The following is a 72,089-nucleotide window of genomic DNA, read 5'->3' on the forward strand; positions in this document are numbered from 1 at the left end:
TATTTTGAAAGCAGTGAAGTGAGAGGGCCCCTGGGTCAGAAATACTAGGCTGAAACCTCAGTGCTGTCTTTTGCTATTTGTGTGACTTGGGGCAATCACTCCCCCTCCCACCTGGTTCTCTCTAGCCCCTCCTCAGTGGGTATGGGACTTGACACCAGAATGCCTGAGAGAGCAGCCTCCACCCTGCAGGGGTTGCTGCAAGCCAGCTTTCAAGTACTGGCCTCCTTACCTGTACAGAGGGTGTGAGGCACCTAGCTGGGTCACGATACCTCAAGGAGGAGCTAATATCATGTGCTGCGTGCTTCCTGAATAGAGACCTTTGGTCTGTTGTTGCTGCTTTGTTTGTAATTAATTACCTTGTCATGCATCACATGAAGGGAGGATTAGCAACTTTCTGAAAGCTTCAAACATTCTAAAATATGAAAGGAGGGTTTCTTTCCAGTTGTTAGTCTATTACCTTCTCAAACTTAATTTAGTTCAAGGATTTCTAAACAAGATGTACAACTCCCTTGGATCTTCCTAAGAGAAAGGCACTCAACCTTTTCTCTCCTCCATCAGCTTGGAACAGCTTGCCATCAAACTCCAGCCCCAGCAGCACAGTAGTTGCTCTAACAAGTAAGTGGTATTCTGAGCTGTAAGGGCCAGAAGTCACTCTCCAGTCCTTCTGGGACTTCTCTGCAGCATCTGGCCTTTCAATGCTTCCTCTCAGACCTTCTCCCCTCACCTTCCTTGAGAGCATCCTCTCTTGTTTATCTCCCTTCCTACGTCTCTTTGAGGCTACCGGGCCAATTCTGACTCTTCAGATTCAATGATTCTGTTTTCAGTAATTTTACTAGCCAGCTGACATCACACTGGTACTTGAAACCAGTTCTAGTGGGGGTATTTTTACCATGCAAATTGGTGAAAACTCCAATTCAGGGCCTTTCCTTTTCCTTTCCAGTAAAGTTGGTATTGAACCATTGGCAGTTAAGAGCTTATCTTGCTCTATCCACACTGTCTTAAACACTGTGTTTCCTTAGTGTTTCTATCTTCAGGTCTCTTCCTTTTCTGTGCTCTCTTATGACTGACGTATTCTGTACTTCATTCTGTATCATTCTGCATGTGGATGACTCCCCTGCCTACCCAACTTTCCTTTCATCTCTAGCCTGTTTTTTTTTTTCTTTTAACATATCTATTTGCTATTGAAGGATAATTGCTTTACAGAATTTTGTTGTTTTCGTCAAACCTCAACATGAATCAGCCATAGGTATACATATATCCCCGCCCTTTTGAATCTCCCTCCCATCTCCCTCCCCATCCCACCCCTCTAGGTTGATACAGAACCCCTGTTTGAGTTTCCTGAGCCATACAGCAAATTCCTGTTGGCTATCTATTTTACACGTGGTAATGTAAGTTTCCATGTTACTCTTTCCATACATCTTATCCTCTCCTCCCCTCTTCCCATGTCCATAAGTCTATTCTCTATGTCTGTTTCTCCATTGCTGCCCTGCAAATAAATTTTTCAGAACCATTTTTCTAAATTCCGTATATATGCATATTAGAATACGGTATTTATCTTTCTATTTCTAACTCACTTCACTCTGTATAACAGGTTATAGGTCCATCTACTTCATTAGAACTGACTCAAAGGTGTTCCTTTTCATGGCTGAGTAATATTGCATTGTGTATATGTACGACAACTTCTTTATCCATTCATCTGTTGATGGACATCTAGGTTGCTTCCATGTTCTAGCTATTGTAAATAGTGCTACAGTGAACAATGGTATACAGGTGTCTTTTCGAGTTTTGGTTTCCTCAGGGTATATGCCCAGGCATGTGATTTCTGGGTCATATGGTGGTTTTATTCCTAGTTTTTTAAGAAATTTCCATACTGTCTTCCATAGTGGCTGTATCAATTTACATTCCCACCAACAGTGCAAGAACATTCCCTTTTCTCCACACCCTCTCCAGAATTTATTTGTAGACTTTTTCATGATGGCCATTCTGACCATTGTGAGATGATATCTCACTGTCGTTTTGATTTGCGTTTCTCTAATAATGAGTGATGTTGGGCATCTTTTCATGTGTTTATTAGCCATCTGTATGTCTTCTTTGGAGAAATGTCTGTTTAGGTCTTTTTTCCACTTTTTTATTGGGTTGTTTGTTTCCCTGATATTGAGTTGTATGAGTTGCTTGTATATTTTGGAAATTAATCCTTTGTTAGTTGTTTCATTTGATATTATTTTCTCTCGTTCTGAGGGTTGTCTTTTCACTTTGCTTATCGTTTCCATTGATGTGCAAAAGTTTTTAAGTTTAATCAGGTCTGACTTGTTTACTTTTGTTTTTATTGCCATTACTCTAGGGGATGGGTTATAGAAAATCTTACTTTGATTTATGTCATCAACTGTTCTGCTTATGTTTTCCTCCAAGAATTTTATAGTTTCTTGTCTTACATTTAGATCTTTAATCCATTTTGAGTTTATCTTTATGTATGGTGTTAGAAGATGTTCTAACTTCATTCTTTTACATGTAGCCATCCAGTTTTTCCAGCTCCATTTATTGAAGAGGCTGTCTTTTCCTCACTGTATATTCTTGCCTCCTTTGTCAAAAATAAGGTGCCTGTAGGTGCACGGGTTTATTTCTGGGCTTTCTATCTTGTTCCATTGGTCTGTGTTTCTGTTTTTGTGCCAGAACCATACTGTCTTGATGACTGTATCTTTGTAGTATAATCTGAATTCAGAAAGGGTGATTCCTTCACTCAACTCTTCTTTCTCAAGACTGCTTTGGCTTTTTGGAGTCTTTTTTATCTCCATATGAATTGCAAAATTTTTTATTCTATTTTTGTGAAAAATGCCATTGGTAATTTGATAGGGATTGCATTGAGTCTGTAGATTGCATTTGGTGGTATAGTCATTTTAACACTATTGATTCTTCCTATCCAGGAACATGTGATATCTCTCCATTTATGTCATCTTTGATTTATTTTATTAGTGTCATAATTTCCTGTGTACAACTCGTTTCTCTGCTTAAATTTATTCCTAGACATTTAATTATTTTTGTTGCAATGGTGAATGGGATTGATTCCTTAATTTCTCTTTCTGATTTTTCATTCTTATTATATAGAAATTCAAGTGATTTCTGTTTATTGATTTTGTATCCTGAAACTTTGCTAAATTCACTGATTAGCTCTAGTAATTTTCTGATGCTATCTTTATGGTATTCTGTGTACAATATCATGTCATCTGATATGGTACTGTGAGAGCTTTACTTCTTTTCTGATCTGGATGCCCATTATTTCTTTTTCTACTCTGATTACTGTAGACTTACAAAATTATGTTGAATAATAGCGGTGAAAGTGGACATCCTTGTCTTGTTCATGATCTTAGGGGGAAAGCTTTCAAGTTTTCAGCCTTGAGAATAATGTTTACTGTAGGTTTATCATATATGACCTTTACTGAGTTGAGGTAGGTTCCTTCTATGCCAATTTTTTGAATCATAAATTGTACTGAATTTTGTCAAAGGCTTTTTCTGCATCTATTGGGATTATCATATGGTTTTTATCTTTCAATTTGTTAATATGGTATATCACATTGAATGATTTGTGTATCTTAAAGAATCCTTGCATAACTGGAATAAACCCAACTTGATCATGGTATATGAGCTTTTTGATGTGTTGCTGAATTCTGTTTGCTAATTATTTGTTGAGGATTTTTGCATCTATGTTCATCAGTGATATTGGCTGGTAGTTTTCTTTTTTTGTGTTGTCTTTGTCTGGTTTTGGTATCAGGGTGATGGTGGCCTCATAGAATGAGATGGAAGTGTTCCTTCCTCTGCAATCTTTTGAAAGAGTTTTAGAAAGATAGGCATTAGCTCTTCTCTAAACGCTTGATAGAATTCTCCTGTGAAGCCATCTGGTCCTGAACTTTTGTTTTTGGGGGAGATCATTGATCACAGCTTCAATCTCGGTGCTTGTAATTGCATTGTTTATAATTTCTATTTCTTCCTGGTTCAGTCTTAGAAGATAGAACTTTTCTAAGAATCTGTCCAATTCTTCCAGGTTATCTATTCCATTGCCATATAGTTGTTCATAATAGTCTCTTATAATCTTTTGTATTTTTGAATTTTTCTAATTTTGTTGATTTGATTCTTCTTTATTTTTTCTTAATGAGTCTGGCTAAAGGCTTGTCAATTTTGTTTATCTTCTGAAAGAGCCAGCTTTTAGTTTTATTAATCTTTACTATTGTTTCTCTCATGTCTTTTTCATTTATTTCTGCTTTAGATCTTTATGGTTTTTTTCCTTCTACTAATTTTTGTTGTTGTTGTTGTTGTTTTTCTTTTTCCAGTTGCTTTAGGTGTAAAGTTAGGTTGTCTATTAGCTGTTTTCCTTGTTTCTTGAGGTAAGATTGTATTGCTATGAACTTCCCTCTTAGAACTGCTTTTGCTGCATCTCATAGGTTTTGAGTTGTGTTTTCATTATCATTTGTTTCTAGAAATTTTTTGATTTCTCTTTTGATTTCTTCAGTAGACTGTTGGTCATTTAGAAATGTGTTGTTTAATCTCCATGTGTTTGTGTTTCTTACAATTTTTTTCTTGCAATCGATATCTAGTCTCATAGCATTGTGGTTGGAGAAGATGCTTGATATGATTTCAATTTTCTTAAATTTACTGAGGTTTGATTTGTGACCCAAGATGTGGTCTATCCTGGAGAATGTTCCATGTGCACTTGAAAAGAAGGCGTATTCTTCTGCATTGAATGGAATGTCTGAAGATATCAATGAGATCCAACTCATCTAATGTATCATTTAAGACTTGTGTTTCCTTATTAATTTTCTGTGTTGATGATTTATCCATTGGTGTGAGTGGGGTGTTAAAGTCTCCTATTATCATTGTGTTACTGTTGATTTCTCCTTTTATGTCTGTTAGTGTTTGTCTTATGTATTGAGATGCTCCTATGTTGGATACAAAGATATTTACAATTGTTATGTCTTCCTGTTGGATTGATCTCTTGATCATTGTGCAGTGTCCTTCTTTAACTCTTGTAATCTTCTTTATTTTGAAGTCTATTTTGTAATAGGAGGATTGCTACTCCAACTTTCTTTTGCTTCCCATTTGCATGGAATATATCTTTCCATCCTCTCACTTTCAGTTTGTATGTGTCTTGAGGTCTAAAGTGGGTGTTTTGTAGAAAGAGTATATATGGGTCTTATTTTTGGATCCATTCAGCCAGTCTGTATATTTTGGCTGGAACATTTAGTCCATTTACATTTAAAGTAATTATTGATATGTATGTTCCTATTGGCATTTTCTTAATTATTTGGGGTTGATTTTGTAGATCGTTTTTCTTCTCCTGTATTTCTTGACTATGTAATTCCCTTTAAAATTTGTTGTAAGCTGGGTTGGTGGTACTGAATTCTCTTAAATTTTGCTTGTCTGAAAAGCTTTTGATTTCTCCATCAATTGTGAATGAGATTCTTGCCAGGTACAGTAATCTTTGTTGCAGATTTTTTCTTTTCAGTACTTTAAATATACCCTGCCATTCCCTTCTGGCCTGCAGAGTTTCTGCTGAAATATCAACTGTTAAGCATATGGGGTTTCCCTTGTATGTTACTTGTTGCTTCTCTCTTGCTGCTTTTATATTCTTTCTTTGTGTTTAGTTTTTGTTAGTTTGATTAGTATGTGCCTTGATGTGTTTTTCCTTGGGTTTATCCTGTATGGGATTCTTTGTGCTTCTTGGACTTGATTATTTCCTTTTCCATGTTGGGGGAATTTTCAAGTATAATCTCTTCAAAAATTTTCCCAGAGCCTTTCTTTTTCTCTTCTTCTAAGACTCCTAAAATACAAATGTTGGTGCATTTGATATTATCCCAGAGGTCTCTGAGACTATCCTCAGGTCTTTTCATTCTTTTTACTTTATTTTGCTCTTCAGAAGCTATTTCCACCATTTTATCTTCCAGCTCACTGATTTGTTCTATTTCAGATATTTTGCTATCAAGTCTAGAGTATTTTTAATTTCAGTAATTGTGTTATCTCTGTATGTTTATTCTTTAATTTTTCTAGGTTTTTGTTAATTGATTCTTTCATTTTCTCCATTCTGTTTTCAAGGTTTTTTGTCATCTTTACTATCATTATTCTGAATTCTTTTTCCTCTTCATTTATTTGGACTTCTGTGTTTCTACTTTGTTCCTTCATTTATGTAGTAGTTCTCTGCCTTTTCATTATCTTTTTTGTTTAAACTCAGTGTTTGAGTTCTCCTTTTCCCAGGCTTCAAAGAAAGTTGAATTCTTTCCTTGAAGAAGGTTGAATTTTTTTCTTCATTTTGGTTTCTGCACTCCTAAGGTTGGTCCAGTGCTTTGTGTAAGCTTTGTATAGGGTGAGATTTGTGCTGAGTTTTTGTTTGTTTGTTTTTCCTCTGATGGGCAAGGCTGAGTGAGGTGGTAATCCTGTCTGCTGATGATTAGGTTTGTATTTTTGTTTTGTTTGTTGTTTATATGAGCCTTCCTGCACAGGGTGCTACTGGTGGTTGGGTGATGTTGGGCCTTGTATTCAAGTGGTTTCCTTTATGTGAGTTCTCACTATTTGATACTCTCTAGGGTTAATTCAGAGAAGGCAGTGGCAACCCACTCCAGTACTCTTTCGTGGAAAAATCCCATGGACACAGGAGCCTGGTAGGCTGCAGTCCATGAGGTCACTAAGAGTCAGACACAACTGAGCGACTTCACTTTCACTTTTCACTTTCATGCATTGGAGAAGGAAATGGCAACCCACTCCAGTGTTCTTGCCTGGAGAATCCCGGGGACAGGGGAGCCTGTTGGGTTTCCATCTATGGGGTCGCATGGGTCACACAAAGTCGGACACTACTGAAGCGACTTAGCAGCAGCATCAGGGTTAATTTTCTGGTAGTCTAAGGTCTTGGAGTCAGTGCTCCCACTCTAAAGACTCAGGGCTTGATCCTGGTCAGGAATGAAGATTTCACAAATGGTTTGCTATGGCATTAAGGGAGAGTAAAACAAATATCCAAAAATGAGAAATCAAAGATGAACCCCAGACAAATGGCAGTTACAAAATCAGGCAAGCAATTATTAAAATAATGGTATATATGCCCATGAGAAAAGTCAAAACAGTCCAACAAAAATAAAGCACAGTAGATTGACCCAGCAAACAAAGGAAATCAAAAATTATATTTACCAGTTAAGAACAAAACTAACTAAAGCACAAACTGGAAAACAAAACTAAAGCAAGGTGCCAACTGGGGAATAAAGCAATGAAAACAAAACTAACAAATATGTTGAGGAGAAAAGAAAGAAAGAATCAACATGTAAAGTTAAATAGAGGTAGATGATGAAGATTTATGTACATTAAAGATTAACCACAAGGGGAAAAGAACAGTAGGAAAGGCAAACAAAGGAATAAATGTAGAAAAAATAATTATAGGTTTTAAAAATTAAAAAGAGTGAGAGAAAGGAATATTCCACAGACCTGCAAAAGCGCTCCATAGAGGCAGAGGTTTATAACAATAATAAAACATGTGAGAAAGAAAGAAAAAAAAAGCTTAACTTGATTTCATAGTGTCAATAAAACCAACAACTACACAGAGAGGAAAAAAGGTTGGGGGAGAGGGAAAACAATCCAAAAGAATCTGCAGAACAAGTCAAAACATAAGAAAAATAAATGTTTTTCTTGTGTCACTGCTGTCAGAGTCCTTTCCCTTGCTGGGAGCCACAGTCCATCTCATTTCCCTCGGATACTCTCCAACATCATGCAGATCTCTGGACCTGCTGCTGTGGAGGCAGCTCAGATTCTAATCTGGTCCTACTCCTGTGTATTCTTGCCTCCAATGTCCACAGCTATCAGAATTAGTGTGTTTTCTTTTGTGGGAGCTCTCAATGACCTTTTATATATTCCATAGACACAGAGTCTGCCTAGTTGATGGTATGGATTTAATCTGCAGCTTGTACAGCAGGTGGGAAGGTTTTGGGTCTTATTTCTTAGTCACGCTGTCCCTGAGTTTCAATTGTGGTTTTATTCCCACCTCTGCATGTGGGTTGTCCACTAGGATTTGCTCCTGTGGCTGCCTTGGAGGACTTGGGTTTGCCCCGTGAGGGCCAGGTGTGGAGGAGGTGCCTCTGCTTGGGTTGTAGGGGTTCTGGCAGCACCAGGCACTCAGGGGGGTTGGCGGCTAGGGCAGCAGGATATATAGTGATCTAGAAGAGTATGGCACCCTGTATTGGCCAATACGCTCCAGTATTCTTGCCTGGAGAACCCCTCTTCCCTGACAGAGAAGCCTGGCAGGCCACAGTCTACAGAGTTGCATAGAGTTGGACTGAAGCGACCATGTATGCATAGACCCAAGATTTTTTTTTTTTTTTTTTGCCTGTGTCAGTTCTGCCCCAGTGAGAGTTGAGCATGATGGTTGTGCAGCTGCTCAGGTTGCAGGAACCCTGGTGGCATGAAGTGTGCAGGGACACGGACAGCTTCTGGGGCAGGAGTTAAGGCCCTATCAGAGTTTTTTCCAAGCCTCTTGTAGCTGGTGATCAGAAAGCCTCTTTGGCCAGTCTTTCTCCATAGCTCCGCCCCTTCAGGCACATAGAGGGGCCCCCTGGCTGGGGTCCTACTCTGTAGATTGTCGTGTCAGGCACTTAAAGGAATACCCGGGGTGGGGTCCTATTCTGTAATTCAGTGCGTCAGGTGTTTGATGGGCCAGTCTGTCTATTGTTCAGCTGCTGATACTGGTGTGTAGGGAGACAGGCTATGGGGATGGCTCCACCCCCTACATGAGACCTGTCCAATTATCCTCTAAGTGCAGAATGTCCAAACCCAATGCAAGATCCTCGTAGGCAAGCCTGCCCAGGCCTAGCTTCTCTGCCTCTGGAACGATGCCCTGTGCACAAGAAGCCTGTCTCCTCAAGCCCTCCATGGCTCCCATCCCACTTCCAGAAGAGCTTCTGAAACCTCCCCTCCCCCACACACCCCTTCTCTCCATCTCCACTGTAGACCACCTAGTGCAAGCCATCATCATTTCTCACCCACACCCAACAAACCCTTTGTATCTTGTCTATCTCTCATTATTTCTCCATATGATAGAAAGAGGACATGTTTGACCCTGAAAACCAGTTCTCCTGTTTATATTTTTCTAATGGTTTCCCATGGCCCTTAGAAGGAGAAATCCCTCCAGCTTTGTCTGCATCAGTCCTCTTCTCTCTCCCCAGCAGAGTTCTAGCCTCTGTCTCTCCCAGCCTTGGGGACAGGCTGCAGCCTCTGCTGGAGCCTTGTCCTCTGCATCCACTTGGGCACCCCTTCACTGTGGACGCTGCTCCCACTTTATTCTTACCCTAACTGTTCTGTCCTTGGGGCACCTTCCTCTCCACCCCTGGCCCCAGAAGTTCTGGATCTACTGCCAGCAGCATCCAGATGATCTCTGTTGTGAAACTTGTCACTTCCCCTTGCCCATCACCCATCCGATTTCCAGAAGGTAAAGGCTGTCCGGCACTTACACTAGTGCCAACCCTCGGATCTGGGTCCATGTCTTGCCTCATCATTAAAACCACCACTTCTCAAACCCATTGCTTTTTTTCTTTTTTCAGGAGCAGCTCCATTGAGTCAGGTCCTTCTGGATTTTGCATCAGGTTTCTTTCTACCATCAGTCCTTCTTCATCCAGACTACTTTCCACATGGTTTCCATAGTTCTAAAGTGTAAGACTGAATACCTCATTCTCCTGCTGAAGTTTTCCATGATGAAAACTGCTGTTCCTTGGCACAGCAGAGGGTGGCTGGCAACCTGGCTCTTTCCCTCCAGCATGTGTCTATGCAACGTGTTCTATCACAGCATCCAACACTCTCACCTCAACATCTCCCCTTCACCACACTTTGGTCCTCGGTCATCTTCTCCTCCAGGATTATGTCACCAGTCCACAAAGTCAGAGACCCCTTCCAGGTGCTCCCAGTATCCAACATACTTCCAGGGGACACCTAACCTTCACCTTGGAAAAATTAGTTTGCTGCTTGCTACCCTAATTGCCTGAAGGCAAGACCTTCCTTTTGTGTGTCTTATATCCCCAGCCATGGGTGACAGGAGCTCAAGGGGAGGATACTCAAGGCGAGTTGTTGGTCAATTGCAGTAAATTAACAAAGGACTTGTGTGGGCAGGACTGGCTACTACTCCTTAAACACAGCAAGAAGCTCTTACATTATCCTTTAACAGTATCCCGATTTTGAGCTGCTTTGTGTGATATCAGTGATCTAGGGACCACATCAACAGAAACTTCACAAAATCTGGCTCCCTGACAGTCGTGAGACGATCCAGCCCTCCTGGTTTCAGAGTCATCCATAAAAAGTGTACTTTAAATTAGGCTGGTGTATAATTACAGCATTTCTCCTCTGCTCATGTCTATGCATTGTTTTCTTGCTGAAATGTGATTATTGGGTACAATAATAATAATGTCTTCCTAGTTGCTTGTTGCTGTGAGACCAAGGTGCTGATTTAATTGCTCTATTGACAGCATTTATTCCATCTCATTTTGTCTCCAAAAAGAGTATTAGGATATAGAGGTCTGAATTTTCAAACATGCCAGTTCACTGTAGGTACCCCCGCTCAGGCCACCCTCCCCCTGTACATTTATTTTTATATTTTTTCTCATTTCAAAAGTAATTTGAAGAATATTTATTCTAGAAGTTTGGGCTTATCTGGGCATTAAAAGCATTTTTAGTCTATACTTCACTCAGATTTTATTAGTTTTACCTTTAATTCTTTTCTGTTCCACAGTCACATCCAGGATCCCACATTTCATATAGTAATCACGTCTGGCTCCTCTTCGCTATAACAGGTTCTCAGACCATCCTTGTTTTTGATGACCTTGGTCATTTTGAGGAGTACTGGTCAGGTAGTTTGTAAAATGTCCTTCTGTTTGGATTAGTCTCATATTTTTCTCATGTTTATGCTGCATTTGTGGGTTCTTGGGAAAAAGACCAAAGAGGTAAATTGCCTTTCCCATCATATCACATCAAGGGCACACAGGATCCATGTGACTCATCCCTTCTGAAGCTGACCTCCACCACCTAGATGAGATCCTGTTAGTCGGGTTTCTCCACTGTAGAATTCTTCTACTTACTCTTCTCATGTTGTGCTCTTTGAAATGAAGTCACTTAGCAAGGAGGTACATACTTAAGGGCTGGGGAGATAGTTTCCCCCTCTTTGAGGGCAGAATGGCCACATAAATTGTGTGGAATTCTTTTGCATGAACATTTGTCTACTCCCACTATATATATATATATATATATATATATATATATATATATATATATATATATATATATATATATAAAACCCGGGCATAAAATAAATGTCCATGATTCCATACCTTTTCCAGTCCTGTGGCCACTGCTGAATTTTCCAAATATGTTGACATATTGAGTGCAGCACTTTCACAGCATCATCTTTTAGGCTTCTTTAAAATAGCTCAGCTAGAATTCCATCACATCCCTTAGCTTTGTTCGTAGTAATTCATCCTAAGGTCCACTTGATTTCACACTCTGAGATGTCTGGTTCTAGATGAGTGACCACATCGACATGGTTATCTAGGTCATTAAGACTGTTTCTGTATAGTTCTCTGTATTCTTGCCACTTCTTAATTTCTTTCGCTTCCATTAGGTCCTTACCGTTTCTGTACTTTATCATGCCCATTTTTGCCTAAAATGTTCCTTTGACATCTCCAATTTTATTGAAGAGTTTTCAGTTCCATTGTTTTCCTCTATTTCTTTGCCCTGTTCACTTAGGAAAGCTTTCTTATTTCTCCTTACTATTCTCTGGAACTCTGCATTCAGTTGGGTGTATCTTTCCCTTTCTCCCTTTCTTTCTTTTCCATTCTTTTCTCAGCTATTTGTAAAGCCTCCTCAGGTAACCACTTTGACTTCTTGGATTTCTTTCTATTAAGGATGGGTTTGGTCATCGCTTCCTGTATAGTGTAATGAACTGCTTGTCCTTAGTTCTTCTGGCATTCTGTCTACCAGATCTAATCCCTATCTATTAATCACCTTCACTGTATAATAATAAGGGATTTGATTTAAACAAACTTTGTTTTTAAAATAACAAATATTTACATGCCAAAAAATACAAGTAAATCTATTTGTAAAATAGAAAAAGAGTTATATGTAGAAAACAAACTTATGATTATCAAAGAGGAAAGGAGGGAGAGGAATAAATTAATTTGTATTAACAGATACATATCACTATATATAAAATAGGTAACCAACAAGGACCAATTTTTAGCACAGGAAACCATATTCAATAATTTGTAATCACCTAAAATGGAAAAGAATCTAAAATATATATATAATATGCATATAAAATATTAAATGTTCATATTAAAATATATATCTGAATCAGTTTGCTGTATACCTGAAACTAACACAACACTGTGGATTTACTATGCTTCAATTAAAAATGGTTAAATAATTAAGAATTAATATTTTAAATGTATGTATACATATGCAAGCATGTTGCTCCATTCAAATTGTATTAAAAATATTCTCCCCAATAGTATTGTTTTCAATAAACTCAAAGTATAAAAGAGGTATTTATCATGTTTTTTAGACTTTATTAAATTTTCCAACATTACTGCTTCTTTAACAAGATATTTTTTTTTTCTTGTTTGACAAACTGCTACTACTATTCCTCTCTCCTAAGCACATGCATGAAATTCCAAAGGCATAGCTGAAATCTAACTTTTGTTTTACCAGTTTCAGTTTTACCTCCTCTTTTTATTTATCGTCCAATGTAAAAGAGGTTCAGTACCTCCCTTCTAAAATCACCTTAATGATTATTTCATTTTCCATTATTTGAGCTGATTCTAGTGCTACCCAGACGTTCTTGTCCATCAGCTACAACTTCAGGGTGTAAGTGGCATCATGACTTTGCATGTGGGTAAGGTAATGCGTTCTGGATTGCTTCCAGTCTAATCAGGACATAGGCTGACCTTTCTGGTAGTAGCAGTACATTTAAGTAATGTCTTCAGTAAATGGTCTATAGTGAATCTCAAGTCCATTTTCTGGATCATCATTGAAAGTTCAGAGCTCAGAATCTTATGAAAATAGCTTAAGCTTCTTTTTTTCCCTAGGCGTGTTACTTTGCTCTTTTTTTTAATTTATTTATTTTAATTGGAGGTTAATTACTTTACAATATTGTATTGGTTTTGCCATGCATCAACATGAACCCATCTCAGGTATACACGTGTTCCCAATCCTGAACCCCTTACCTGCTCCCTCCCCATAGAATCCCTCTGGGTCGTCTCAGTGCACCAGCCCCAAGCATCCAGTATCATGCATCGAACCTGGACTGGCAATTCGTTTCATATATGATATTATACATGTTTCAATGCCATTCTCCCAAATCATCCCACCCTTGTGCTCTCCCACAGAATCCAAAAGACTGTTCTATACACCTGTGTCTCTTTTGCTGTCTCGCATACAGGGTTATCATTACCATCTTTCTAAACTCCATATATATGTGTTGAAAGTGAAGTCACTCAGTCGTGTCCAACTCTTTGCGACCCCGTGGATTGTAGCCCACCAGGCTCCTCTGTCCATGGAGTTCTCCAGGCTAGAATACTGGAGTGGGTTGCCATTTCCTTCTCCAGGGGATCTTCTCGACCCAGGAATTGAACCCATGTCTCCCTCATTGCAGGCACACACTTTAACCTCTGAGCCACCAGGGAAGCCCTTTATATATGTGTTAGTATACTGTATTGGTGTTTTTCTTTCTGGCTTATTTCATTCTGTATAATCAGCTCCAGTTTCATCCACCTCATTAGAACTGATTCAGATGTATTCTTTTTAATGGCTGAGTAATATTCCATTGTGTATACGTACCACAGCTTTCTTATCCATTCATCTGCTGATAAACATCTAGGTTGCTTCCATGTCCTGGCTATTATAAACAGTGATGCAATGAACATTGGGGTACACGTGTCTCTTTCAATTCTGGTTTCCTTGGTGTGTATGCCCAGCAGTGGCATTGCTGGGTCATAAGGCAGTTCTATTTCCAGTTTTTTAAGGAATCTCCACACTGTTCTCCATAGTGGCTGTACTAGTTTGCATTCTCACCAACAGCGTAAGAGGGTTCCCTTTTCTCCACACCCTCTCCAGCATTTATTGCTTGTAGACTTTTGGATTGCTGCCATTCTGACTGGTGTGAAATGGTACCTTATTGTGGGTTTGATTTGCATTTCTCTGATAATGAGTGATGTTGAGCATCTTTTCATGTGTTTGTTAGCCACATGTATGTCTTCTTTGGAGAAATGTCTATTTAGATCTTTGGCCCATTTTTTGATTGGGTCATTTATTTTTCTGGAATTGAGCTGCACGAGTTGCTTGTATATTTTTGAGATTAGTTGTTTGTCAGTTGCTTCATTTGCTATTATTTTCTCCCATTCCGAAGGCTGTTTTTTCAGCTTGCTTATAGTTTCCTTTGTTGTGCAAAAGCCTTTAAGTTTAACTAGGTTCCATTTGTTTATCTTTGCTTTTATTTCCAATATTCTGGGAGGTGGTTCATAGAGGATCCTGCCATGATGTATGTCAGAGAGTGTTTTGCCTATATTCTCCTCTAGGAGTTTTATAGTTTCTGGTCTTACATTTAGATCTTTAATCCATTTTGAGTTTATTTTTGTGTATGGTGTTAGAAAGTGTTCTAGTTTCATTCCTTTTCAAGTGGTTGACCAGTTTTCCCAGCAACACTTGTTAAAGAGATTGTCTTTAATCTATTGTATATTCTTGCCTCCTTCGTCAAAGATCAGGTGTCCATAGGTGCATAGGTTTATCTCTGGGCTTTCTATTTTGTTCCATTGATCTATATTTCTATCTTTGTGCCAGTACCATACTGTCTTGATGATTGTGGCTTTGTACTAGAGCCTGAAGTCAGGCAGGTTGATTCCTCCAGTTCCATTCTTATTTCTCAAGATTGTTTTGGCTATTCGAGGTTTCTTGTATTTCCATACAAATTGTGAAATTATTTGTCCTAGCTCTGTGAAAAATACTGTTGGTAGCTTGATAGGGATTGCATTGAATCTATAAATTGCTTTGGGTAGTATACTCATTTTCACTATATTGATTCTGCCCATCCATGAACATGGTATATTTCTCCATCTATTAGTGTCCTCTTTGATATCTTTCACCAGTGTTTTATAGTTTTCTATATATAGGTCTTTAGTTTCTTTAGGTAGATATATTCCTAAGTATTTTATTCTTTTCGTTGCAATGGCGAATGGAATTGTTTCCTTAATTTCTCTTTCTATTTTCTCATTATTAGTGCATAGGAATGTGAGGGACTTCTGTGTGTTGATTTTATATCCTGCAACTTTACTATATTCATTGATTAGCTTTAGCAATTTTCTGGTGGAGTCTTTAGGGTTTTCTATGTAGAGGATCATGTCATCTGCAAACAGTGAGAGTTTTACTTCTTCTTTTCCAATTTGGATTCCTTTTATTTCTTTTTCTGCTCTGATTGCTGTGGCAAAAACTTCCAAAACTATGTTAAATAGTAATGGTGAAAGTGGGCACCCTTGTCTTGTTCCTGACTTTAGGGGAAACGCTTTCAGTTTTTCACCATTGAGGATAATGTTTGCTGCGGGTTTGTCATATATAGCTTTTATTATGTTGAGGTATATTCCTTCTATTCCTGCTTTCTGGAGTTTTTTTTTTTTTTTTATCATAAACGGATGTTGAATGTTGTCAAAGGCTTTCTCTGCATCTATTGAGAGAATCATACGGCTTTTTTTTTTTTTCCAATTTGTTAATGTGGTGAATCACATTGATTGATTTGTGGATACTGAAGAATCCTTGCATCCCTGGGATAAAGCCCATTTGGTCATCATGAATGATCTTTTTAATGTGTTGTTGGATTTTGATTGCTAGAATTTTGTTAAGGATTTTTGCATCTATGTTCATCATTGATATTGGCCTATAGTTTTCTTTTTTTTGGCATCTTTGTCAGGTTTTGTTATTAGGGTGATGGTGGCCTCATAGAATGAGTTGGGAAGTTTACCTTCCTCTGCAATTTTCTGGAAGAGTTTGAGTAGGATAGGTGTTAGCTCTTCTCGAAATTTTTGGTCGAATTTAACTGTGAAGGCATCTGGACCTGGGCTTTTGTTTTCTGGAAGATTTCTGATTACAGTTTCAATTTCCGGGCTTGTGATGGGTCTGTTAAGATATTCTATTTCTTCCTGGTTCAGTTTTGGAAAGTTGTTCTTTTCTAAGAATTTGTCCATTTCTTCCACATTGTTCATTTTATTGGCGTTTAATTGCTGATAGTAGTGTCTTATGATCCTTTGCATTTCTGTGTTGTCTGTTGTGATCTCTCCATTTTCATTTCTAATGTTATTGATTTGATTTTTCTCCCTTTGTTTCTTGATGAGTCTGGCTAATGGTTTGTCAATTTTATTTATCCTTTCAAAGAACCAGCTTTTGGCTTTGTTGATTTTTGCTATGGTTTCTTTTGTTTCTTTTGCATTTATTTCTGCCCTAATTTTAAAGATTTCTTTCCTTCTTCATTTCTTCCTTTTCTAGTTCCTTAGGTGTAGAGTTAGGTTTTATTTATTTGACTTTTTTCTTGTTTCTTGAGGTATGCCTGTATTGCTATGAATTTTCCCCTTAGCACTGCTTTTACAGTGTGCCACAGGTTTTGGGTTGTTGTGTTTTCATTTTCATTCATTTCTATGCATATTTTGATTTCTTTTTTAATTTCTTCTGTGATATGTTGGTTATTCAGCAGTGTGTTGTTCAGCCTCCGTATATTGGAATTTTTAATAGATTTTCTCCTATAATTGAGATCTACTCTTAGTGCCTTGTGGTCAGAAAAGATGCTTGGAATGATTTCAATTATTTTGAATTTACCAAGGCTAGATTTATGGTCGAGGATGTGGTCTACCCTGGAGAAGTTTCCGTATGTGCTTGAGAAAAAGGTGAAAATCATTGTTTTGGGGTGAAATGTCCTATAGATATCAGTTAGGTCTAACTGGTCTATTGTATCACTTGAAGTTTGTGTTTCCTTGTTAATTTTCTGTTTAGTTGATCTATCCATACGTGAGAGTAGGGTATTAAATTCTCCCACTATTACTGTGTTATTGTTAATTTCCCTTTTCATACTTGTTAGCATTTGTCTTACATATTGCAGTGCTCCTATATTGGGTGCATATATATTTATAATTGTTATATCTTCTTCTTGGATTGATCCTTGATCGTAATGTAGTGGCCTTCTTTGTCTCTTTTCACAGTCTTTGTTTTAAAGTCTATTTTATCGGATATGAGTATTGCTACTTCTGCTTTCTTTTGGTCTCTATTTGCGTGGAAAATCTTTTTCCAGCCCTTCACTTTGAGTCTTTATGTGTCCCCTGTTTTGAGCTGGGTCTCTTGTAAACAACATATATAGGGGTGTTGTTTTTGTATCCATTCAGCCATTCTTTGTCTTTTGGTTGGGGCATTCAACCATTTATGTTTAAGGTAATTATCGATAAGTATGATCCCAATGCCATTTATATTGTTGTTTTGGGTTCGAGTTTATACACCCTTTTTGTGTTTCCTATCTAGAGAAGATCCTTTAGCATTTGTTGGAGATTTGGTTTGGTGATGCTGAATTCTCTCGGCTTTTGCTTGTCTGTAAAGCTTTTGATTTCTCCTTCATATTTGAATGAGATCCTTGCTGGGTACAGTAATCTGGGCTGTAGGTTATTTTCTTTCATCACTTTAAGTATGTCCTGCCATTCCCTCCTGACTTGAAGAGTTTCTATTGAAAGATCAGCTGTTATCCTCATGGGACTCCCCTTCTGTGTTATTTGTTGTTTTTCCCTTGCTGCTTTTAGTATTTGTTCTTTGTGTTTGATCTTTGTTAATTTGATTAATATGTGTCTTGGGGTGTTTCACCATGGGTTTATCCTGTTTGGGATTCTCTGGGTTTCTTGTACTTGGGTGATTATTTCCTGCCTCATTTTAGGGAAGTTTTCAACTGTCTCCTCAAGTATTTTCTCATGGTCTTTCTTTTTGTCTTCTTCTTCTGGGACTCCTATGATTCGACTTTGGTGCATTTAACACTATCCTGGAGGTCTCTGAGATTGTCCTCATTTCTTTTAATTCGTTTTTCTTTTTTCCTCTCTGATTCACTTATTTCTACCATTCTATCTTCTAATTCACTAATCTTATTTTCTGCCTCTGTTGTTCTACTATTTGTTGCCTCCAGAGTGTTTTTGATCTCATTTATTGCACTATTCTTTATATGTTGACTGTTTTTTATTTCTTCTAGGTCCTTGTTAAACCTTTCTTGCAACTTCTCAACCCTTCTCTCCAGGCTATTTATCTGTGATTCCATTTTGATTTCAAGATTTTGGATCATTTTCACTATCATTATTTGGAATTCTTTATGAGGTAGATTCCCTATCTCTTCCTCTTTTGTTTGGTTTGGTGGGCATTTATTCTATTCCTTTACCTGCTGGGTATTCCTCTGTCTCTTCATCTTGTTTATATTGCTTAGTTTGTGGTGGCCTTTCTGTATTCTGGCTGTTTGTGGGATTCTCTTTATTGTGGAGTTTCCTCACTGTGGGTGGGGTTGTACAGGTGGCTTGTCAAGGTTTCTTGGTTAGGGAAGCTTGTGTCAGTGTTCTGGTGGGTAGAGCTGGATTTCTTTTCTCTGGAGTGCAATGAAATGTCCAGTAATGAGTTATGAGATGTCAATGGTTTTGGAGTAACTTTGGGCAGCCTGTATATTGGAGCTCAGGGCTGTATCTTGTGTTGCTGGAGAATTTGCATGGTATGTCTTGCTCTGGAACTTGTTGGCCCTTGGGTGGTGCTTGGTTTCAGTGTAGGTATGGAGGTGTTTGATGAACTCCTGTCAATTAATGTTCCCTGGAGTCAGGAGTTCTCTGGTGTTCTCAGGGATTGGACTTAAGCCTCCTGCTTCTGGTTTTAAGTCTTATTTTTACAGTAGTCTCAAGACTTCTCCTTCTATACAGCACCATTGATAAAACATGTAGGTTAAAGATGAAAAGTTTCTCCACAATGAGGGACACCCAGAGAGGTTCACAGAGTTACATGGAGAAGAGAAGAGGGAGGAGGGAGTTAGAGGTGACCCTAATGAGATGAAGTGGAATCAACAGAGGAGAGAACAAGCTAGCCAGTAATCACTTCCTTATGTGCACTCCACAACTGGACCACTCAGAGATGTTCACGGAGTTATACAGAGAAGAGAAAACGGAGGAGGTGACAGAGGTGGCCAGGAGGATAAAAAGGGGGAATCAAAAGGAGAGAGACAGATCCAGCCAATAATCAGGTCCCTAAGTGTTCTCCACCTTCTGGAACACACAGAAATTCACAGAGTTGGGTAAAAAAGAGAGGAGGTAGGGAGGAGACACAGGCGACCTGGTGGAGAAAAAGGAGAGTCCAAAGGCGGAGACAGCAGTCAAGCCAGTAATCTCGCTCCCAAGTAAAAATGGGTACTGAAGATTGGGTTCTTAAAGGTACAAAATTGATAGCAAATACCAAAAAGCAAAGATTAAAAATCTAGAGTAGGGTTTGGAATTTCAAAAATACAATATTATAGAAAAGAAGAAAAAAATGAAAGAGAAAAAAAACAAAGTCACAAAAATTATACAATATATATATGAAATTGCTTTTTAAAAAATAGGGTCTTTTTTTTTACAAAGTAATAGTAGGTTATTGAAGTGAAAATTAAAGGAGTAATAGAGGACTTAAAAAATTTGTTTTAAGTTAAAAAAAGAAAAGAAAAGAATGATTGTAAAAATAGTAAAAATGTATCTAGGACTTTCTCTGGTGTTATTGTAGGTACTGCTGGGTCAGTTCATTTTTGGATAGTTCCTTGGTCCGGCTTATATTTCTCAAGATCTATAGGCCCCTTCCTATGTAGTCGGTACTAATGACAGGGTTTTAATCTATTGCACCTGTCACTGCCAAGGTGGTTCCCTCTGTTTTAGCTTCTTCTGTTTGCTGGTCTCTTCAGTGTTTGATTTCCACCCTGATACAAAGAGGGCAGTGGTGGACACTTTTTTTAGGCTAACTTGTTCAGTCGCACTGTGGGGAGGGAGGGACACTGCAAACAAATAACACTGGAGTGTGCTCGCAGTGACTCAGCCACACTGGGCCCGCCCCCACTCACAGCGCAAGTACCCTCCCTGCCCACACTGCTCAGGCTCTAGGTTGCTTCACCAGGAACCGTCCGAGGCCGGCCCTGGGCTGCATGCACCTCCCAGGTCTAAGCCACTCAGGTTCAGGCACTCGGGTAGTCCTCAGACGTGCAGACTCGGTTGGGCCTGCATTTTGTGCCCTTCCCAGGTCCAAGCAGCTCAGGTGATGAGGTGTTGGGCAAGTGCAGTCACTGTAACTTGTTGCCTCCCCCATCCCTGCTGCTCGGTTTTCTGGGTGTACAACCAGCACACCTTCTCAGGTGGATGTTGACCGTCCAGAACCCCAAGAAGTCTTAGTTAGCAAAGAAGCCTGCTTACAGTTTTGTAGATAATGTCTCTCTGGGGCTGCGATTGCCCCCTTCCGGCTCTGGCTGCCTGTCATTGGAGGGGGATGGTCTGCAGCTGGCTATCATTTTTCAGTCCTTTGTTCTGTGCATAGGCCTGGCAGTGTCTTAGGTTAGGGCTGGCTTTTCGCGTGGTAGTTATCCCACAGTCTGGTGTGTTCACCCAACTTAGTTCGCTCAGATTGCAATCAGGGCATTCAGGCCAGATCCTTACTTTAAGCAACGCAGCCTGCACCTCCCTGCCCAGCCCCTGCTTGCTAGTGGCGGGTACAGGCGTCTGCACGGCTTCTCTGCTGGAGGAGTTACCATTGGGCTTGTAATCTGTGGGTTTTAATTATTGTCATTTTTTTCCTCCATGTTATGTTGCCCTCTGTGCTTCCAAGGCTCATCACAGACTTGGCAGGGAGAGTGTTTCCTGGTGTTTGGAAACTTCTCTCTTTTTAAGATTCCCTTCCTGGGACAGAGCTCCATCCTTACCTCTTTTGTCTCTCTCTTTTTTTTTTTTTTTTTTTTGCCTTTTATATTTTTTCCTACCTCCTTTTGAAGACAATAGGCTGCTTTTCTTTCTTTTTTTTTTAATCTTTAATACTTACATGTGTTCCCAAACATGAACCCCCCTCCCACTTCCCTCCCCATAACATCTCTTTGGGTCATCCCCATGCACCAGCCCCAAGCATGCTGTATCCTGCATCAGACATAGACTGGCGATTCAATTCTTACATGATAGTATACATGTTAGAATGCCATTCTCCCAAATCATCCCACCCTCTCCTTCTCCCTCTGAGTCCAAAAGTCCGTTATACACAGCTGTGTCTTTTTTCCTGTCTTGCATACAGGGTCGTCATTGCCATCTATCTAAATTTCATATATATGTGTTAGTATACTGTATTGGTGTTTTTCTTTCTGGCTTACTTCACTCTGTATAATCGGCTCCAGTTTCATCCATCTCATCAGAACTGATTCAAATGAATTCTTTTTAACGGCTGAGTAATACTCCATTGTGTATATGTACCACAGCTTTCTTATCCATTCATCTGCTGATGGACATCTAGGTTGTTTCCATGTCCTGGCTATTATAAACAGTGCTGCGATGAACATTGGGGTACATGTGTCTCTTTCCATTCTGGTTTCCTCGGTGTGTATGCCCAGCGGTGGGATTGCTGGGTCATAAGGTAGTTCTATATGCAATTTTTTAAGGAATCTCCACACTGTTCTCCATAGTGGCTGTACTAGTTTGCATTCCCACCAACAGTGTAGGAGGGTTCCCTTTTCTCCACACGCTCTCCAGCATTTATTGCTTGCAGATTTTTGGATCGCAGCCATTCTGACTGGTGTGAAGTGATACCACATTGTGGTTTTGATTTGCATTTCTCTGATAATGAGTGATGTTGAGCATCTTTTCATGTGTTTGTTAGCCATCCGTATGTCTTCTTTGGAGAAATGTCTATTTAGTTCTTTGGCCCATTTTTTGATTGGGTCGTTTATTTTTCTGGAATTGAGCTGCATAAGTTGCTTATATATTTTCGAGATTAGTTCTTTGTCAGTTGCTTCATTTGCTATTATTTTCTCCCATTCAGAAGGCTGTCTTTTCACCTTGCTTATATTTTCCTTTGTTGTGCAGAAGCTTTTAATTTTAATTAGATCCCATTTGCTTATTTTTGCTTTTATTTCCAGAATTCTGGGAGGTGGATCATAGAGGATCCTGCTGTGATTTATGACGGAGAGTGTTTTGCCTATGTTCTCCTCTAGGAGTTTTATAGTTTCTGGTCTTACATGTAGATCTTTAATCCATTTTGAGTTTATTTTTGTGTACGGTGTTAGGAAGTGATCTAGTTTCATTCTTTTACAAGTGGTTGACCAGTTTTCCCAGCACCACTTGTTAAAGAGATTGTCTTTACTCCATTATATATTCTTGCATCCTTTGTCAAAGATGAGGTGTCCATAGGTGTGTGGATTTATCTCTGGGCTTTCTATTTTGTTCCATTGATCTATATGTCTGTCTTTGTGCCAGTACCATACTGTTTAATGACTGTGGCTTTGTAGTAGAGCCTGAAGTCAGGCAAGTTGATTCCTCCAGTTCCATTCTTATTTCTCAAGATTGCTTTGGCAATTCGAGGTTTTTTTGTATTTCCATACAAATCTTGAAATTATTTGTTCTAGTTCTGTGAAAAATACTGTTGGTAGCTTGATAGGGATTGCATTGAATTTGTAAATTGCTTTGGATAGTATACTCATTTTCACTATATTGATTCTTCCAATCCATGAACATGGTATATTTCTCCATCTATTAGTGTCCTCTTTGATTTCTTTCATCAGTGTTTTATAGTTTTCTATATATAGGTCTTTAGTTTCTTTAGGTAGATATATTCCTAAGTATTTTATTCTTTTTGTTGCAATGGTGAATGGAATTGTTTCCTTAATTTCTTTTTCTACTTTCTCATTATTCGTGTATAGGAATGCAAGGGATTTCTTTGCATTAATTTTATATCCTGCAACTTTACTATATTCATTGATGAGCTCTAGTAATTTTCTGGTGGAGTCTTTAGGGTTTTCCATGTAGAGGATCATGTCATCTGCAAATAGTGAGTTTTACTTCTTCTTTTCCAATTTGGATTCCTTTTATTTCTTTTTCTGCTCTGATTGCTATGGCCAAAACTTCCAGAACTATGTTGAATAGTAGCTGTGAAAGTGGACACCCTTGTCTTGTTCCTGACTTTAGGGGAAATGCTTTCAATTTTTCACCATTGAGGATAATGTTTGCTGTGGGTTTGTCATATATAGCTTTTATTATGTTGAGGTATGTTCCTTCTATTCCTGCTTTCTGGAGAGTTTTTATCATAAATGGATGTTGAATTTTGTCAAAGGCCTTCTCTGCATCTATTGAGATAATCATATGGTCTTTATTTTTCAATTTGTTAATGTTGTGAATTACATTGATTGATTTGCGGATATTGAAGAATCCTTGCATCACTGGGATAAAGCCCACTTGGTCATGGTGTATGATCTTTTTAATGTGTTGTTGGATTCTGATTGCTAGAATTTTGTTGAGGATTTTTGCATCTATGTTCATCAGTGATATTGGCCTGTAGTTTTCTTTTTTTGTGGCATCTTTGTCAGGTTTTGGTATTAGGGTGATGGTGGCCTCATAGAATGAGTTTGGAAGTTTACCTTCCTCTGCAATTTTCTGGAAGAGTTTGAGTAGGATAGGTGTTAGCTCTTCTCGAAATTTTTGGTAGAATTCAGCTGTGAAGCCGTCTGGACCTTGGCTTTTGTTTTCTGGAAGATTTCTGATTACAGTTTCAATTTCCGGGCTTGTGATGGGTCTGTTAAGATTTTCTGTTTCTTCCTGGTTCAGTTTTGGAAAATTGTACTTTTCTAAGAATTTGTCCATTTCTTCCATATTGTCCATTTTATTGGCATATAACTGCTGATAGTAGTCTCTTTTTTTTTTCCCAATTTTTTTTTTAATTTTTAGTTTTTTATTTTTTAAATTTTAAAATCTTTAATTCTTACTATGATCCTTTGTATTTCTGTGTTGTCTGTTGTGATCTCTCCATTTTCATTTCTAATTTTATTGATTTGATTTTTCTCTCTTTGCTTCTTGATGAGTCTGGCTAATGGTTTGTCAGTTTTATTTATCCTTTCAAAGAACCAGCTTTTGGCTTTGTTGATTTTTGCTATGGTCTCTTTTGTTTCTTTTGCATTTATTTCTGCCCTAATTTTTAAGATTTCTTTCCTTCTACTAACTCTGGGGTTCTCCACTTCTTCCTTTTCTAGTTGCTTTAGGTGTAGAGTTAGGTTATTTATTTGGATTTTTTCTTGTTTCTTGAGGTATGCCTGTATTGCTATGAACTTTCCTCTTAGCACTGCTTTTATAGTGTCCCACAGGTTTTGGGTTGTTGTGTTTTCATTTTCATTCGTTTCTATGCATATTTTGATTTCTTTTTTGATTTCTTCTGTGATTTGTTGGTTATTCAGAAGTGTGTTGTTCAACCTCCATATGTTGGAATTTTTAATAGTTTTTCTCCTGTAATTGAGATCTAATCTTAATGCATTATGGTCAGAAAAGATGCTTGGAATGATTTCGATTTTTTTGAATTTATCAAGTTTAGATTTATGGCCCAGGATGTGATCTATCCTGGAGAAGGTTCCATGAGCACTTGAAAAAAAGGTGAAATTCATTGTTTTGGGGTGAAATGTCCTATAGATATCAATTAGGTCTAACTGATCTAATGTATCGTTTAAAGTTTGCGTTTCTTTGTTAATTTTCTGTTTAGTTGATCTGTCCATAGGTGTGAGTGGGGTATTAAAGTCTCCCACTATTATTGTGTTATTGTTGATTTCCCCTTTCATACTTGTTAGCATTTGTCTTACATATTGCGGTGCTCCTATATTGGGTGCATATATATTTATAATTGTTATATCTTCTTTTTGGATTGATCCTTTGATCATTATGTAGTGGCCTTCTTTGTCTCTTTTCAAAGCCTTTGTTTTATAGTCTATTTTATCGGATATGAGTATTGCCACTCCTGCTTTCTTTTGGTCTCTATTTGCATGGTATATCTTTTTCCAGCCCTTCACTTTCAGTCTGTATGTGTCCCTTGTTTTGAGGTGGGTCTCTTGTAAGCAGCATATAGAGAGGTCTTGTTTTTGTATCGATTCGGCCACTCTTTGCCTTTTGGTTGGGGCATTCAACCCATTTACGTTTAAGGTAATTATTGATAAGTATGATCCCGTTACCATTTACTTTATTGTTTTGGGTTCAGGTTTATACACCCTTTTCGTGTTTCCTGTCTAGAGAATATCCTTTAGAATTTGTTGGAGAGCTGGTTTGGTGGTGCTGAATTCTCTCAGCTTTTGCTTGTCTGTAAAGCTTTTGATTTCTCCTTCGTATTTGAATGAGATCCTTGCTGGATACAGTAATCTGGGCTGTAGGTTATTGTCTTTCATCACTTTAAGTATGTCTTGCCATTCCCTCCTGGCCTGAAGAGTTTCTATTGAAAGATCAGCTGTTATCCTTATGGGAATCCCCTTGTGTGTTATTTGTTGTTTTTCCCTTGCTGCTTTTAATATTTGTTCTTTGTGTTTGATCTTTGTTAATTTGATTAATATGTGTCTTGGGGTGTTTCGCCTTGCGTTTATCCTATTTGGAACTTTCTGTGTTTCTTGGATTTGGGTGATTATTTCCTTCCCCAATTTAGGGAAGTTTTCAACTATTATCTCCTCAAGGATTTTCTCATGATCTTTCTTTCTGTCTTCTTCTTCTGGGACTCCTATAATTCGAACGTTTGAGCGTTTCAACATTGTCCTGGAGGTCTCTGAGATTGTCCTCATTTCTTTTAATTCACTTTTCTTGTTTCCTCTCTGATTCATTTATTTCTACCATTCTATCTTCTATTTCACTAATCCTATCTTCTGCTTCCATTATTCTATTTGTTGCCTCCAGAGTGTTTCTGATCTCATGTATTGTGTTATTCATTATATTTTGACTCTTTTTTATTTCTTCTAGGTCCTTGTTAAACCTTTCTTGCATCTTCTCAATCCTTGTCTCTAGGCTATTTATCTGTGATTCCATTTTGATTTCAAGATTTTGGATCATTTTCACTATCAATATTTGGAATTCCTTCTCAGGTAGATTCCCTACTTCTTCCTCTTTTGTTTGGTTTGGTGGGCAACTCTCCTGTTCCTTTACCTGCTGAGTATTCCTCTGTCTCTTCATCTTGGTTATATTGCTGCGTTTGGGGTGGCCTTTTTATATTCTGATAATTTGTGGAGTTCTCTTTATTATGGAGCTTCCTCACTGTGGGTGGGGTTCTATCAGTGGCTTGTCAAGGTTTCCTGGTTAGGGAGGCTTGTGTTGGAGTTCTGGTGGGTGGAGCTGGGTTTCTTCTCTCTGGAGTGCAGTGGAGTGACCAGTAATGGGTTATTAGACATCAACGGTTTTGGGATAATTTGAGCTGCCTGTATATTGAAGCTCAGGGGAGTGTTCCTGTGTTGCTGGAGAATTTGAGTGGTATGTCTTGTTTTGGAACTTGTTGGCCCTTGGATGGAGCTTGGTTTCAGTGTAGGTATGAAGGCATTTGATGAGCTCCTATTGCTTAATGTTTCCTGAATTCAAGAGTTCTCTAAGGTTTTCAGGCTTTGGATTTAAGCCTCCTGCTTCTGGTTTTCAGTTTTATTTTTACAGTAGCCTCTAGACTTCTCCATCTATACAGCACCAATGATAAAACATCTAGGTTAAAGATGAAAAGTTTCTCCACGCTGAGGGACACTCAGAGAGGTTCACTGAGTTACAAGGAGAAGAGAAGATGGAGGGGGTAGTTAGAGGTAACTGGAATGAGATGCGGTGAGATCAAAAGAGGATAGAGCAAGCTAGCCAGTAGTCACTTCCTTATGTGCGCTCTATAGTCTGGACAGCTCAGAGGTATTTACAGAGTTATACGGGGAAGAGAAGAGGGAGGAAGTAGACAGAGGTGACCAGGAGGATAAGAGAGAGGAATGAGAAGGAGAGAGACAAATCCTGCCAGTAACCAGTTCCTTAGGTGTTCTCCACCGTCTGGAACACACAGCGATTCACAGAGTTGGATAGAGGAGAGATGGGGGAGAAAAGAGACAGAGGCCACCTGGTGGAGAAAAAGGAGAGTCCAAAGGAGGAGAGAGTGGTCAAGCCAGTAATCTCGCTCTCAGGTAAACTTGGGTAGTGAAGTTTGGGTTTTTAAATGTACAAAATTGACAACAAAAACCTAAGAGCAAAGATTAAAAATCTAGAGTAGAGGTTGGATTTTCAAAAATACAATATTAAAGAAAAGAAGCAGAAGGAAAAAGGAAGAAAGAAAAAAATTAACAAGAATTATTTAAAAAACAACAACAACAACAAAAAAAAAAAGAAACAAAAACAGAAAAACAAGAAACCACCAACAACCGTCCAAAGACTATATATGGTATTTGCCTTAAAAAAAAAAGTCTTTTTTTTTAATAGTAATAGTAGGTTATAGAAATAAAAATTAGAGGAGAAATAGAAGACTTAACAATTAAAAAAAAGTTAGAAAAAAAAAGAAAAGAAAACAAAAAACAAAAAACAAGGAATGATTTTAAAAATAGTAAAAATGTATCTGGCCCTTCTCTGATGTTGTGGGCCGTGTGTGATCACTTCCAAGGTGGTTCCCTCTGTTTAACTTTTTCTGTTTGCTGGTTTTTTAGGCTCACTAAGTCAGTCGCGCTGTGGGGAGGGGGGATGCTGCAAACAAATAGCACTGTCGTGTGCACACCGTGTCTCAGCCCCGCTTGACCTGTCCCTTCTCGCGGCGCACAAACTGCTCCGGCTCTACGATGCTCAGCCAGGAACCATCTGGGGCCGGCCCTAGGCTGCGTGCACTTCCCCGTCCAAGCCGCTCAGGTTCAGCGCTCAGGCAGCCCTCAGAGGCACAGATTCGGCTGGGACTGTGCTTTGTGCCCTTCCCAGGTCCGAGTAGCTCAGGAGTTTGGCGAGCGCGATCGCCGCGGCTTGTCACCTTTTCTGCCGCTGCTGCCCAGCTTTCTGGGTGGACCGCTGGCACCCCCTGTGAGGCAGATGGTGATTGTCCAGCACCCCCAGAAGTCTTAGCAAAGAAGCCTGCTTGCAGTTAGGTAAATAAAGTCTCTCCGGGTCTGCAATTGCCCCTTTCCAGTCCTTACGGCTCTGGCTGCCTGTCCCCGGCAGGGGATGGTCTGCAGCCGGCTTTTCCGCTCCATCCTTTGTTCTGTGCTCGGTCCTGGCGGTGTCTTATGTTCGAGCTTTTCGCGTGGTAGCTATCCCACAGTCTGGTTTGCTAGCCCAAGTTAGATCATTCTGGTTGCGCATGGGGCGTTCCTGCCCGATTCTTGCAAAGCTCTGCAGCCCGCGCCTCCCGCGCGTCCCTGCCCTGCCCCCACTTCCCAATGGCGGATGCAGGCGTCTGTGCTGCTTTTCCGCTGGGGGAGTTACTGTTGGGCTTGTAATCTCTTGGTTTTAATTATTTATCTATTTTTCCTTCCTGTTATGTTGCCCTCTGTATTTCCAAGGCTCACCACAGACTCGGCAGGGAGAGTGTTTCCTGGTGTCTGGAAACCTCTCTTCTTAAAATTCCCTTCCCGGGACGGAGCTCCCTCCCCACCTCCTTTGTCTCCTTTTTCGTCTTTTATATTTTTTCCTATCTGTTTTTGAAGACAATGGTCTGCTTTTCTGGTTGCCTGATGTCCTCGGCCAGCCTACAGAAGTTGTTTTGTGGAGTTTGCTCGGCGTTGAAATGTTCTTTTGAGGAATTTGTGAGGGAGAAAGTGGTCTTCCCATCCTATTCCTCCGCCATCTTTTTCTCAATAGGCTGCTTTTCTGGGTGCCTCATGTCTTCTGCCAGCATTCAGAAGTTGTTCTGTGGAATTTACTCAGCGTTTAAAAGTTCTTTTGATGAATTTGTGGGGGAGAAAGTGGTATCCCCATCCTATTCCTCTGCCATCTTTGTTACTTTGCTCTTGATTGCATTATTTTTTGATATTTCATCTGCCACTTTCCTGTAGCCTTGTTAGACTGAATTACTTCCAAGACTGAATTTAATTGTTGACTTTACCTGGAATAATGCTATATGAGCTATATCAGAAACATCCCTGCTAAATATGAGACTTTGCTCTTTCTAAATTAGAGAATAACTTTGTATCTGTACATTTAGCAACAGATGATGGTTGAAATGCCATGAGAACACAGGTGCACCCTGATTCTTGAGCTCATGATGTGTGCAAAATGTTGACAGTGCCAGCATTTTCTCAGGAAGGATTTCTGGTCTATTCTGACATCTTTTATTCAGGATGCGTGAGGACAATGGAGATGAGAAAACTGTAGAAAAGGAAGATATCAACTCCACCCATTTATTAGAGTTTGTGTATAATATGGGGGCAGATTTACCCAGATATATAGCATCCTTCCCCTGTAATTTTATATCAAGGGATCTCTTGTCTAATTAATCCATCCAGCAAATGCTAAGTGAACATCTACTCTGTGCCACACACACACTGGGACTGGGAAGTCAAGGAGGCAGAACTCCTTCCCCATTGCTGGCATCTGGCACTTGTCATTTTGTATCCTCAGGGCCGAGGGCCAGCTGGAGGATCTGCACTGGTTTGAAACTAAAGAAATCAAGAGGAGCCGAATTTATCTAATCTGAGTACATCATGAGTGAGTGAATCTCAAATTTCTTATCTGTAGCCTTGAATTACACTACAGTTCTGTTATAAGTATTTACTTATTATTATGTTTTACTTTCAGTTACCACTTGTCTCACTGTCTCATTGACATATATCCCACAAGGAGTCATTAACTGTACATTCAAAAGTTCCAGCTCTGTTGGGTGTGAGCCCACTGGGGTGGTATTTTAAATTCTTCCATTTCGTGCCAGACACGACAGCCTTGAAAGGAAGCAAGTGATTACCATGGCATTCAAAGATAGAATTCTGAATGCCATGAGCAGAATGTCACCACTCACAGTCATAGCTGAAAACCATTTGGGCAATGTGCATTTTTAAATCATGATTTAGGAATGTAAAACATAACATTTTTTAATTGTTAAGCTAAACTTTATCGATTTCAGACATGAAAAAGAAACAAAAAACCCACACCCTAATTCTCAGTCCTTCAGAGCAGATTCTAACAATGGATGTGAGTCTCTGATCTGTACCATGTGTTAACTCCAGGACTACCAGGCTTACTCCTTCCCTGCCCAGTGAAACTGGATGTGTCTGCTTGTAAAGTGAGCTCAGAGTGCTGGGGAAAGTTGAGACAAATTCAGAGAGCTTCACTAGGCATCAAGTCTGGGTCCAGGAAGAGGCAGTGCCTCTCAACAAGCTCTGGCTCCCAGTCCAAGGCAGGGTTCTGGTACTGGTGGGCCCAGTCCCGTGATGTTAGCACCCATGCAATGTTCAGGACACACTAGTACTAAAAATGTATTGTCGTTTATCTTAAATTCAAATTTTGCTGGACATCCTGTGTCTTATCCACTTCTCATAGTGAGAAAACACCTCCCAGTGAGATCCAGGGGTACGAGTGGTAACAGAATGTGCATTCTATCACCCTGTGATGAGGGGCCTCAGAAACTGGCTGCTGAAAGAGGCCAAACAGTCCCAGAAAAGAGATTTCCTGGGGTTGCAGGAAATGAAGAGTAGACAGCACTTGTGTCCTTCATCTTCTCTGTGAGATAAAGGAGGCCACTGCAGAGCCAGTCCTCCTGGAACACCCAGATGCCACTCCCTTAATCCTAATTCTTTTCTCCCCCCAGTTTTATTGAGAAATAATTGACATACATCACTGCATATGTTTAAGGCATACATAGAGCATGATGATTTGATTTCTGTATATTGTGAAATGATTACCACAGTAGGTTCAGCTGACATTCGGAGAAGGCAATGTCACCCCACTCCAGTACTCTTGCCTAGAAAATCCCATGGACAGAGGAGCCTGGTGGGCTGCAGTCCATGGGGTCCCTAAGAGTCGGGCACAACTGAATGACTTCACTTTCACTTTTCACTTTCATGCATTGGAGAAGGAAATGGCAACCCACTCCAATATTCTTGCCTGGAGAATCCCAGGGACAGAGGAGCCTAGTGGGGTGCCGTCTATGGGGTCACACAGACAGCAAAAAAGAAAAGAAAGAAAAATGGAAAAAAAATTCTCTGATGTTGAAAACTCATATGATTTACTCTCACCATCTGTCCTCTTAACAATTTAATGCAGCTGTGTCAACAACTTAACAGTAGTGTTAGCTGTAGTCATCATATTGTACATCACATCCTTAGTAGTTATTTCTCTTATAACTAAAAGTTTGTTTCTTTTTACCACAACATCCAGTTTCCCCTCTTTCTAACCTTCACTTCTGGTAATCACAAGCCTGATCACTTTTTTTATGAGTTTGGTATTGTTTTAGATTTCACATGTAAGTAATATCATATAATATTTGTCCTTCTCTGTATGACGTATTTCACTTAGCATAATGTCTTCAAGGTCTATCCATGGTGTTGCCAATGGTAGAATTTTCTAATTTTCTGGCTAAATAATATGCCACATATTCTTGCCTGGAAAATCCCATGGACAGAGGAGCCTAGTGGACTACAGTTCATGGGGTCACAAAGAATCAGACATGACTGAGCTACTGAGCATGTATATGTTTAGTTCAGTTCAGTCGCTCAGTCGTGTCCGACTCTTTGCAACCCCATGGTCTACAGAACGCCAGGCCTCCCTGTCCATCATCAACTCCTGGAGTTTACCCAAACTCATGTCCATTGAGTCAGTGACACCATCCAGCCATCTCATCCTCTGTCGTCCTCTTCTTCTCTGGCCTTCAATCTTTCCCAGCATCAGGGTCTTCAAATGAGTCAGCTCTTTGCATCAGGTGGCCAAAGTATTAGAGTTTCAACTTCAACATCGGTCCTTCCAATGAATATTCAGGACTGATTTCTTTTAGGATGGACTGGTTGGATCTCCTTGCAGTCCAAGGGACTCTCAACAGTTTTCTCCAACACCACAGTTCAAAAGCATCAGTTCTTTGGCGCTCAGCTTTCTTCATGGTCCAAATCTTACATCCATACATGACTACTGGAAACACCACAGCCTTGAATAGATAGACATTTGTTGGCAAAGTAATGTCTCTGCTTTTGAATATGCTGTCTACGTTGGTCATAACTTTCCTTCCAAGGAGTAACCATCTTTTAATTTCATGGCTGCACTCACCATCTGCAGTGATTTTGGAGCCCCCCAAAATAAAGTTGGACACTGTTTCCACTGTTTCCCCATCTATTTCCCATGAACTGATGGGACCAGATGCCATGATCTTCTTTTTCTGAATGTTGAGCTTTAAGCCAACATTTTCACTCTCCTCTTTCACTTTCATCAAGAGGCTCTTTAGTTCTTCACTTTCTGCCATAAGGGTCGTGTCATCTACATATTTGTGGTTATTGATATTTCTCCAGGCAATCTTGATTTCAGCTTGTGCTTTGTCTAGCCTAGCAACAGATTTCTCAAGAGGCAGGAAAGGTGGTCTGGTATTCCCATCTCTTTCAGAATTTTCCACAGTGTGTTGTGATCCACACAGTCAAAGGCTTTGGCATAGTCAATAAAGCAGAAATAGATGTTTTTTCTGGAACTCTCTTGCTTTTTACATGATCCATTGGATGTTGGCAATTTGATCTCTAGTTCCTCTGCCTTTTCTAAAACCAGCTTGAACATCTAGAAGTTCATGGTTCACATATTGCTGAAGCCTGGCTTGGAGAATTTTGAGCATTACTTTACTAGTATGTGAGATGAGTGCAATTGTGCAGTAGTTTGATCATTCTTTGGCATTGCCTTTCTTTGGGATTGGGATGAAAACTAATCTTTTCCAGTCCTGTGGCCACTGCTGAGTTTTCCAAATATTACTGGCATATTGAGTGAAGCACTTTCATAACATCATCTTTTAGGATTTGAAATAGCTCAACTGGGAATCCATCACCTCTACTAGCTTTGTTCGTAGTGATGCTTTCTAAGGCACACTTAACTACATATTCCAGGATATCTGGCTCTAGGTGAGTGATCACACCATTGTGATTATCTGGGTCATAATGATCTTTACACACACACACACACACACACACACACATATACACACACACACAGGGAAGAACAGATAGAAATGTCGCCACACACACACATTCAATCCATACCTCAGTGGATAGTTAGGTTGTCTCTGTGTCTCTCCTATTGTAAATAATTCTGTAATGAACATTGGGGTAGGGTATGTGTATCTTTTCAAATATCATTTCAGTTTCCTTTGGTTATATTCCCAGGATTGAAATTGCTGGATCATTTGGTTCATTTTTAGGTTTTGGGGAACCACCATAATGTTTTTCATAATGGCTGTACCAATTTACATTTCCATTAAAATAGTGCACAAATTTTCCCTTTCTCCACACCCTCACCAGCATTTATTTATCTTTTTGATAATCACCATTCCAACAAGTGTGATGTGATACCTCATAGTGGTTTTATTTTTCATTTCTCTAATGACTATTGATGTTTAGCATTTTTTTCATGTATTTTGTTGACTTTTGTGTTTTTCTTTGAAGAAATATCTATTCAGGTCTTTTACCCATTTTTTTAAATTGGGTTCTTCGTCTGTTTGCTACTGAGTGGGTTGTATAGGTTCTTTATAAATTTGGATTAGCCCCTTATCAGATTTTTGCATTTTCCTCATTCCATAGGTTGTCTTTTCACTTTGTTGATGGTTTAAAGAAGAACAAAGCAGAAGACATCACACTTTCTGATTTCAAGATATACTATAAAACTATAGTCATCAAAACAGTATGGTACTGATGTAAAAACAGGCAAATAGACAAATGGAACAGAATCAAAAGCCCAGAAACAAACCCAAGTGTATGCAACCAACTAATATTTGACCAGGAATACTCAATGCAGAAAAGATAGTCTTCAAGAACTCGTGTTGGGATAGTGGGATAATTGGATATTCACAAATAAAAGAAACTGGATTGATTCATAGTTCACAGCACTTACAAAAAGTAACTCAAAGTGGATTTTTTTTTTTTAATGCAAGCTTTGAAACCATAAAATAACTAGAAAAACATAAGTGCTCCCTGACAGGGGCGCTTGGTAATTATTTTTTGGATATGACACCTAAAACACAGCAATGAAATAAAAGCTAAACAGTGGGACTACATCAAGCTAAACATCAAGCTAAAAAAGACTCCTGCACAGCAGAAGAAGCATAAACAAAATGATTCCAATTCTGCTTTTGGTGATTAAGAGGGTACAGCAATGGGCCTTGGGCTCTCCTTAGAGGCCAAATGTGGAAATGTCCTTATACTGGGCAAAGCATGGCTCACTGCTTCACCTCCAGCTGAGAAAGTGAGGTTCATAAAGTCACCCCAATCCTAGGAAATAATTTTAAAGGTCCTTCAATTCCTAGAATTCAGAAAACTTAGGAAATGAAGAGTATGACTGGCATTTGTTGTTTATAGCTGTATCCATGCTGACTGGGAGCTGATTTGTTCACATGGCCAGTGTTTGGACCATGTGCCTAGTTAGCCACACCAAGGTAACAGGGCAGGAATGCAGCAATCCTGGAGGGGGAGGCAGGAAGCTGTGGCTTTCAGTTCTCACATGAGCTAGCACTCACACCTCCTGAGACACTGTTGCACTGTGTTGTAACTACTGCTATTGTTAGGGTTGCATTTGTATGCTGTGACATCCTTGAAGACAAGGATGTGGCATGATCTCTTGGATCCAGAATGCAGTGTATACTTGAAAACGGAGTAACTGAGTGGATAGAAGACTGTATGTAGGTGATATTTGAGAAATGGCCTGCTAAGATATTTTAATTTGCTACTAGTAAAGCAGGCTATCATTGACATGAAGTGAGGTCACTCAGTCGTGTTTGACTCTTTGTGATGCCATGGACTGTAGCCTTCCAGGCTCCTCCTTCCATGGGATTTTTCAGGCAAGGGTACTGGAGTGGGTTGCCACTGCCTTCTCCAGGGGATCTTCCCAACCTGGGGATCGAAACCAGGTCTCCTGCAGTGCAGGCAGATACTTTACTGTCTGAGCCACTAGGGATGTGTCCCATCCATTGAATCGAGAGCATTTATTCCTTCTGAGAGAGAGTAGATAGCACTACCACCAACAGAAAAGCCATTGTTCAATGTCCAGCTTCAAGCAGTTTTCAGAGTCTGCCCAGAACCAAACCTGGAGACCTGAGAAGAGGACTTTACTGTGGGCATCACATTCGACAGACACAGAGCAGGGGAGATTTCCTTGATAAGACAGACTGTGTGAAAAGTTCCATGGAGGGAGAGACATGTAGGCACGCCTGTCCTGGGCCCATTCACGGCGGCCATGTCCAGACAGCTTTGGGAAACCTGAGAATGCTGGGACTAGCGCCTCCTTCTCTGGGCACATCATGACACCCATCCAGACAGAGGGGCCCTGACGCGGCAGGTGAGATGAGAGGGGAAAGGACCCAGAAGGACTGCTTTGGAGAGCGGAGGTCCTAGACTTCACATCCACCTGTAGGCTTAGCTATGTCTCCTGAATCTCAAGGGGATGCACCTGTGTTCAAAGGTCAGGGAGGAAGGACACCTAGCAACTGCCCAGCAGACAGGACTGCACAAACCAGCACCCCAATAGTGACCTTAAAGGTGGGTGTATTTGTTTCCTTGGATTGCCTGGTAAGTTACCACAAACTAAGTGGCTTAGAACAATAGAAATTTATTCTTTCATAGCTTGGGAGGCCAAAAGCCTGAAAGCAAGTTGACAGCAAGGCTAGTTCCTTCTAGAGGCTGCGAGGGAAACCACCCCCTATCTCACCCTCTCTCCTGGCGGTTGCTGGCAGCCCTTGCTACACCTGGACTTGTACATGCAGCTCTCCAGGCTCTGACTCTTTGGCTTCCCATTACCTTCTTCTATGATTTTCAACCACTCTCTTTTTTCTTTTGTAATGATGTCAGTCCTTGGATAACGGACTCTCCTTCCTTTGTAATAATGTCAGTCCTCCACAGGGTCCTTTATAAATCCAGGATTATTTCACTTCATGATCCTTCAAAGATCTGATTCTAAATAAGATTGCATTCTGAGGTTCTAGGAGGATGTGAATTTGGGGGGGGGGGGGAGGAAATGTCATTCAATCCACTACAGTGGAGCTAAACTTCAGCATCAGTTATTGGGAAAGGATAAGATTTGTTGATGTGGAAGACAGCTAGTAGAAAAATAAAATGAAATGAAAAATTAAGGTATCTCTTTAATTAAGCTAGAAGTGCTCTTACAATCATGTTTTGTATTGTTCATTTTCTATTCATTACAATATTCTTAATTTTAAATGCATTATATCATTGTACTCTTTAAGTCTACTTTTAGACATTGTAGAGCAATCAGAGAACTTACAAGGATAAAATGTATGTAAATTTAGGATAAAAGGATAAGTACAAGAGTAGAATTCATTCATATGAATAAAAACACTTATTAGGTTCGAATAGGGATTTGCTTTTCATTGTAGCCTTGGTTAAAAGATGCGAGTGTAGAAATGATGGAAAATTGACATGCATTAGCACAGATGCACCCTTGACCCTGATCTTTTTTTGCCATTTTCATAGTGCCCTGCTCAGCTCTTCACCCACTTTCCTCTTTTGGGCTACACTTTCAGAGTCACTGCCCATAGATTCCATGGATGGCAAGTGTTTTGGAAGGTGATCTTTTTCAAGATGTAATGCAGGGTCCTGCTATTGAGGTTGCTGAAGCATTTTCATCTCAGGAGCCCCCACCAGAGACCACACCTCGATGAAGGGGACATGTCTGGAGGGTGGGGCAGGCAGATGTACGTGCTAGCTCTGACTCCCTCTGGGCAGTACCTAACTTTGGGGAGCAGAAGAAGATTTAGATCAACCTGTCTCTCAATCTTTGGTATAGTTAGAATACAGTTTAAATCACATGAAAATTTTAAATTCCTCTTCTTAATTGGTGATGGTGGTAACAATCGACCAATAATCACTGACTGTTCTTCCAGCTTTCATATTTCTGCGTGTCTCTAAAGATGCAGATAGAAGCCAGCAAGGAAGTTAAAACATTAGAAAGAGGGCAGGCGCTAAACTAAGTCAGTCAATGTGGAGATGCGGAATGAAAGCTAGATTGTAGAAACATTAGAGAAAGTTGAATACACAGACCTTAGACATTAGTTGCATACAAATGGAGTCCCAAGAATAAACCTCAGTATCTTGTCATTTCCCAAACTTGACATGTAAACCAAGCTGCAATATGAATCAGAGATTTTGTCAAAGATAAATGCCTCTAATACTTGTACATACACATGTACTTGTGTGAAGTATAATGAATGTACTGATATAGAGATATACACAAGTTGACAGAAGTATGTTTTCTAAGAATGATATATAAAGCATCATATAAAATGATATCATATTAAATTATGGATAGAATTTTTAACAAACATTTAAATATTAGTCCTTAACTATGAATTTATATAGCAACTTTGCTTTGAGAAATTCAAAATAAATGAAATGAATATGACCCTAATTTTCCTTTCAGGTAAAGAAGTCAGAAAAGAAACCATAAATTGTATTTGTTTTTATTTTTTTGTAACTTTTTATTTTGTATTTAAGTATAGCCAATTCACAATATTGTGATAGTTTCAGGTGAACAGTGAAAGGACTTAACCATACATATACATGTATCGATTCTCCCCCAAACTACTGTCCCATCCAGGCTGCCACATAACTCTGAGCAGTTTCCTGCTATATAGCAGGGCTTCTTGGTTATCCATTTTAAGTATAGCAGCATGAACATGTCCATCCTAAACTCCCTATCTATCCCTTCCCTCCCTCCTTCCCTCTGGAAACCATAAGTTCATTTTCTAAGTCTGTGAATATCTTTCTGTTTGTAAGCTCATTTGTATCATTTCTTTTTATTTATTTATTTTTGTTGTTGTTGTTGTTGTTGTTGTTTTAATTTTAGTTTTTTATTTTTTAAATTTTAAAAACCCCAATTCTTACATGCATTCCCAAACTTCAGAGGCTGTGGAGAGAAGGGAAACCACCTACACTATTGGTGGGAATGTAAATTGGTACAGCCACTCTGGAGAACAGTATGGAAGGTCCTTAAAAAACTAAAAATAGAGCTGCCATATGACCCTGCAAGCCCACTCCTGGGCATATATGCAAAGAAAAACATAATCAAAAAGATACATGCACCCTAGTGTTCATTGCAGCACTGTTTACAACAGCTGAGATCCAAAGCAGTCTAAATGTCCATCAGCAGAGGAATAGCTAAGGAAGATGCAGCACATATATATAATGGAATATTACTCAACTGTTTAAAAGAATGAAACAAGGCCATTTCATTTCTTTTTAGACTCCACATATAAGGGATGTCATACAATATTTTTCCTTCTCTGACATACTTCACTCAGTATGACAATCTCAAGGTCCATCCACATTGCTGCAAATGGCCTTGTTTCATTCTTTTAAACAGTTGAGTAATATTCCATTATATATATGTGCTGCATCTTCCTTAGCTATTCCTCTGCTGATGGACATTTAGACTGCTTTGGATCTCAGCTGTTGTAAACAGTGCTGCAATGAACACTAGGGTGCATGTATCTTTTTGATTATGTTTTTCTTTGCATATATGCCCAGGAGTGGGCTTGCAGGGTCATATGGCAGCTCTATTTTCAGTTTTTTAAGGACCTTCCATACTGTTCTCCAGAGTGGCTGTACCAATTTACATTCCCACCAATAGTGTAGGTGGTTTCCCTTCTCTCCACAGCCTCTGAAGCATTTATTATTTGTGTATCTTTTGATGATAACCATTCTGGCTAGTGTGAGGTGATATCTTGTAGTTTTGATTTGCGTTTCTCTAATAACTAGTGATGTTGAATATCTTTTCATATGTCTGTTGGCCATCTGTATGTCTTCTTTGGAGACATGTCTATTTAGATCTTGTCCATTTAATGACTGGGTTGTTTGTTTTGATGCTGTTAAGCATAATAAGCCATTCATAAATTTTGGGGACTAATCCTTTGTTGGTCACATCATTTCAAATATTTCTCCCAATCTAAGTTTTTGTTGTCTGTATTGTTTCCTTTGCTGTGCAGAAGCTTTTGAGGAAAAGAAGTAAAGGGAATCCACATTGGAAAAGAAGTTAAATTGTCACTCTTTGCAGATAACATGATACTATATGTGTGTGTGTGTGTGTGTGTGTGCGCGCGCGCGCACGTGTGCTTAGTTGCTCAGTTGTGTCAAATTCTTTGCGACCTTATAGTCTGTAGTCTGCCAGGATTCTTTTTCCATGGGGATTCTCCAGGCAAGAAGACTGGGCGGATTGACATGCTCTACTCAATACTATACATAAAAGATACTAAAGCTGTTATCAGAAAACTGCTAGAACTCATCAATGAATTTGGTAAAATTGCATATTACAAAATTAATACAGAGAAATTGGTTGCATTTCTATACACTCCCAATGAAAGATCAGAAAGAGAAATTCACGAAACAATTCCATTTATCATCACAACAAAAAGACTGAAATAGCTAGTAATAAGAGCTACCACACACCTGAGGTCAAGGGCAGCGGCCAAGAGGAGCAACCCCATGTCAAAGGAGAGGAGGCTGCGCAGCACAGGAGGACCAAGAGGAACTACTCCACGTTCAAGGTCAGGAGGGGCGCCCATGAGGAGATACCCCTCATCCAATGTAAGAGAAACCCAAGTAAGACGGTGGGTATTGCAAGAGGGTTAGAAAACTAGACAATCTGATCACACAGACCACAGCCTTTTCTAACTCAATGAAATTAAGCCATGCCATGTGGGGCCACCCAAGACAGACGGAGAGGTCTGACAGAATGTGGGCCACTGGAGAAGGGAATGGCAAACCACTTCAGTATTCTTGCCTTGAGAACCCCATGAACGGTATGAAAAGGCAAAATGATAGGACACTGAAAGAGGAACTACCCAGGTCGGTAGGTGCCCAATATGCTACTGGAGATCAGTGGAGAAATAACTCCAGAAAGAATGAAGGCATGGAGCCAAAGCAAAAACAGTACCCAGTTGTGGATTTGACTGCTGATAGAAACAAGGTCTGATGCTGTAAAGAGCAATATTGCATAGAAATCTGGAATGTTAGGTCCATGAATCAAGGCAAATTGGAAGTGGTCAAACAGGAGATGACAAGAGTGAACGTCAACATTCTAGGAATCAGTGAATTAAAATGGACTGGAATGGGTGAATTTAACTCAGATGACCATTATATCTACTACCGTGGCCAAGAATCCTTTAGAAGAAAAGGTGTAGCCATTGTGGTCAACAAAAGAGTATACAATGCAATACTTGGATGCAATCTCATAAATGACAGAATTATCTCTGTTCATTTCCAAGGCAAACCATTCAATATCACTGTAATCCAAGCCTATGCCCCAGCCAGTAATGCTGAAGAAGCTGAAGTTGAATGGTTCTATGAAGACCTACAAGACCTTTTAGAACTAACACCCCAAAAAGATGTCCTTTTCATTGTAGAGGACTGGAATGCAAAAGTAGGAAGTCAAGAAACACCTGGAGAAACAGGCAAATTTGGCCTTGGAGTACGGAATGAAGCAGGGCAAAGGCTAACAGGGTTTTGCCAAGATAACACACTGGTCATAGCAAACACCCTCTTCCAACAACACAAGAGAAGACTCTACACATGGACATCACCAGATGGTCAACACTGAAATCAGATTGATTATATTCTTTGCAGCCAAAGATGGAGAAGCTCTATATAGTCAGCTAAAGCAAGACCAGGAGCTGACTGTGGCTCAGATCATGAACTACTTATTGCCAAATTCAGACTTAAATTGAAGAAAGTAGGGAAAACCACTAGACCATTCAGGTATGACCTAAATCAAATCCCTTATGATTATACAGTCAAAGTGAGAAATAGATTTAAGGAACTAGATTTGATAGACAGAGTGCCTGACTAACTATGGTCGGAGGTTCGTGACATTGTACAGGAGACAGGGATCAAGACCATCCCCATGGAAAAGAAATGCACAAAAGCAAAATGACTCTGTGAGGAGGCCTTACAAATAGCTGTGAAAAGAAGAGAAGCAAAAAGCAAAGGAGAAAAGGAAAGATATAAGCATCTGAATACAGAGTTCCAAAGCATAGCAAGGAGAGATAAGAAAGCCTTCCTCAGGGATCAATGCAAAGAAATAGAGGAAAAGAACAGAATGGGAAAGACTAGAGATTTCTTCAAGAAAATTAGAGATACCAAGGGAACATTTCATGAAAATATGGGCTCAATAAAGGGCAGAAATGGTATGGACCTAACAGAAGCAGAAGATATTAAGATATTAAGAAGAAGTGGCAAGAATACACAGAACTGTACAGAAAAGATCTTCATGGCCCAGATAAGTGTGATCACTCACCTAGAGCCAGATATCCTGGAATGTGAAGTCAAGTGGGCCTTAGAAAGCATCACTATGAACAAAGCTAGTGGAGGTGATGGAATTCCAGTTGAGCTATTTCAAATCCTGAAAGACGATGTTGTGAAAGTACTATATTCAATATGCCAGCAAGTTTGGAAAACTCAGCAGTGGCCACAGGACTGGAAAAGGTCTGCTTTCATTCCAATTCCAAAGAAAGGTGATGCCAAAGAATGCTCAGACTACCATGCAATTGCACTCAATTCACACCTAGTAAAGTACTGCTCAAAATTCTCCAAGCCAGGCTTCAGCAATACATGAACCATGAACTTCCCGATGTTCATGCTGGTTTTAGAAAAGGCAGAGGAACCAGAGATCAAATTGCCAACATCCGCTGGATCGTGGAAAAAGCAAGAGAGTTCCAGAAAAACCTCTATTTCTGCTTTATTGACTATGCCAAAGCCTTTGACTGTGTGGATCACAATAAACTGTGTAAAATTCTTCAAGAGGTGGGAATTCCAGACCGCCTGACCTGCCTCTTGAGAAATCTATATGAAGGTCAGGAAGCAACAGTTAGAAATGAGCATGGAACAACAGACCGGTTCCAAATAGGAAAAGGAGTACATCAAGACTATATTGTCACCCTGCTTATTTAAGTTCTATGCAGAGTACATCATGAGAAACGCTGGGCTGTAAGAAGCACAAGCTGGAATCAAGATTGCCGGGAGAAATATCAGTCACCTCAGATATGCAGATGACATCACTCTTATGGCAGAAAGTAAAGAGGAACTAAAAAGCCTCTTGATGAAAGTGAAAGAGGAGAGTGAGAAAGTTGGCTTAAAGCTCAACATTCAGAAAACTAAGATCATGGCATCTGATCCCATCACTTCATGGTAGAAGAAGTGATGGGGAAACATTTGAAACAGTGTCAGACTTTATTTTTTTGGGCTCCAAAATCACTGCAGATGGTGATTGCAGCCGTGAAATTAAAAGATGCTTACTTCTTGGAAGGAAAGTTATGACCAACCTAGATAACATATTGAAAAGCAGAGACATTACTATGCAAGCAAAGGTCCGTTTAGTCAAGGCTATGGTTTTTCCAGTGGTCATGTATGGATGTGAGAGTTGGACTGTGAAGAAAGCTGAGCGCCAAAGAATTGATGCTTTTGAACTGCGGTGTTGGAGAAGACTCTTGAGAGTCCCTTGGACTGCAAGGAGATCCCACCAATCCATTCTAAGGTAGATCAGTCCTGGGTGTTCTTTGGAACACCTTTGGAAGGACTGATGCTAAAGCTGAAACTCCAATACTTTGGCCACATCATGTGAAGTGTTGACTCATTGGAAAAGATCCTGATGCTGGGAGGGATTGCGGGCAGGAGGAGAAGGGGACGACAGAGGGTGAGATGGCTGGATGACATCACCGACTCGATGGACACGAGTTTGAGTAAACTCTGGGAGTTGGTGGTGGACAGGGAGGCCTGGTGTGCTGCATTTCATGGTGTTGCAGAGTCAGACACGACTGAACTATTGAATTGAATGAACAGAGTGCCAGGTACTGGGAATCCAGGAGCTGAGAGTACTTGTTCTTAGTGGCCCTGAGGGTATGGACATTGAGGTCAGGTGGTCACTGATTTAGGAGCTTCCAGAGCTTTTTGTGTGATTTGCCACATCTTCCTGTCTCATCTTCCAGCCCAGGTTTTCCCTGTAGCCAGCAAGCTATCTCCAGAAGATAAATTTGATATGTCCTTCCACTTAGCACTTGTCAGCTTTTTTTTTTTTTTTCAGTGACAGAAAATGTACAATTTTATGCTTTCATGACTGGGAGTCCTCCAGGTCTGATGTTAACTCCAAACACATCATCTGTGTCTCAGCTCCACAACATCCTGGGTTCTGTATTGCTTGCCAGCAACATTCACCTCACTTGTTCATCAGGGAATTTCTACATGTTGTTCAAACCCTTCGAAGGCTTCCTTTATATCTTTAGGAATTCACACTTTCTCTGTTTGTTTGTCCCAAATCGCTAAATAGGAAGTCATTCTGCTGTGGTTGTCATCCTTTCTGTTTTCAGTTATTGCACTTTTAAAAAATATATTGATCATTTTTATTTGAAGTACTAAATGATGCAGTGATCAAGAATCTGCCTTTTGGTGCAGGAGACGAGGGAGACTCAGCCTCAATCCCTGGTTTGGAAACATGCCCTGGAGTAGGAAATGGCAAACTGCTCCAGTATACTTGCCTGGAAAACTCCATGGACAGCAATGCCTAATGGGCTACAGTCCATGGGGTGGCAAAGAGTCAGACAAAACTGAGCATGCACACAGACAGAGAGAGTTAATTTACAGTGTGGTGTTAGTTTCAGGTTTATAGCAAAGAGATTCAGTTATATACATGTATGTCTATGTATTCTTTTTCAGGTTATTTTGCTATAGATTATTACAAGCTACTGAATAGAGTTCCCTGTGTCATAGAGTAGGTTTTTCTTCTTTACCTATAGTAATATGTATATGTGAATCCAGAACTCCCAGTTTACCCCTCCTGACTCCGCCATCCTCTTTGATAACCATAAGTTTGTTTTCTACATCTGAGTCTATTTCTGTTTTGTAAATAAGTTATTTTGTGTCACGTTTTTAGATTCCACATGTAAACAGTGATATCATATGATGTTTGTCTCTATGTACACATATATACCACATCGTCCTTAACTATTCATCTGTCAATGGACTTTTACATTTCTTCTATGTCTTGGCTACTATAAATAGTGCTGCTGTTAACATGAGGGGTGAGTATATCCTCTCAAATTTCAGCTTTCTCCAGATATATGCCCAGGAGTGGAATTGCGATCATATGGCAATTTTATTTTTAGTTTTTTTTAAGAACTTCCATATGGTCTTCCATAATGGCTGCACTAATTTACATTCCCACCAACAGTGTAGGAGGGTTCCATTGTCTCCACACCCTATTCAGCATTTATTATTTGTAAATTTTTAATGATGGCCATTCTGACTGGTATGAGCTGATACCTCATTATAGTTCTTTATTTGCATTTTAATCTTCTCATGTGCCTGTTGGCCCACGTTGGCCATCTTCTGGGGAAATGCCTGTTTAGATCTGTCCATTTTGTGATTGGATTGTTTTTCAGATTTTTTTTTTTTAATGTTAAGCTATATGGGCATCCCTTGTGGCTCAATTGGTAAAGAATCTTCCTACAATGCAGGAGACCTGGGTTTGATCCCTGGGTTGGGAAGATCTGGAGAAGGGAAAGGCTACCCACTCCAGTATTCTGGCCTGGAGAATTCCATAGACAGTATAGTCCATGGGGTTGCAAAGAGTTGGACATGATTAAGTGACTTTCACTTGTGAACTGTTTGTATTCTTAGGAAATTAATCCCTTTTTGGTAAGATAATTTGCAAATATTTTATCCTAGTCCATAAGTTGTTTTTTTTTAAGAGTATGTTAAAATACCTTATTCCCATCATATAAACTTGAAGTCTCTCTCAATAAATGTTTGTGGTTTAGAATTTTATAGGACTTGAGGCTTAAAGATACTCTCTTTTGTCTGCTATTTTGCCATTTTTCTATGTCAGGTATCACCTCATTCTAATGATTTTCAACAGATGAGATTTATATATCATCTATCTCTCTTCTATTTATTATTCATCCATCTTCCATTTGTTTCTTTTCTGTACTCAATGTATCTGCTACCTATATCAATCTTCTCTCATGTGTCCTTCTCAATGTTTTTTTCTGAGCTACCTGAGAAAAATGTGGCACTCATGATCTCATAGCAAAAGAGACTAAGAGAAGTTTATCTCAACCCTTACCCCATCCCTTTCTGTTCTGAGTGATCATTTTCATTTGTCTCTGATTTATCATAACAAAAATTTTTGTAATAATAGAAAATAAGTCTTCTTAATACCTCACTGAGCCTTTTCACAGTTTTCTATGCAACTGCTATTGTTATTATTGATTTCTTTCTTACAGCTGACCTTGTGATATGAATACCACATCCCTGAAAATGCTTAAAATATTTTGTTACCCAGGCAATTTTTAAAAGAATAGATAATGAAAAATGCACTTGACAAGAAAAGATGTAAAAAAGAAACACACATACACACACACCTTCAGTATATTTAGTTGTGAAAAAGAATGAAAATTGGCTTGATAGAAACAGATTAGTGGTTTGAATACCTTTTCACATTCTAATAGTTTCCATGAAGGTGTAGAACTCAAAATAGAGCTATGTCTTGGCCCTGGTGGTGTATCACATTTCTGCTGCATTAGTTTTGAACTATATCTAATCTTTTGCAAAAACAGAGAAAATGAAACCATGAAGGCTGGAGGTAAGTTGGAGAAACTGTCTTTCACAGCCCTGTGGCAGAATGCATGTAGAAAATGTAACAAAAATTGTGCCCATGCATCTTCAAGGCCAGGAGCAGGAATTCCTCCACAAGGGCAAGTGGAAAGGTTTGAATATTTCTCCAGAGTTCTTGGAATGCTTGACTGGTGGCATTAATTAGTGACAGGTAATTCATATGGGGGGCAGTAAAGGAGATCAGTGAGTGGTGTCACCAAGCAACTAAGGAAGATGGGAGTGTGTTCAGTCAGTGCTGGGAGCTGCAGATCCAGAAATAACTCAGCTAAGATGCTTGGAGCATGAAATAGGAGGGGTAGATCACAATTCTATTATTAAAACTAATTAAGGAATGGCCCCCAAAAAGTCTATATGAAGTCCTTGGAAAAGGAGTGAGAAGACAGAGAGGAAATAGCCTGTTTATGTCTATTGCAAGTATCTTATCTGTCCCAGGCACTCAAGGGCAAACTAGAAACACAAGAAAACAAAAATAAATAGGACAACCTCTGTTTCAAAGAGGTTTAATGTAAACAAAAAGTATTATACAATGGGTAAGTTTTGTAAAAACGATGTGCAAATGTACTTTTCTGGACACACACAAAAAAGCACACCTTATTACATATGTACTATCTGTAACTTGCATTTTGTACTCAAAATACAAGAGTTCTTTTTTCATTTTATTCACACCATAATTCACATCATTTTATTTCATACTTAATTTAGCCATTTGTTACCACAGTCTATTCAACCCTATCACTGAACTTCTGGGTTATTTTTATCCTAATGTATTCTGAATAACTACAGAAATATACTTGTTAGTGTTTGTTGATGTGAATCTTGAAGTGATGTTTCCAAAAGTGATATAGCTGAATAGAAAAGTAAATGCATCTTCAATTTTGTAGGATTTTGCTAAATTCCCTTCCATTCAGTTAACAATCCTCCAAAACTTCACCAATAGCAGAGCGGGTTAGTAAGTGTTAGATCTGTGCCAACCCCATCGGTGAGGAAGGAGTATCTTAAAACAGTTTCAATGTGCATTTATTTTACTACAAGTATCTTTGCATGTTCATATACTTTGTTGATTGGCTGTGTTACTAATTTTGTATTCTTTCCTCAGAAAACAAAAAACAGAATTATCTCCTTTATGTTTAAAAATGAGTCCTTTGTCTGTGATGTGAATTGCAAATATTTTCCCCAAGATTATTTGTCTTTTGACTTTGCTTATGATATATTGCCAAGTCTTTTTTAATGCAGTGAAATAACTAATTTGTCAAATTTAAGTTACATTTAAAAGGCTTTTTCATTCCCATCCATATTTTTTTCTAGTACTCAAACAGTTTCATTTTTAGACTTGAATTTCTAATCCATTGGAAACTATTTAGTTGCACGATGTGGGATAAATATACACCTTTTTTTTTTTTTTACTTTATTTTACTTTACAATACTGTGTTGGTTTTGCCATACATTTCTAAGTGACTATCCAGTTTTGACACATTTTATCAAATGTTCGTTATGCCCAGTGATTTGAGAGGCCACATCCTGTTGGCCTAAAATGACCCTCACATCTGGTAGTCATATCTTTAATGCTCCTCCACAGAGTGTGGCAAGGATGATGGAGTGTCACTGCCACAACTACCTTACATTCCATGACAAAGGTGATGGAATACCACCCTTGTGATAAGAGATGCCACAGAAGACTCAGCCTCTCTGCATTGCTGCCTCTGAAGAAGTGAGAGGCCATGATATAAGTAGTCATGTCTGAAAACATCACCTAAGAACTGCAGGTGGCTCTGAGAGTTGAAAGCAGCCCTCAGCAAGGAACTAAAAACTTCAGTCCTGCAGATAGGAAATGAGTTCTGCCATCAACTCAAAAGGAGTGGGAAATTGGTTTTCCCCCCAGTCAACTCTTTGAGGGACCACAACTCCAGATTGTAGCTTGGGGAGACACTAAACAGAGAACCAGCTGGACCCCTGACCTGTGGGAAATGTGGGATTGTGGTGAGTGTTGGTTTTACTGCTAAATTTATAGAATTTGTTACACAGCCTGGACAGTTCTTCATAGTGTACCTTAATATCTGGTAGAACTAAACCCATTCATAGTTGTTCTTTTTCCTTACTATTCCTCAATACTTATCCATGTAAAATTTAGAGTCAATTAGACTGGGCCAGAAAAAAAAATTATTATTTTTACTAGGATCACATTAAATTTTTATGTTAATTTGAGAAAGTCATATAAGCTGAATCATTTACTCAAGAATGTACATAATGGCTTTCCATACATTCTACTTCGTCTTTCAGAATTACATGTAGGCTTTACACAATTTTGGATGATAAGTATTAAGCTTTTTTAAAAAATTAGAGTTGTGTCAAATTGTTTCCAAAACTATTTATTCTCCATTGCAGTATCTGAATATGATCTATTAATGTGGTAAAATGTTAAGTATTTTTAAAAATCAGAAATGAGGGTCAGCTATCACTTCAGAATCTATGGAATATCTGATTATAAGTTTTCATCTTACATGTAGTAATGTCTATTAATTTATCAAGTTTGCTGATTCTTTCCTCTGCCAACTCAAATCTTCCACTGAATCACTCTGATTTTTTCATTTAAGTTATTATGCATTTTTTTACTCCAACGTCTACACTAGTTTTTTTTTAATTCTGTTGATATTGTTTTTGATGAGTTGTTATGTCTTTCTTTAATTCTTTAAACATGATTCCCTTTAGTTCTGTCAACATGTCTGTAATAACTGCTTTTAAGTATTTCACTGCTATGTCCCATGTATGTGTCTTCTCAAAGGCCATTTCTACCACTGCTATTTTCCCTGTGTATGGATCACTCTTTCTTCACCCTTCTCTGTTTCTTTGCATGTCTCATATTTCTTATTTTGTTCAGTATTTCTCATTTTATTAGTTCAAAGAGGAATTGTTGCATATTTATCCCAGAAGAGATTAAAATACTGCTAGCCCTATCCACCAGACAGCACAAGTATAATACTGAAAACAATATCATCGTCTCATACAGACAGAGTCTTAAATAGTGGGAAAGAGGTACATAGAGTTGCTCTGCCATTGTTACCTTAGTAAGAAGACATTGCATACGTTTTCAGAGCATCCTTAACTGTAAGAATCAGAACAAGTTTTGGCCAGAAACACCAATTAACTATTATATCCCACAGCCGGATATCATAATTAATTAAGATTTTGCTCCATCTTATAACAGATTCAAAAAGATTGTACACATTCCTCTAATCCAAACCTCTGGTCTCAAGAAAGATTGTACTTTTAGGGATCATTTCTATATTTTATCACATGTCTTATTGTTGGACACTAGATGTTTTAGAGAATATATTGTAGCATCTATGACTATTGATCCCTTCTTCCCTTCCTGGTGTGGTTATTTGTTGATTGGACTAATTCTATGTATCTATTTTCTCTGCATTGTACAGCCTCTGTTATCCCTACTTAGATATTTTTCCCTTGTTTTTACAAACAACCTTTTGGCTCAAGATTGTGCTTAAGCCCCCTTAACTACTTACATTTTCACCCTTTACCATTACATGTGTGTGTGGTTTATGGAGAGTTTATGGCTTTGCCCCATTTTCATCCAGGGACTAGTCTTTATACTTATTTCTGGCACAGAGCTCACAACTCTTGATATTTCCTAGGTGATAAGAGAAGGAAAAGTGTTTTGATATTTCAACCACTCAAGTTTATGTTAATTTAGGAAAAGCTCTTAGATAACCACAGGATGATGGCTACTTGCCAGAGGAAACAATCATGACTAGTGGGTTGGAACATTTGGTACCAGCACCTGACCTCTGGGGAGAGGAATGCTGCTAGAGGTTGAATCAATTACCAGTAGTTGATCATGACTGTGTGATGAAGCTTCTCTAAATACCCAAAGGACTGGGTTCAAGAAGCTTCTAGGATAATGAGCATGTGGAGATGCTGAGAGTGTGGCAGATCTGAAGAAGGAATGAAAGAACCACACTATTTCCCACGTACTTTGTCATGCATTTCTTGCATCTGGCTGTTCTTAATGATATCTTTTTAAAATAATCAGGTTATCTAATGGATAAAATCTTTTTCTTGGTTCTAGGGGATTCCCTGATGGCTCAAACAGTAAAGAATCTGCCTGCAATGCAGGAAACCTGGGTTCAATCCATGGGTTGGGAAGATACCCTGGAGAAGGGAGTAGCAACCTTCTCCAGTTTTCTTTCCTGGAGAAGTCCATAGACAGACCCTGGAGAGGTATCATCCATGGAGTCACAAAGAGTCAGACATGACTGAGTCACACACACACACACACACACACACACACACACACACACACACACACACACAGAAGCTATTCTAGCAAGTCCGTTGAACCCAAGGAGAGGGCTGTGGGAACTTCGAACCTATAGCTGGTTGGTCAGAAGCACAAGGGACCACCTGGATTTGCAATTGGCATCTGAAGTGGTGGTAGTGTTGGGTGGTCTTGTGGGATTGAACACTTAATGCATGAAATCTAAATATATCTCCAGGTAGATCATTTTAGAATTTAGTTGAATTGTAGGACACCTAGCTGGTGTTGAAGAATTGCTTAGTGGTATAGGAAAAAACACATACATTGGACCCCCCACCCCACCAGGAGTCCATAGCAACTCTCCTCCTATCAGTTGACACCCACACTCTCCTCTAGTATTTTATGTGCTACTAATCTATTGTCTCTACACTTCTGTGAACATGCCATGCTTATAGGGTTTCCTACATACTGCCTCCTCTACTTGGGAGCCCCTGAAGTCCTTGTCACTTTGCAAAAGTTTCATTCCTCTTACAAAACCTCAATCTAACTCCAAACTGGTCCTGTTTTCTGAAAACATTTTAACCATGTCTTCTATGATTAGCTTTGCATGTCCTACAACCCACCATCAAGAATGTGACCTCCTGGAGGTAAGAATAGGATGCATTTACTTTTGTGTGCCCATGCCTTTGACAGTGCCTTGTACAGAGGAGACACGCAGGCCATCTTTGATGGATTGGACTTAACCATTTATCTCAGCAAAGGTCAAGCATACCAGGAGTGCTGCAGGGGGACTGTGGGGAGCAGAAGTGAGACCACAGGAAGAAACCCAACCATATGAGGAATATATGGTGGGTGGCCAATTTGAAGGGAGGCCAGGGTGTGATGTTTGTCGCCCTGGGATGCAGGGGCATGGCGTTTACCAGCCCTGAGGTGCGGGGCCAAGCTAACTTGCTCTGTCTCCTTGGATGGCACCACTAGCATGAGAGGCGGAAGTTACAGCAAATCCAGTTTGGACCCCAAACAAGGCCCAGCACTTTCTTATAATAAGTGCCTCTGACCATACCGCAAACTTTCAGGGAGACAGTGAGAGCCAGGTGAGGGTGAGGGCATGTGGCAGACAGTGGGCAGAGAACTCGGAATCAAGGATTCCTGAAGGATGGCCACACTCGGGTAAATTCACCACCAAACAACGGCCCATGGTGGACTCAGGACTCAAGCCTCAAAAGAGAAACCCAGGGTAAGTGAACAGTTCTGGGGAACTAAAATATCAGGAAAACTCCAGAGCCATTGGGCCCCACAGTAAGTCTCTGTAAGGCCATTTATTTAAAGGGGAGAGTAAAGATGTGGCCAAAAAGAGAATCAGCCAAGTTAGTTGCCCTGAATCTCAAGCTGCACCAGAGGGACTACTCCTCTCAGCTGAGTGTCCACTGAGCTCAGGAAACACTTTCTGTCCTCACTTGTTTCCCCTGGTGAAGCTGGTGACGTCCCTCTCCTGACTTCTGCAGCAGACACATTGGAAAAAGAGCAGGGCAGAGAGTTTAAACGATGCTGCAGGATGTCTGCTTCTGGTACCAAGGTAGGCCGCATGGGGCTTGGGCTGCAGGCCATTCAATCATCAGCAAGCCAGCTTTGCAGGGGCTGGAAACATGGTCACTCTGGGATCACTAATCCTGCATCTTTCTTTGTGTTGCTTTGTGGAGCTTAAAAGCTGTTATCAGATAGCAGAAAAGACATTTTGGGAGAATGTGGTTAGTCAAGCCTGTGTTGATATGGCAAGTCAACAGCAAACAAACAAACAAACAAACAAACACCCCAATTCAAATATGGTTTATCTGCACTGTGTGTGTAGGTGATTTTAAACATTGTGTGTTCTCTGGCCATTTCTCTCCTTTGTGTGCTGCACACCACAATCTCTTGAGAAATCCATGAGTAGGTAGATTTGTATTTCCCATTTTCCTTGCTGATATTTTCCTGTGTTTGTAAAATCCCTTCATTTGTGTTTATTCAGCAAGTAGTTCTGCTGATGGAGAAGGAAACGGCAACTCACTCCAGTGTTCTTGCCTGGAGAATCCCAGGGACGGGGAAGCCTGGTGGGCTGCCGTCTATGGGGTCGCACAGAGTCGGTCACGACTGAAGCGACTTAGCAGCAGCAGCAGCAGCAGTTCCGCTGAACCACACTCCAGACTCTTCACTAAAGACCCACTCCTCTAACCAGTGTGGGGAACTGGGGAGCCAAAGCAGAACAAGAGCCACATTTAATGCTAAGTGAGGATGGGCCCATGAAAGAAAAATGCCCCCCATATCCAGGACTACAGCGGTTAAGTGAAATACGTGCTTGTTGGTTTTGAATCTAAAATATAAGAAACTGAGGAAACCCAAATTGAAAGAGACACGTGTACCCCAGTGTTCATCACAGCACTGTTTATAATAGCCAGGACATGGAAGCAACCTAGATGTCCATCACCAGACGAATGGATAAGAAAGCTGTGGTACATATACACAATGGAATATTACTCAGCCATTGAATACATTTGAATCAGTTCTAATAAGGTGGATGAAACTGGAGCCTATTATACAGAGTGAAATAAGCCAGAAAGAAAAACAGCAACACAGTATGCTAATGCATATATATGGAATTTAGAAAGATGGTAATGATAACCCTGTATGCGAGACAGCAAAAGAGACACAGATGTATAGAACAGTCTTTTGGACTCTGGGAGAGGGCGAGGTTGGGATGATATGGAAGAATGGCACTGAAACATGTATATTATCATATGGGAAATGAATTGCTAGTCCAGGTTCGATGCATGATACAGGGTGCTCGGGGCTGGTGCACTGGGATGACCTAGAGGGATGGGATGGGGAGGGAGGTGGCAGGGAGTTCAGGATGGGGAACACATGTACACCCGTGGCAGATTCATGTTGATGTATGGCAAAACCAATACAATATTATAAAGTATACTCCAATTAAAATTAAAAGATAAAAAGATTGTCTAGAACTGAACTGAAGCCTTAAAAAAAAAAAAAAACTGCCTGGAGGCTCTTCTGTCAGCATCTTTGTGATTGACAAGGAACACAGCAAACAAGACTTCAGGAGAAAAACTGCTGAGGGACATCAGTTCAGGGATTACTAATGGGACCCAACAGAACTCTGTGCCTCCCCTCTAAGTACTAACACCCCTATGTCCCTTCTCTCTTCTTTGTAGAAAACTTGAAGTTTCCTAGGCCCCCAGCGTCACAGAAGGGCAGGGTCAAACAGTCAATGATGTGGACAATAGAATCACAGTCACAGTGTCTGATGGAAGAATGGGATTAACACCTTTGCTCATAATAATCTGTATCTTTGTAGGCATTAGAATAACTGCAGCTTGCTCTGTCCACATATGTAAGCAGGCAACTAAAATTGTCAGCAAAGAGGTGCTGCAGACTCACATCAACATCTTTTCTAAGAAAACGGCCCATGTCAGCATGAGAAATCTACAGAAGATGACTTTGCCCCTAATCTCATAGATATGGAGTGATGTCTGACAAGTAGGGATTTGTCAGCAGTTCCTTTGTCCCTTTCCTGTTTGCCTATCTGTTTTCCTCAGACCTTAATTGTAAAAATGAGATCACTAGGTAACATTTTAACCTAACTTTTAACCAAACATTTTAACCTTAACCTAACTCCTGATTTTGCTCTACTGAATATACACAACACCTTCCCTAATCTTTGACTTCTTTCCTGGATTAAACAGAGTAAGAATGAAGAATTATGTAGTTATAGAATGACTAACTCTCTACCCTCCGTTACCCCCTTAGTAAATTTGCACGCAGATCACATAGGTAAGACAGCATCCAAAAGAAGATAAGCAGAAGTCAGCAGGTCTGCACACAATGGAAAAATGATGATGAATCCAACCTCCCACCTTAATGATTAACTAAGATTGTTTCCGCTTTTTCCGTTTAAAATTGTCCTGGCTGAGCATAATCTTCAGAGTTGGTCCCTGGACAAGAGTCCAGCTTCTCTCTGGGTTGCTGACTTTTCTGAACAAAGCACCTTTCCTTTCTACTAACACTTGCCCCTCGACTATTGGCTTTTGAGCAGGGAGCAGCCAAACCTGAGTTCAGTAACCCTTATACCCTGCTTCTCTCTGGAAGTACAGTTTGTCTGACAGGAGGGAAAGAGAAATAGACTCCATGAAGCCCTTGGATACACTTATTACATTGTCAGTTTTCCCCTCCTCTCCCTTTAGTTAAAAATAAAAAATTCAGATCTGATAAAATGGATCATTGTGTTTTTTGCTGCTTTTGAAAGGGAGACACGTCCTTCTCTGGCACCACAGGTCCGGGGCTCGTGCACAGGTGAGCGCGCTCCAGTACTTTCTCTGCGGCAGCTCTGCAGAACTGATTAACACAGGGGCAGGAGCCGAGCAGATGAGAAAAATGACTGCAGAGGTTGGGCTCTCCCCAGAGCAGCTTAGACATGTTTCAGTTGCCAAGGAGCAATATGCTTGCAGCCGGTTTTGAGTTCTATTTCCTAGACTCACGTGCCAGTTGCTTCTGTACAGCCAGTTCAGAGGACTGCAGACGTCTTACCCGGCAAGATCCCACGATGGTAGGAAGAATGGACCCCGAGAAACTTGTTTGTGGAATTCATTTTCCCATGGTTTAAGACACAAACACATCAACCAGGAGGAAAAGCAACCATTTAAAAAGAATCTCACTTAGCATGTCTTCTCTGGTCCTCTCGCATCTTCATGAGCTTGGAATCAGCAAGACCGGTGGCCCAGTCTCATCAACAAAGCAGGGGTCTGGACAGTCCCGTGTCTGGGGGGCTTTATCCTCCTTTATCTAAGACAGGCTGTCTTCTCCAGCCCTCCCAGTGCAGAGACCAAAGTCTGCAGCCAAGACTGCGGTGAGCGTTCAGTGATTAATAAGTCATTAGGCACTTGGTGTGATGGCATTTCAGGACTTTTCTGTGAATAAGTAATCTGAACATAGAATGAATCATCACAAAGGTTTTCCATGGCTAAGGTGAGAATGTGGAATGAGTTTCTTTTTATTTTCCTTTCTTTTATATACAAACCCCACTAAAGACTCTTTTCATTAACTGCTCCAACATTCACACTTACTAGCTTCCAGTACATCCATTTGTACTTTAGTCACTTTTAAACATATCCTTATAAATGAGGCTGCTTGCTCTTTGCCAGATGAAACCTATACTCTGCTTCTTGGAATTCTGAAAACATTTGTATGGCGCAATAAAAATATGACTCTAAGCTCCATAAGGATGAAGAAAAAAGCAAAATTAATTTCAGAATTTGATTTACATATGTTTTCCAAAAGCAGAAAACTGAACATTAATTATGCTCTTGTAACACTTGGTAATTGATATATCATATTGAACAAAGAACGAAGAAGTAGTTTTTTCTTTTTTCAAATTTTAATGGAATTTTCAAACATGTTGTAAGCTGATTGCACAGAACACTGAACTACCGAGAACTCAAGTGGCTCCAAAAACCACTTCCTTTCTACTCTTCCTGTGTCACGTGTTCAATTAGTTTTTCCGTTTCTTCTTTCTTCTACCACTTTTTCTGGGGAGGGCTGGTGTATTTTAAAGCAAACACCACTTCATTTCACTTGCAAATATTTAAGTAGGTGCCTTTATGAGATGATGGCTTTGTTTGTTTAACAAAAGCAGAACACTAGTATCACAACCCCCTAAAATAACATTAATTCCTTATCATCTTTGTCTAATATCTGATCAATGTACCAGTTTCCTGGATTGTCCTACAAAGAATAAAGATGTCTTTTAAAGATTAGACTGTTTGAATCAGGATGCAGGCAAGGCCCACACTGCATATGGCCTGCAGGTCTCCTGAACCTTTTTCCTCAAGAAGACCCACACCTTACCCCCTTTACTGTACTATGCCTTTGTTAAAGAAATTGCATCCCTTGTCCTAAGATTGATCTTATACTTTCGATTTGAATTACTCCTTTCTCCTGCATATTCTGAAGCTGATGGTAGATCCATAGAGAGTCTTCCTTAGGCTATAGTCCAGCTTTACGGTTAGGAATACTTTATAAGTGGCAGAATGCTTTCTATTGCATTGTATCAGAAGCACACCCTGCCAGGTTGTCCCTTGTTGACTAACATTAAGAATAAGAAAGAGGTTCAAGTGCCAAGAACTCACTTCATACATTATAAAGTTCTTTGCAACACTTTACCTAATGGTTTTTATCAGCCACTGATGCTGCCAGTTCCACTATTTCACTGGAGTTTACAAAACACAGTTTTGGAAATTATTTACCTCCTACTTTTGTTACCTGTTATTCTATTTCTCCAAGTCCAGGTTGTACTACTTACCTCATGACAGGCCAATAAATCGACAGACTACTGGGGCAAAGAATACTGATTTCATCTGAAAAGCCAGCACACCAAGAAGAAGGTGGCCTACTATCTCGAAGACCATCTTACCCAAGTTAGAATTTAGACTCCTATTAAAAAGGGAAGGGATGTCGTTCACTGTTGCAAGCTTCTTGGTGTTGTAATCCTTTGTTCTTGCAGCTCTTTGAGTAGGTATGGATGCTATGTTCCTATAAACCTCCAACAAGGCAAAAATTACTCGGTTATACAATGTTTTCTCTCAGTATTTACAGATTTTCACAAATAATGAGCTTGTACCCTAGCAATCTCAATAGTGAGCAAAGAATTTACTTTAAAAATATCATTATTATCTCATTTATTTTCATGTATTTATTGATGTATTGATGTATTTAATGTATTACATTGTCTTTTATTTGTATATTATTTGAGAGGATATTTTCTTTTAGTTTTTTTTTAATGTTTTGATTTGCTTTATTTAAAAGTCATTATAAAAATTCTAGAGGGAATGTTATAGTGAACCCTTTAGTTATCATCCCCAGTTGTAACAATTTTGAACTCATGGTTAATTTTGTTTCATATATACTACTCCCCTTTCCCACCCTGGATTATTTTGATTATTTGATTATTATTAAAGTCCCAAACATCACAAGATTTTATCTGTAAATAATCATGCCTAAATCAATGAACTTTTTGTTGTTCAGTCGCTAAGTTGTATCAGACTCTTTAGGACCCCCATGGACTGCAGCAAACCAGGCTTCCCTGTCCCTCCCTATCTCCTGGACTTGGCCCTAGTTCATGTCCATTAAACTGGTGATGCTATCTAACCATCTCATCTTCTGCTGCCCTCTTCTCCTTTTGCCTTCAATCCTTCTGGCCTCTTATCAATTTCTGTTGATTGAAGAGTCCAAGAACCTCAGTTGATAGCATATTGAAACACATTCACTATATTTAAAGTGAAAGTGAAGTCGCTCAGTCGTGTCCGACTCTTTGCGACCCCATGGACTGTAGCTTACCAGGCTCCTCCATCCATGGGGTTTTTCAGGCAAGAGTGCTGGAGTGGATTGCCATTTCCTTCTCCAGGGGATCTTCCTGACCCAGGAATCGAGCCCGGGTTTCCCGCATTACAGGCAGATGCTTTACCGTCTGAGCCACCAGGGAACTATATTTAAACACGTAAGTAAATAAATACTGATACCTTGACAGCATGGAAGTTTTCAAAACAACAACCTCAGCAAAACTGCAGGATGCTATGGAACCAGTTAGTTTTAAAGCTATATGCCGCCACTCATGAAGTTATCTTAACAAAAAAGGAAAGAAAGTCAAATGTAAACTTATCATCTCCAGATCTAATAACCTATTTCCATGAAACATGAGGAACAGAGGAAGATATTAATGACTTGTGTCAACAAATCCAGACTATAGGAAACTTTTCAAGGTAAGTTCATTCATCTTCCATGAATAAAGTGCCAAGATAAACAGAGAAAAGTGATCCCACTGATTAAAAGAGACTTAAAACATACATTTTTATATATTTGACATACATTACATTTGATGGACTGGAGAAGGAAATGGCAACCTACTCCAGTACTCTTACCTGGAAAATTCCATGAGTGGAGGAGCCTGGTAGGCTACAGTCCATGGGGTTGCAAAGAGTCAGACACGACTGAGCAATTGAACTAAACTGAAAACATACATTGAACAAAGACATGTACTTTATTTCAAACTTTATTTAGAGTAAGTGTAAAAAAAAATCATGAAACAATCAAGAACATTTGAATATTGACTATATATTTGAAGATAGTAAATTTTTTTAAAAAATCAGTGAAGAGTAATTTCTTATTGTCTTCAATATATAGTATACTAACTGGTTCCATAGCATCCAGCAGTTTCACGGAGGTTATTATTGTGAAACCTTCCATGTTGCTAAGGTAACAGTATATACTCATGTGTTTTTACCTAGCGGATGTGTTTCAATCTGTTAGCAACCAGGATTCTTAGACTCTTTAATCAATAGAAATTGATAAGAGGCCAGACCAAGAATTCAGGCAGGGCTTTGCTAGGACTCATGCTGCAGCACAATGGAGGGAAAACAAGTAACAGTTTCCCTTCCTTGCTCCCTGAGCGGGGAGGAGGTGAACTCTTAAATAGGGTGAGGGTAGAGGCAGACCTGTGGGTCCGACTGGGCTGGAGACGTGGCTTAGGTGGTTTGCCTGGTGCTTTGGTGGTATTCCCGGCTCCTCAAAGGGGGCAGCTGGTAGGTTTTGTGTTCTTTCTGTATCTTGTTGTACATGATTTGTCCCAACTGTGCGTGCACACAGTTATTTTTAGTTCCCTTATATTTTCTTTGTATTTTGTTGCTCCAGGAGCACTGGTATCCTTTAAAGGGAAATGTTACTTACAGGCCACAATCTTGATCTTAGAGGGGACTGTTGGTACTGAATTGGTTTCTCTTTCAGTGAACAGACAGACCTAGGAAATGCATATCCATTTTGTATTAGTTCATGATATATTTTATCTTAGAGTTTAAATTCAGGTTATATGCTATTTTTTTAATGTAATTTATCTTACCTTCATCTTTCTCTCATGCTGAAGAACCATCTTTGTAACTCCTCTACAATTTACCCATTTGCTTTGTCCCACAATATGCGGTTACTGTTACTGAATCAAACTTGTGTCCCCTGGCCCGTAGGCAATAAGAGCAATCTACTGACACCAAGTTGCACTGAAATAAAGCTCCATGCACACTGCAGAGGCCAGGTGAGAAGTTCATGTAGCTAGTGCCCAAAAGACCTGAATTACTCAATGGTTTTCAGGGAAGGGTTTTAAAAGGTAGGGTGAGGGGAGGGTGTGTGTGATCCTCTCATGGACAGTCTTCTGATTGGCTGGTTATGAGGTAATTGGGAGTCAACATCACTGACCTTCTGGTTCCAGCTGTTCTGGGCTCTATATCCTTGTAGGTAGCATACACTTAACTTCTTCCACCTGGTGAGGATTTCATTATCTGCAAAACAGCTCAAAAGACATGTCTTAATATTATCTACAGCACTTGAAGAGCTAAAGATCCCTGACTTTGTTTAAAGGCTAAAGTATTATTATTTTGTCTTGCTTGATTGTTTTCCATTCTTTCACATTTTCTCGCTTCTCTGACTAAACTTATTCTTTGACTAAAGTTTTTCTACAGACAAAAGGCAGGAGGAGGACTTGTCAGGGTTGGGGATTCTTATTCTAGGAAGGCCCACAGGGTCCTGTTGGTTATACCCTCAGCCTTAGAATAACTATAGGACAGCAGCAGCAAAATTATTAGTGAAAACATTTTAAGCCTTATTTTGTCTTCATTATTTTTTTGTCTTTGGAATTTTCCCTGCATGAATGTGTAGTCAACTGTATTTTGGAGTCACTGTATAGTTATGTTATCAGTGTGTCACGGGTTCATTTGTTTCTTTTTGCCTTTATTGTATGGGTGCAAATTTTTAAATTTAAATTTGTTTCATGTTTACATCAAATATTTTTATGTTTACAAAGTCACATGTATAAAGTATATTTAAAGAAGTCTACTCTGTCACCATTTTCTCTGTTCCATTCCCTTTCTTCTCTAACATACAACTACTTAAAATATATTTTGGTTTTCTTTCCATTGTTTTCTATATTTATTTCTTAGATAAATAGGAGCATATTATGCTTTCTTTTTCCTACTTTACTTTTTTTACCCTTAATTTTATATGTGGTGTTGTTGTTGTTTAATCACTAAGTCATGTCCAGCTCTTTTGCAACCCCATGGACTGTAGTCCACCAGGCTTCTCTGTCTGTGGGATTCCCCAGGCCAGAATACTGGAGTGGATAGCCATTTACTTCTCTAGGGGATCTTCCTGACCCAGGGTTCAAATCCACATTTCCTGCATTGATAACAGATTCTTTATCACCAAGCCACCTGAGAAGCCTGATACACAGCAATGTATTCCTCATTCTTTGGATACAATGGAATATTACTCAACAATAACAAGAAATGACATCTTGATGTATGCCACAACATGGGTGAATCCCATAATAGCTATACTGAGGGAAAGAAGCCAGGCAAAAAGGATTGCAAAGGTTATGATTCCATTCACATAAAATTCTCGTAACTAAAAATAATCTATAGTGACAGAAAGCAGCAAATGCCTGGGTCCTAGAGGCTGAAGGGAGTGTCAGTGAAGGGTGATGAAAAGGAGGATTTACCAAGAGGCATGAAGGGTCCAGCTGGTAAAGAATCCACCTGCAATGCAAGAGACCTGGGTTTGATCCGTGGGTTGGGAAGATTCCCTGGAGAAGGGAAAGGCTATCCACTCCAATATTCTGACCTGAGAATTCCATGCACTGTGTAGTCTGTGGGGTTGCAAAGAGTCAGACACAACTGAGCAAATTTCATTTCACATGAAGGGCCCAATGAGTCTATTCACTGTCTGGATTGAGGTTATGGTTTTATGGGTCCATACATATGTTAAAATTCTTCAAACTTTATCTTTTAAATATGTGCAAATATTATATGTCATTCATACCACAATCAAATTAGTAATTTTTAAAGAAATCATTATGAGCTGATTTTGCTTTGCCTCTTTCCCTTCTCTTAGAGATGGGAATCATGAGCTTCTGCTGAGAAGCAAAATTCCAGTGTATTTCTTCTCAGCTCATTAGAAGATATTGGCTCTAACTCAGAGAATAAGCTTGTCTTTAAAAAAGGTCTTGTCTGAATCATGTTCTCCCATTCCTTAGATATTGTTTGAACAAATATGCAAAGGAAAATTGGTTAAATGGTTGGGTACTAAATTTCTCTTGTCATTGCTTTTCACTGTGATCACTTCAGTTCAGTCGCTCAGTCATGTCCGACTTTTTGCGACCCCATGAATCGCAGCACACCAGGCCTCCCTGTCCATCACCATCTCCCAGAGTTCACTCAAACTCACATCCATTGAGTCGGTGATGCCATCCAGCCATCTCATCCTCTGTCGTCCCCTTTTCCTCCTGCTCCCAATCCCTCCCAGCATCAGAGTCTTTTCCAATGAGTCAACTCTTCGATGAGGTGGCCAAAGTACTGGAGTTTCAGCTTTAGCATTGTTCCTTCCAAAGAACACCCAGGGCTTATCTCCTTTAGAATGGACTGTGATAAATGAACTCATATTGCAAAAGGGATTATTGCACAATAAAGAGCATGTTTCTGTGAACTGCAGCACAACCCACTAGAACAATTGCAGGGGAAGAAATGAGAAGACTGGATTTCTGGTTAGCACTACCACCTGTGAGAACTTGGATGCGTGCGTGCATGCTCAGTTGCACAGTCATGCCTGACTTTTTTCAACCCCTGCAGACTGCCACCCACCAAGCTCCTCTGTCCATGGGATTATTCCAGTAAGAATACCGGAATGTGTTGCCATTTCCTCCTCCAGGGGATCTTCCTGACCCAGGAACTGAACCTGAGTCTCCTGAGGCTCCTGTATTGGCAGGCAGATTCTGAGGCACTGGGAAGCCCTGTGAGAACTTGAGTAAAACTTTAAACTCATTTGTCTCAGTTTCTGTTGAGACAAGAAGGTTTGCTTATCATTTTTTTGTCAGTTGGAATAACATTTCAATATGATGGCTTTTCTTTTTCCTATATTACTTAATAGATAAGATCTTTAGGGATTGTATATTAGCTCTCATGAAATAGGTACAAACACTAACTTTTACAACATAAGTTGGAGTATTTATTCTAGAATTGAATGATTTCAATCATAAAGATAGTGTTTACAAAACAGTCTTCACCATACTCTATATTATTTTTCCTTCTATCTAATCATCTGTGCTTCATTTCTCATCGTCTTGAACCTTTCCATAGCTGTGCAATGTTCCTTTATGAAATACTAATGATCATCAGCTAAAGGTCTTAAAATAGAACCCAGCTTCAGCACTTCTATCATTTCCCCTGAAGTGTCATGCAAAGAATTCACTGAATAATTGTTTCAGCACTTGGCACCATGTCACCAGTGGTTATGAATATGCAACTAAATCTTTGCAAGGCTGCAGTGAAAAAAAAATAACTACCAAAATCTTACAGTACATTCAGTACCTTTGTATTGTATAACAGGAATAATAAAATGTAAGAAAAAATAAGGGAATTTTATTGCAATGAAATATGTGACAGGTTAGGATCTGTATAGAACTACCTCAAAATGTAGAATTACATTTGAGTGCAATATACATAATCAATGACACATTTTCTTTATATGACATATCTACTTTTTAAAACCCATTAAAATCTGGAAGACATTCTTTTATAATTAAGCAAATTAAATTCTCTCTGTTCAACCAATAATCACAATTGAAGGAAACAAAATGTACTAAAAAAGAAGATAAGAGCTTTACATGAAGGAAGAACTAACACCAAGGCTGAACTGAACACTCGGGGGCCCTGCAGCATCCAGGATGTTTCATGCTGGTTTTTCTAGGGAGGCTGTATCTGCTTATGACTGCAAAGCCGAAAGCTGGGCAAATGTGCCTGCCACCATTCGTCTGTCCTGGATGACACTTTGCTCAGACACTGGGACAAGGAAAGATGGTGGTCTAAGTTTTGTTTCTGTTTATGCCACAAATATTATGCCAATCTGTGGATCTGGTGATGTAAAAATGAATTTCAAAGAAGCACAGTGCAAATCCTAACCTTGTATGATGGGTCACAAATCAAGCCAGATGATTTTCCCAGGAGTCACTAGGCAACATTTTGAAAGGAAATCAGCCACCAGGTTTTTCTGGTTCTCCAGTTTTCCTTCCTCCACTTCTCAGACTATGTCCACTGACCACCTTCCCTTTTCAGGAATCTAATCCAGGCATTCGCTAGCAGGGCCCATGTAAGGAACTGTGGTTCATAGAATAATGCTCCTCATCAAAGAAATCCTTGTCCTGAAACCCTGATCCTGTGACTATGTTACCTGTCAAAGTATGGGGAGGTGGTCCTTATGGGCTCCAGTCTAATCACAAAAGTTCTTAAAAGCAGAGGACTTTCCCCAGCTGGTAAGAGATATGACAATCTTAAGAAGAGTCTGAAAGATGCTCATTGTTAGCTTCCAGATGAAGGAAGGCCTTCAGGAAACTGGGAAAGAAGGAAATCACTTCCTTGCCTTGACTATAACAGAGACCTTGGTCTTAGCCCAGCGAGACCACATTGAACTTCTGACCTACAGACCTACAAGATAAATAAATCTGTTTTGTTTCAAACCACTGTGTTTGTCGTACTTTCTCATGGTGACAATGTACAACTTATACAGAAGTTTTCACAGCTCTGTGATATTTAAGAGCCAATAGAAAACTCAGGAAACACAAGGAAAATGCAAAGTGTTTTCCAAAGTTTTAGAATCACTACCTGTGCAAATGTGTAAATATATCTATAGTAAATGGGATGGTTTGTTATTTTTTTTAAACAACTTGGCAGAATAGAAAGTGTGCAGTCCAATGCTAATCTTGTATTTCCATGGACACTGTATTACTATATATATTTTAAAACTTTGTAATCCTTGTTTTATTCTTTTAGTCTTAAGGATCCAGTATTATTTTTTCAATTTTTAAAAATTCATGCAATCACTTGGCAAACACATGTGAGTTTACGCAGTTTCGTGTGCACCACCAGAAGCCAGGGAAGCTAGTGATGAATTGTGGAAAATGCCAATGGTGGTTGGGCAGTCAAGGGGCAGGAATGGTGGTGACCTGGCCCAGGAGGTCCCAATCTGCTGGATGTGGTCAGCTTGGAGCATCTTCCTCCTTCCCTTCGGCTCTTACACTGAAAACTGACGAGGTGATTCAATTATGTAGAACAAGTGGATGGTAGGATACAGTTATTAGGAACATAAAAGATAAATCATCTTGTGAATAACATTGCAACAGTGTTCAGGATCCTGCCTTTAGTTAAGGTGGAAAGAACATATATGTGTCTTGACCTCCTTCTCACCTCAAATTGTTTCAGATTGTCTAAGGTCTTAAACATCTTGACAGCTATTTTCAGGCTATGCCTTAAAAAAACACTTTTGAACAATAATGTATAACCACACATAAATCCACAAAACCAGCACATATTTTAAATAAGGTATTATATCAATGTACAACTTGTATCAGTGACTAAATTTAAGAAACATTTCATAATCTAGTTTTTTTTTTTAACCTGGCAATGACCATAATTATAAGATCTAGGTGATGCCTTATTTCTATTGCTCTAAGAGTAACATGAGGACTTGTGAACCAAGGCAAATAAGTATCATAAACTTGTTTTCCAATTCAGTATCAATAAAACATAATATTTTCTATTATGATTTTAGTTTGTAATATTTATTCCCCTGGGAGGGTTAAAAAGCAAAAACAAAACCCTTAGTCATTTAATCTGCACACAGAGTTGCTGTATCTGAAGAAAACTCAGCAAATTAAGTTTCCAGGAGTCATCGCAGAATTTGTTGGAAGGGCTGATAGAGACATCATCTGATCAGGTGTTGAGGTCTCTCCCCCATCAACCATCTGGAATGTACCTAGCCGTCAATAAACCAGGAGAGAAGTTGGAATAGTGGAGTGAAATCCAGCCACAGATTTGCAAAGGTGATAACAACAACTGAGAAAGATCTCAAAATTAAATCATTGCCTGCAGTAAATTGCTGCCTGCATTATTCCAGAGAGACTACTACTGTTCCTTTCAAAAAAAAAAAAAAGTCATTTGGGAAAATGGTCACTTATATTTCCTAAATCATAAGAAAACTGAGGTTGTGTGATATCAGAATAGCTCAGCTTTGAATCTTTGTTTAATTTCTTAGCAAATTAGAAAAAAACTTGTTTCCTCCACTTGTAACACTTCTGACAACAGATGTGTATGCTGTTTCCCCACACTTCAGAAGCTAGCTGGGTGTCCTACAATTCAGTCTTGGCACAAACTCCCTGGACTTAGTGCAGAACACACAGGCTGAGGATTCAACCCCACAAGATGCTCTCACTTCAGTCTCCAGGTGCAAATCCTAGATGCCACCTATGCTTCTGACCAGCTGGTTACGAATGGTAGGTTTCCACAGTGTCCTCTCCAGACTTGATACTTGTTTTAATGGCTCACAAAACTCAGGGAAATATACTTACTGGCTTATTATAAAGGATATGGCTTAACAATCAGATGAAGAAATATATGGAGGCACATCCGGAAGTGTCCCTCGCACAGGAACTTCACTCTCCATAGGCCTGGTGTGGGCCATCCTCTCAGCATCCAGATTTGTTAACTGACCTCAAGCTCCCAGAAATCTGTAGAGATCTGTGTGAATCCTTCAATGGGTGGACATGATCAGTTATTAATTCAATCTTTACCCCCACACCTCCCCACCCCCACCCCGACTCCCCACTTCAGAGGATGGGAGGTGGGACTGAAAGTTCCAAGCTCCTAATCACGGTTTGGTCTTTCTGGTGACTAACCCCCATACTGAAGTCATCCAGGAGCCCACCAAGAGTCTCCTCACTGGAATAAAAGACACTCCTATCACTCAGGAAATCAAAGGGATTTAGGAACTTTGTGTCAGGAGCTGGAGACAAAAAATAAAAATGTACTGATATTATTAGTCTCTTTCAAATGATTTTGCTTTTATGAAGGTATACTGTGACACTGAAAATAAGAACACTACTTTTCATGTCTTTGCAGAGTAAGAAACGGTCTTTTCTTTCTAAGGTGTCTGGGGAATTCCTTGGCAGCTTGTCAGGAGATAAAAGGAGATAGAAAAGCAAACCAGAAAACTGCTTTCTAATCAGCTTCAAGCTCTTGACTTCATATTGTATTCCTGATTCTCACTCTATGACTCTGTATAATGACTTTCAATGCTTGCTTCCTCTACCTTGACATGTAGTTTCCATGGAATAGATTTATACACAGAAGATCCAAAAGAATTAATAACCTGATGGGTGCCTGGCCATCACATTCTAACAGAAATTCCATTGGCCAAGCTACCAGATCTCTCTTCCTGGGGGCACACTTGTGCAAGAAGTCTCCTCTCTATCCAGCCTATGCTGGGCCTAAGCCTACCCTACTTGGATCTTTCCAGATTCAATTGGATATTTGTTGAATTTTCACATCCCTTCAGCATGGGACATAACATAACAGGTACATAAATGCATTCTAAACGGGAACTTTGACTTCCTTGGATAAAAACTGCTGCTCACTTCCTAGATATTACTGCTTTCAAAATTTGACTCTGTTAATTTCATATCAAACTTATAAAACATTTTAATAAATGATAATTGTCCTTTTTGTAAGCCAAATGATCCCTTAATATAATAAAGCAAATATTTCTTATTGTCTTGAGAAATAGCTGTGTCAGGAAAATAAAAGCTCTCTTTTTGTAAAAGCAGTACAATTTAGTTTTCATTTTGTAAAATATACCCAATACTTGGTGATTGCAACCATGAAATTAAAGGACGCTTACTCCTTGGAAGAAAAGTTATGACCAACCTAGATAGCATATTGAAAAGCAGAGACATTACTTTGCCAACAAAGTTCCATCTAGTCAAGGCTATGGTTTTTCCAGTGTATGTATGGATGGTCATGTATGGATGTGAGAATTGGACTGTGAAGAAAGCTGAGCACCGAAGAATTGATGCTTTTGAACTGTGGTGTTGAAGAAGACTCTTGAGAGTCCCTTGGACTGCAAGGAGATCCAACCAGTCCATTCTAAAGGAGATCAGCCCTGGGTGTTCTTTGGAAGAAATGACGCTAAAGCTGAAACTCCAGTACTTTGGCCACCTCATGTCAAGAGTTGACTCATTGAAAAAGACTCTGATGCTGGGAGGGATTGGCGGCAAGAGGAGAAGGGGACGACAGAGGATGAGATGGCTGGATGGCATCACTGACTCAATGGATGTGAGTTTGAGTGAACTCTGGGAGATGGTGATGGACAGGGAGGCCTGGCATGCTGCGATTCATGGGGTCGCAAAGAGTTGGACACGACTGAGCGACTGAACTGAACTGAAGAGTGCATTCACTTAGTTTCATTTTGAACATTGTCAGAAATCACCAGTGTATCCATACCACATGTTTCACTTCAGCAGTTAGAAAGGAATTTTTTCTACCTCCTTAAGAACACACCCACAAGTGAAAAATGTTACCTGACATATCAGTAAACAAAGAATGCTACAGCCATCATGCCCTCAGTCACCCCAGCCTGTTGGTGTACCCAGTGGACTCAGGACAGGTAAGCATGGGATACAGTCTCCAGAGAGCTAAAGTTTATATCAAAGGAGTGACTTCAATAAGCCCAGACTCTTGCATCTTCCCATACATATAGAAGCATTAAATTCATAGCTTGAGATATCTAGTTTTCTTTCATTAACAATAATCTTTTGATGTTCCAACTATTTGGCTTTTGTTGAAAAATTCCTGTATATTCTGGTTCTTCCCTTACTTCTTAAGAGCAGTCCCTCAGAGCTGAGAGGTTATTTCCCTGGCTTGATGTGCTCAGAAAGTTCACCAAATAAAACATAATTCCCAGCTTTTAGGTTGTGCATTATTTTTTTTTTCTGTCAACAACATACACATTTTTCTAAACTTTGTTATGTGTGGTTTTATTGAACATGTGTCAATTCAAAGAACCTTGTTTTTGAGCAACTACTGGGTAAAATGACCTTGTGTGTGGTTTAAAACGTAGAGGATGCTGATGGAGGAACAAGAAGGAGGATTAGGTAGACGTGGAGTACATCCACGTTTACATCAGGAATACACCTTCAGACACAGAAGAGCTTGCAGCACCAGCTGAGAATGGGCAGAAGAACCCGATCCCCAGAAAAGAATACATAGAACCATGCAAAACTTGGTAGGACGAAGGAAGTCGGGAGGAAAAGAGAAGAGTAAGTAGGACTGGACCTGCCTTTGCCAGGTGGGGGAACTGAAGCTGGGGTCCAGCCCCAACACTAGGGCAATTGTTTGGGACAGAGGAGAAACATTTGAGGATGAGAGTGAAGCAGTTGACCTGTGACAGTCTAAATGCAGTGAGAATCACACAAATAATTCTTGCCGTACGTAGGCCAGACAGGGATGCAAGTCCCCTAGAAGGCACAGTGGCTGGGAGGGAGCTGGAGCGTAACGATTGTGGAGGTATCTGGGTGGTATCTGGTGGTGGTATCACCACCCTGGGTGAGGTCTGATACCACCCTGGGTGAGGTCTGCTGCTGAATGCAGAGAGATGGCCCAAAGGGACAGGAAAGAGGAGATTGTGGTGGGAAATGCCTGTGGAGGAAAACCAGGTAGCCATGGAGGCAAGGCGATACTCCTGAGTCATGTGGAGGGGGCGGAGCCATCACTGTAGCCTCTCTCTCCCCACACACCAGCATCACATCGGCAGCTGAACAATAGGGAGGATGGCCCTTTAAGTGCCTGACACTCAGAACAACAGAGTAGGACCCCAGCCAAGAGGGCCCTTTAAGTGCCTGAATGAGCAGAGCAACAGAGAAGGACCAGACACAGAGGCCTTCTGATTGCCAGATACGAGGAGCTAGAAAAAGACTCTGATAGGGTCACAGCTCCTGTGGCTGAGGCACTCTGTGTCCATGCACACTTGGCACAACCAGGGTCCCCATGACCCAAGCAGCTAAACCAGCTTCATGCTCAATCCTCACCGGGGCAGAGCTGTCACAGACTATTAAAAGCCCTAATAGCACCATATCCCCTGTGACAATAGCCGCCAGCACTCCTGCATAGCTGGCATTGCCAGGGTCCCCATGATCCAAGCAACTGTGCCACATCCATGCCTCATTCCCACTGGGACGGAGTTGCCAGAGTCTAGAAAAAATCTTGCATCTGTGCTTGCAGAGTTGCTTTGGTCATGTCCAATTCTTTGTGACTCTGTGGACTGTGGCCTGCCAGGCTTCTCTGTCTGTAAGAGTCTCCAGGCAAGAACAAGACTTGGTTGCTATGCCCTTCTAGAGCACATGTTTCCTGCTGCCTTAGCCACTGGCTCCCCTGAGAACCCAATGCTGCCAGGGACCCTGTGGCCCAAGAAGTTGCACTTGGGTCATCTGGCCCTCACTGCAGCAGACACAAGCCTTCCAGGTCATCCTCAGGACTACTCACCCAGTAAAAAATTCACATGTCAAGGTGGAGATAAAACCACAGTTGAAACCCAGGGGCAGTGTGGCTAAGGAAGAAGACCCAAAACCTTCCCACCAGCTGTACAAACTGTAGATTAAATTTACATGATCAACTAGGCAGACTCTGTTATCTATGGAATATATAAAAGGACAATGAGCTTTCCCACAAAAGTCACGCTAGATCTGACAACAGCAGTTCAGTAGCTCAGTTGTGTCCAACTCTTTCTGACCCCATGGACTGCAGCACTCCAGGCCTCCCTGTCCATCATGAACTCCCGGAGCTTGCTCAAACTCATGTCCATTGAATTGGTGATGCCATCCAATCACCTCACCCTCTGTCATCCCCTCCTCCTCCCGCCTTCAATCTTTCCCAGCACCAGGGTCTTTTCCAATGAGTCAGTTCTTCTCATCAGGTGGCCAAAGTATTGGAGTTTCTGCTTCAGCATCAGTCCTTCCAACAAATATTCAGGACTGATTTCCTTTAGGATGGACTGGTTGGATCTCCTTGCAGTCCAAGGGACTCTCAAGAGTCTTCTCCAACACCACAGTTCAAAAGCATCAATTCTTCGGTGACAGCTTTCTTTATAGTCCAACTATAACATGCATACATGACTATTGGAAAAACCATAGCTTTGACTAGATGGACCATTGTCAGCAAAGTAAAGTAATGTCTCTGCTTTTTTTTTTTTAATGTACTTTTTTAAAATTGAAGGATAATTGCTTTACAGAATTTTTTTTTCTGTCAAACCTCTACTTGAATCAGTCATAGGTATACATATATCCCCTCCCTCCTGAACCACCTCCCATCTTCCTCCCCTTCAGGATGACACAGAGCCCCTGTTTGAGTTTCTTGAGCCATACAGCAAATTCCCGTTGGCAGTCTATTTTACATATGATAATGTAAGTTTGCATGTTACTCTTTCCATACACCTCACCCTCTCCTCCCCTCTCCCCATGTCCATAAGTCTATTCTCTATGTCGGTTTCTCCATTGCTGCCCTGTGAATAAATTCTTCAGTACCATTTTTCTAGATTCCATATATGTGCATAAAAATATGATATTTATCTTTCTCGTTCTAACTCACTTCACTCTGTATAATAGGTTCTAGGTTCATCCACCTCATTAGAACTAACTTAAAGGTGTTCCTTTTCATGGCTGAGTAATATTGCATTGTGTATATGTACCACAGCTTCTTTATCCATTCATCTGTTGATGGACATCTAGTTTGCGTCCATGCTCTAGCTATTGTAAATAGCGCTGCAGTGAACAATGGGATACATGTGTCTTTTTCAATTTTGGTTTGCTCAGGGTATATGTTTAGGTATGTGATTTCTGGGTCATATGGTGGTTTTATTGCTAGTTTTCTAAGGAATATCCATACCATCTTCCATAGTGGCTGTATCCATTTACATTCCTACCAACAGTGCAAGAGCATTCCCACTTCTCCACACCCTCTCCAACATTTATTGTTTGTAGACTTTTTGATGAAGGCCATTCTGACTGGTGTGAGATATCTCACTGTAGTTTTGATTTGCATTTCTCTAATAATGAGCATTGTTGAGCATCTTTTCATGTGTTTGTTAGCCATCAGTATGTCTTCTTTGGAGAAACGTCTGTTTAGGTTTTTTTCCCCACTTTTTGATTCGGTTGTTTTTCTGGCATTGAGTTGTATGAGCTGCTTGTATATTTTGGAAATTAATCCTTTGTCAGTTCTTTTATTTGCTATTGTTTTTCCCATTCTGAGGGTTGTCTTTTCACCTTGCTTATTGTTTCCTTAGCTGTGCAAAAGCTTTTGAGTTTAATCAGGTCCCACTTGTTTACTTTTTTTTTTTATTTCCATTTTCTAGGAGGTGAGTCATAGGGGATCTTGTTTGGTTTATGTCATAAAGTGTTCTGCCTACATTTTCCTCTAAGAGTTTTATAGTTTCTAGTCTTACACTTAGGTCTATAATCCATTTTGAGTTTATCTTTTTGTATACTGTTAGAAAGTATTCAATTTCATTCTTTTACATGTAGCTGTCCGGTTTTCCTAGCACCATTTATTGAAGAGGCTGTCTTTGCCCCATTGTATATTCTTGCCTCCTTTGTCAAAAATAAGGTGTCCATGGGTACATGAGATTATTTCTGGACTTTCTATTTTGTCCCATTGCTGTATATTTCTGTTTTTGTGCCAGTACCATACTGTCTTGATGACTGTATCTTTGTAGTATAATCTGAAGTCTGTATATAATCTCCCATTTTTTGGAAGAGTTTTAGAAGGATAAGCATTAGCTCTTCTCTAAATATTTGCTGGAATTCTTCTGTGAAGCCATCTGGCCCTGGGCTTTTGTTATCTGGGAGAGTTTCAATTTCACAGCTTCAATTTCAGTGCTTGTATTTGGGTTGTTCATAATTTCTATTTCTTCCTGGTTCAGTTTTGGATAATTGAACTTTTCTAAGAATCTTATTTCTACAGGTTATCAATTCTGTAGCCATGTTTTTGTTGATAACAGTCTATTATAATCCTTTGAATTTCTGCAGTCTGTTGTAACCTCTCC

At 39.7% G+C, this 72,089-nt stretch overlaps 1 long non-coding RNA gene across 1 annotated transcript; it reads left to right on the forward strand.

Moving 5' to 3' along the window:
• The first annotated feature begins 335 nt into the window (after window positions 1-335).
• LOC138423336 (uncharacterized) lies at window positions 336-36,254 on the forward strand. The gene is made up of 3 exons (XR_011250234.1): window positions 336-615; window positions 29,595-29,681; window positions 33,731-36,254. It is a non-coding gene; the product is annotated as an uncharacterized lncRNA (long non-coding RNA).
• Window positions 36,255-72,089: the final 35,835 nt, after the last annotated feature.

The sequence above is a fragment of the Ovis canadensis genome, chromosome 18 (assembly GCF_042477335.2).
Source record: "Ovis canadensis isolate MfBH-ARS-UI-01 breed Bighorn chromosome 18, ARS-UI_OviCan_v2, whole genome shotgun sequence".
NCBI lineage: Eukaryota > Metazoa > Chordata > Mammalia > Artiodactyla > Bovidae > Ovis > Ovis canadensis.